Raw genomic sequence first — 69,760 nt, forward strand, 5'->3', positions numbered from 1 at the left:
GGGCCAAGGCGTGGGGCAGCGGGTGCGTCACTGGGGGCACCGGCTCCTCCAGTGCTGGCGGGGAGGGCGGCGCCAGGGGCAGGAGGTCTCCCACGGTCCGTGGATAGCTCGAACCAGCGGCCCTGAAGAGCGGCGGCGGCGGGAACCGAGGACCTGGCTCGGGGGCCGCACGCGGCTGCGTGGTTTCCTTCCACGCGCTTAAAAGTCATCTCGCTCCCTCACCCGCCGCGGGGGCTACTCGCTCGGCCCCGCGCCTTCTCTTCCCGGCCTCAAACAGGACGGCAGGTGAGGCCGGGGGCTTCGGGCCTAGGGACCTTGATTCCCGCCGGGACGGGCGGTCTCGGAGCAGGCGCTGTGTCCCCCGGGAGCTTTCCACGGAAATGCGTGTCCGCAGCGCGAGGTCACCGGCCTGCGTCCCCGCGGATGCGTCCCATCAGCAAATTGCACGACGGTTCCCCTCGCTGACACGATCTGCTCAGGGTCGGAAGGAAGCATTTCCTACGGGGTTGGAGCAGCCTGCCCGTGCCCGCAGCGTCCGGGAGTGGCGCGCGGCCATAGGTGTCCCCACGGGAGAGAGAAAACCGAAGCCCAGGGAAACCGGGGAAGAAACTCAGACCACCCAGAAAGTGGCGCTTCATCTGGCTTAAAATGCGCAGAAGCTGCGGACAGGACGGGTAGAAAGATGAGGCTACGGAAGCCCCGGCAGACGCCGCGCGGTGGGACCACCGCCGCCCTCGGCACCCAGGCAGCGGCGCCCAGCGCGGGACCCGGGCCGGAGGACGGCGTGGGCCTGCTAGGCCTGGCTTCCCGCCCCGGGGCACCGCCAGCCTCCGGCTGACGGCCGCCCGCCTTCCTTCTCCGAGAGCGGGCTGGTGTCGGGGGAGGGCGAGTGACGCACGATCGCCCCGCTGCAGGCTCTGCCGGGCAAGGGACAGTGCCTTCCGAAGGCGCCTGCGCTTGCGGGGTGACCGCGGGCCCCGGTGCACCGCCCGAACCTCAGTTTCCCGGGCGATAAACCGGGTAGCCTGCGGGGCGCAGAGGCCTCGCTGGGCTTCTCACCGAGCCGCCCTCAGCCCCAGGAGGGCCTGAGACCCAAACCCGCACCCCGACCCGGAGCTTCGCGGGCCGCAGACTTCCGGTTCGCTCACCCAGACAGGCCTGCGCTCTACCGCGCCGGGCGCTGAGGGAACCCGACTCAGGAGGAGGGCTCAGCCCAGTGCGCGGCGGCAAAGGAAACTGGGAAGGAAGAGCTAGAGCTGGGGCGCAGGGCGGAGGGCTGCCCGGAGGAGGTGGCACACAAACTGCGCTGTGAAGGTTAATCGCGGTGCTGACAGTGTCTCCTCCTGCCATCCACCGGCTCCGGGGTCCCCCAACGAGAAACGGCTTTGCGGGGTTAACGTGTGCAGCCGCCAACCGGGATTCACTCCCTTCAGTCAGCAAATATTTTTTGAGTGTCTTCTCTGGGCGAGGCAGGGTTCTAGGCCCTGGGGATAGGTGGTGAGCTAAAGGGTGGCCACCAGGGAGCTTGGGGGTGGGCCGGGTGGGCTGGGTGGGCAGTTAGCACTTCAGTGAATGTACACTGTGCGCTCTGAGGTCAGGGAAGGCGGCTGGGAGGAGGAAGCATTCAAGCTGGGCCTGAGTGACAAGAAAACCATCCTCTTCTTGCTTGGCGTGGGGGGAGGGGAGACATGACGTTTTCTGCACCCGTAGGATGTGAGGTTTGCAGGACAGGAGTTGGGGAGGTGCGGGATTTGGGGTCACAGTGCCTAGGAAGGGACAGTGGACACCGTGGCAGGGATGTGTGGGTGCTGGGCTTCAGGGGCAGGTTGAGACTCAGATTCTGGAATGCCTCTGCTGCAAGATCTTCCCTCTAAGCTGAGGTCCTGACTCCCCACCACCACCTAGAGGGAGGTGCCAGTGAGCCTGTGGCTTTGCGGTGGCCAGGCCTCGCCCTTCCCTTGACCACAACCTCCCCTAGGTCCGTGCGGGCAGAGGGTGTGTAACTTGGTCCCCACAGCAGCCCTGGGAAGGATCATTGTTGTACCTATTTCCCAGTGAGGAAACTGAGGCTCCAGTCACTCAGCAAAATAGCCTGAAACACAACGGAAGGGGGTGCACCCAACTTGGGGTCGACAAAAGAGTCAGAGCCACTGGGAACAGGCCTCCTAATCCAAGGAACAGCTTGACATTGGGGAAACTGAACCCCGCCCGGGGCCAGCATTTGCCCAAAGCGAGCTTGAGACTGGCCTCTGCCCTGGTGCAGCCTGGCGGTGTGGGGGGAAGGGAAGGGGAGGTGCAGGACGATAGGCCACCGCTGCGCTGCTGCTGGGCACGGCCCGGAAAAAACCCCCGCGTGCGGCCCCGGCACTAGGGAGGCTGGGGAAGCCCAGGATCCCACACCTCTACTGGCCGGGGCTCACGGTCATGTCCAGGGAGGGGAGCTTGCAGAGTACTTGGCAGGGCACCTGGCCCACGCTGGGGCAGCCTCAGATTGGCCCCGGATCAGAACTGGAGCCACAGGTATAAGTGGTGAGACGCAGAATTGGCCTAGCGAGTCTGGCAAACCCTGTTGAATTAAGCCGGTGGGAGTGTGTGGAGTTCCAGATAACCCTCCCTCCTCTGGGCTCCAGCCCTGTCTGGGCATTTTGTGAGCCCCTCACCTGGACTTCCTGCCCTGTAAAGTGGGAGCAGCGACAGCATTTTTGTGGGGAGGAATTCTGTTGGGCCATCTAACCAGGTAGGTCCTGTGTGGAGTGCGCAGGCAGAGGGGCTGCTTGGCTGGGGTTTGCTCATCTGTTCCCCTCCTGTTTTGGTGGACATTTGGCACGGGGCTGTCCCTGTCCTCTTGGCCTCCATGGCCTCCTTTCCCCCAGGGGGTGGCTGTCAACCTTCACTTTTTTTTTTTTGCAGTACGCGGGCCTCTCACGGTTGTGGCCTCCCCCGTTGCGGAGCACAGGCTCCGGACGCACAGGCTCAGCGGCCATGGCTCACGGGCCCAGCCGCTCCGTGGCATGTGGGATTTTCCCGGACCGGGGCACAAACCCGTGTCCCCTGCATTGGCAGGCGGACTCTTAACCACTGCGCCACCAGGGAAGCCCAATCTTTACTTTTAAGGGGGATGAACCGTCTGGTCCTGGAAGCTGTCGGGAGGATGGCCTCAGAGTCCCCTGAGGTAAATCTCAACTCTGCCACCTCCAGCAGGTGGCCCTGGATGAGCGAGTGTCACCACCCCGCAGACCTCTGCCTCCTCCTGGCAAAGCCTGGGCTTGGCCCGAGACTGCGTGTCAGCCACAGGTATCCCGATCCTGTGTGCTTACTTCTTTTTCCGTTTCAGATCTGCAGACCCTCCTGCCTGTACACAGCTAAAGCCCCAAAGCTCACACTTGGCCTGGCTCTGACAAGTTGGGAAGGGAGGGAGGGAGGGAGGGAGGGAGGGAGGGAGGGAGGGAGGGAGGGAAGGAGTGGGGAGGACCCCTACCCCCCCACTAGACCCAACAGAGAGTTCAAGGAAAACTGAACTCAACAGGGGCCCCACGGCTGGTACACCCAGCAGCCAGGTGTTCACCAGGATGCTGGGGGCTCTAGGTCCTGCAGACAGGGGCTGCGTCCACAGCCCACTCCCTGCACCAGCTTTGTGCCACAGGGCTCAGAATAGAGGCAAGTTGCTGGGGGTCCAGACCCCACAGCAGCAGGAGGAAAGTGCATCTGAGAAGCGATGGAGGGGCTCCCGGATCCCTCACAAGCAGGGAGTGTTCCTAGGAATTTAATAAACGCCATTGTTCCCTCGGGCGGGACAGAGTAAGTGGCCCAAGACAAGTGTCTTGGAGCCAAGGAAGCGGATGCTGCCGGTCCGCAGCCAAGGGCCCGCTGCTGGGCTTGCCTTTCTGGTTTATTTCCCCACCTTCTCCACTCTGCTCTGCAGAGCTGTCTCCCTTGAAATGCGAAATGAAACCCCATGAGGAAAGGCAGGGTACACCCCACTGTGGCCTGAGGAACCCGTGGTCCCTCCTCTAGGTGACTTTGCAGCGGTATGAGGTCAACCCAGCTCTGCCTCCACCTCGGGGCCACCAGCTCCTTTCAGACCCTGTCCCATATCACTGTGTAACTGCATCCGAATGAAGGCTGAGATGGACAAGCTCAGCTTTCCCCGAGGTGCTATGAGAGGAGGGGTGCCTGGAACTGAGGGTCCAGGCGGCGGGGCTGGGTGATGGAAGTTCCCTGCCCCTAGTCCTTCGCTCAGACGAGCCAGCCCTCCAGCTGCTGCCTGGAGATGGCGATTGGCTTGGATCATTTTGTGTCAGCCCGGCCAGGAGAAGGCGCGGGAAGGAGTGGGGTTCCCCAGTGTCCGCGGGGTCGGGCAGGAAACCGAGTGGCTCCCGCCAGGCAAAGCGCGTTCCCTGGCGCCTTGGGTTCCTCCGCGCAGCGCGGAGCGAGGATGAGCGCGCATCCCCGCGCCCGAGGGCCGGACGCCCCGGGATTTCTGTTGTTCTCTCTCCCTTTGGGATTAGGGAAGAGGTGCCCTGCTCTCTCTGGGAAACGACTTTTCAGCCATACGGATCACATAGACGTCTCAATAGCGGTAGAGTCATCTGGCGGGGTCCCCCAGTGAGCTGCGGCGGGGAGCGGAGGTGTGCAGTCCGCAGTGCGCGGGCGATCCGGGGTGTTCTTGCTGGTGGGTCGGTTGCCAGGGAGGGGGCGGACGCCGGTCCTCATGGGGGTTCAGGTTCCCTCCTGCACCCCGCGGCATCCCTCTCACAACTTGGCTGGGTCGGTTCTGTTATCATGTCCATTTTTCCATTAAGAAAACTGAGGCGTAAAGTGGCAATTGGGCATATGGTTTACCAACCTGGGGTATCCTGAAGCCAGAGACTGACACGCAGTCCGGGCAGCGGCGGGGCCGAGGGGATGGTGGTTTGGTAGCTTACGGCCTCGTATCTCCCGTCAAGGACAGAGACTTCTTGCAGGCAGGGGCAGGGACCTGAGTTGCTTTCAGAGACCTTGAGTTGGCCTTGTGATGCGTTGTGGGGCTGTGGGCCGCTGGCAGCTCAGCACACCCCTCAGGACACCTACCTCCTGGTATAGTCCCGGGGCATTAAATGAAGAAGAATCGGGCCAAGGTCCTGAGAGGGCTGATCCCCCAGGTGGAAGCCCCGCCCCTAGTTGGAAGCCCCACCCCATCCGCACGCAGACCAGAAGGAACCGCCCAGGAGGCGGGGATCTGATGACATCCCCGGTCTGGGAATTACACTTATTCATTTATTTATTTATAGTTGAAGTATAGTTAATTTACAATGCTGTGATGGGAATTACTTTAAAGTTGGATTCAGTCAAGGCATCAGCTGTCTGTTGTGGACCCGCGTGTGTCCACGGTAGAGTGAGTGGCTGCTTCCCAGCCACGACAGGGAGTCTGCCCTCCAGGGCACTGGCAGGTCATCCCCTGCTGCTCCCTGACCCGTTTTCCCCTCCAGTAGAGGGACTGTGTTGGACTAAAGTCTCAGTGACCCCTGCAATCTCCTACCCTTGCCGATTCTCAGCCTCATCCAGCCCCTGCCTTCTCTATTGCCGTTTCATTAAGTAATGCTCCCCTTACATACAAAGGGGAGAGAGTGGAGTTCAGGAAACTGGTGCTCCAGGGCCCCAGAAGATGACTCCTGGCTAGTTAGGCCCTGGTGGGAAAACATCTTAGTCCTCTGGCCTCTGCGCGTGTTTCTTGTTTTAGGAAGAGTATTCTTGTCTGTACCTCCTGCCACCTTCCTTCCAATGGACCCTGACTGCTGGGGCCCAGTTTATTCTCACACCCATGAGGGCATCAGCGAAATATTCCAGATATGGAAAGGAGGGGGGAGGGAAGTGAGCTAATTCCACCTAGATGTCCATGTGAGAGGCCAGGCTGGGCATTGCCTCTTGAACTTGGGTCTGGTGTGGTAATAAATATCATTCTTGATGGATTCTCAAGGCCGCCTTAGCTCCCGGGGGCTAGGGCACCCTCCTCCTCCCCGGCTTTGCGGGACCACAAAGCATGGACCAGAGGAGACGTGGAGGTGGGTCCCCTCCCGTGCTCTGAGCTTGTCCATCTCAGCCTTCGTTCGGATGCAGTTACACAGTGATATGGGACAGGGTCTGGTCTATCTTCCCTGCGGGCAAGGGTGGGTCTGGCTCTGTCTGGGCTGTCTCCTGTCCAGAACAGGGCCTGGATGTTCGACTGCATCACATTCGTAGTGGCTGAACAAATGACTGAGCGAATAAATGAAGCGCCTGCTCGTCTCCGAGCCTGAGTCCACAGTCTGTGGGCAGAGGCTAACCAGGCAGGGGGTGGGGATGAGGGCCAGGTCCAGTACCGGGACCGGCAGCAGAACTGCCCCCACCACGTGAGGGTCTTCCTGAGCTTCCACTGTCCGGCGTCGGTGGCACATCTGGGCATCCGGGGGACTGGCTGTGAGTGTAAAATTCTCCTGGAGACAGTCTAACAAGCATCCCGGGGAGGGGGAAGAGGCATCTTTAAACCTCACTTCAGTTCTGCCTCGTGGTAAGCCTGAAACCACACTAGAGATGTCGTTTTAGCATATCACGTTTGTCATATAAAATGTGAGGGTGTGAGGATGCAGGGGAGCTTCGAGGGGCAAAACGCACGCTTCCACTTCTCTGCCGAGGAGGGGTGTCGGGTTGTTACTTTAAGTCAGTTCCGAAGTCTCCACACGGTGGCGCTCTTGGGACAGGACCTTTCCTCCAGGACCGGAATCGCTTTTGCTTTTTCAAACCTTCAGAATGAATCAGCCTTAGATGAATACTTCCACTGTGCGCCCAGCTAAAGAGGCAAACACGTTCCAGCAGAATCTGCCTTATTTATAGATTCAGGTCCAAGAAGATGTTTTGTTTTAGCACATCTTCCCCTGGTCCCAAGAATGGAGCGTTGGATGCCTTGAACACTAAATGTTTTTGGAGTGTTATTCAAAGTGATATAAAGCTGCTATCTGTATTCCCCACCTCCGTGCTGGGGGTCGGCTGGGGGCACGTGCAGAGAGAGCTAAGCCGCACCTTGCAAACCATTCCCAGTGATTTTTGCCTTATTACGACACAGGACAGTCAATCGTGCCCCTACCCTGTGACTCTGGCCGGGTGATTCCTTTCGGGGTGCCTAGAGCAGGCTGGTGAGTGGAAAAAGAAACCTCACCGGTGGCCTGGAATCGCAAGCACAGTGGCCACTCAGGCCGCAAGGGGTCAAATGGAGTCAGAGTCTCGGCCAGGGTGCAGGATCCGCTCCCTAAGGGGCTCTACAGTGGGCAAAGGAGCAGAGGGTGGCGTGGGGGGGGCTGGGCTTCTTGGCTCGTTGTCCGTGCAAAGGGACACATGTAGACAGAAGCCTCTCTCTGAGGGGTTCAGGCGGCCCGGAATCTGGTAGTGAGGCTACCACTCACACAGCCCCTCGGGGGTGGAGCGTTCAGAAGAGCTGCCACCACCCGACCCCACCCTCTTCAATGGTACAGGTTTGGGGGGGGTGTGGAGTTGGGTGACAAATGTGTCCGGTCTGGCCACCTCCTCCACTAAGGTCCCCCACCCTGCTGGCCCCTGCCTGTCCCCGACCGCACAAAGGAGGCTCTGACCAGCTTCTCCCACAGCTGGAATCTTAGCAGCTGTTCAGAAGTGCAATCTTTCTGCACATCATTACACGTGTAAGTAAAGGGAGGGGGTGGTAGGAGCGGAAAAAGATGTGATGAGCTACCTTGTATGGTAGTGAGTTCCCTGTTAGGAGAGGTGTGCAAGCAGCAACTAGATGACCCCCTGTTAGGAGGCTTCTACACTGAGTCATTGTTTGGGACCCTCCCTTTGAATTAATTTCCCAGATTGATTTCCAGGTGAGCTAACATTTTAGTTGTGGCTTAAAATCTCACTTTCTGCAGACACTGGGGTTGCCTCACCCAGGCCCAAAGAGCACACGACTGATGCCCCCAATAAGTATAGAGGGACCCGGGCCCGAGCTACTGCACTGGAGCCTGATGAGGACTTAGTGGTGTCATGGGCTGAATAATGTCCCCAAGGATAACAGGGGTCCTAATCCCTGGAACCTATAAATGTGACCTGATATGTGACCTTTGTAGATGGGATTAGTTAAGGGTCTTGAGAAGATCCTGGATTATCCAAGGGGCCCTAACTGCCAACAAGCTGGAGATCAAGGGAGATTTAACACAGACACAGAGGAGGAGGCCACGTGAAGACAGAGACAGAGGCCACAAGCCCAGGAATGCCTGGGGCCACGAGGGGCGGGAAGAGGCAGAAAGGACCCTCCCTCAGAGCCTCCAGAGGGAGCCCGGCCCTGCAGACACTTGACTCCAACCCAGTGATACTGATTGAGGACTTCTGGCCTCCAGAACTGTGAGAGAATAAATTTCTGTGGTTTTAAGCCCCCAAGTGTGTGCTGATTTATTAGTGCTAGGGCCAGGCATCCATGGATTGGTCCCTGGTGTTTCACAGACAAAACTCAGTGTCCTAGAGACACTCAGAGCCCAGGCTGCAGCTGCGGGGGACCCAGCAGAAGGGCCTTTGGTCGGATGCCGCTGAGTTCCCGCTGGGATCTGGGGGGCCCTGCAGGAGTGCTTCCCTCCCACCGGTCTGCACACAAGCACAAGGGGCAGGGAGGAAGCCAAAATTTGCCCCTTGCCTAGTCTCCCTCAACATCTTTCTCCCACTTCAGTTATCAAACTCACCCTGCAAGTGCTAGAGTAGGTGTTTTCTGCAGGCCCTGTGGTGAAAAATGGCCTGGCGGGCGAGGGCCTTGGGGTGCAGGCACGTTGGACTGTAGGGTCTTCCCCAGGCCAACCCTCCACGGCTGAGCAGCTCTGGAGAAGGTTTCTGTGCAGATGACCCGCTGCTTTAAATTCAGCCCTCCAACGGGCAAAGAATTCATTCCCTCCAGGACCTGCTGAAAGGCTCACTGGTTTGGGACGACCAGCTCCAGTGGCAGGGAGGTGATGGTCCCCACAAGACATTGGTCCGCTGGGTGCTGCCTGCCTCTCCCCACTCTGAGCTGAGCCCTGGGCTGGGGGCTGGGCAGGGGTGCCCTCGGAGGATACCTGTCGCCAGCATGGTCCCTGAACATCTTTCTCTGGCCTGGGTGCCGTTTATTCCTCCATCAGATGAGGAAGTCGAGGCTGAGACTGGTCCAGGGGCTGCGGGTGGACCTGAGGCAGAGCCCAGCCTCCCTGCAGCCTCGGGTAAGGAAGGCGGCAACCCCTGGACAACATGCCGGCCTCAGGGGACCACCCGCCCACGTGGACCTCCCCTCCATCCCCCACTTTCAGAGGGTCAGCCAGCCCCTCTCCACCTGCTGTCCCCATCCCCGCCTTGATCACACGCATACGTGAGCCCGGGAGGACCCCTGGGCCCCCCGGGATCCCCGAACTTCTCCCCCACATCCTCTGCTTTCATCCCACAGCCTGGCTACCTCGGGTCCCCCAGCCTCAGTCAGCTTCTCTGCCAAACGCCCTTAAAGTTCCCCTCTCCCAGGGCATCACTCTGAGGGCTTTTAACTTTGTCCACTTTGTTTAAAAAAATTAAGTAGTGCTTGCACCTGCTACAAAACCTGAACGGTGAAGACAGTGTGGACCTGAGACGTCCTCTCGCCGCTGTCCCAGCGCCCGGGTCTCCTGGGAGGGCGCCTCCCACCAGGCCCCCAGGCCTCCTCCCACCAGGCCCCCAGGCCTCCTCCCACAGACACAGAAGCTGCACTGCATTCCAGGGGGTTCAGACAGCAGAAGCTAAGTGTCTCACAGTCCGGAGGCCAGAAACCCAAGACCAAGGCGTGGGCAGGGCGACACTCCCCTGGAGGTGCTGGGTAGGTCTGTTCCAGGCTCTCCCCCAGCGTCGGGGGTCAGCTCCAGTCTTGTGCGGTCACGTGGCAGCACCTCCCCAGCCCTGCCCTGCGTTCTCCCCCGCGATGCTCTCTCTTTGCAGGGCATTCGTTGTATAAGGACACCAGTCATTTTGGATCAGGGCCCACTCACTCCAGGGTGATCTCACCGTAGTAATTCATTACATCTGCAGTGACCCTATCTCCAGATAAAGTCACATTTGGAGGCACTGGGGGTTAGGGCTTCAACATATGAATTTTGGGGAGACACAATTCTGTCCATCACAGATATGGACACACAAAACCATAGACGAATGAACTAGCGTAACGTGTATGTGCGTAAATACGCTTGCTTGTGTGCACCCCCTGCCCCTTGCACACCTCTGACGCACATCCTGTACCCTGGTTTGTTTGCTTTTCCCAGTCCATCCTTTGGAGGGCCCCCTATCGAGAGCACCCCATTCTTTCCCCAGCTGCATGACAGGTCACTATTTACATAACCCGCTCCCCTGTGTTTTCAGGGAGGGTGGTTCAGTTTTTGCAGTCGCGAGTCCTGCTGCAGTGAATCTGTTTAGGGCCATCGTTCTCCACAAGTACTTTCAGGGTTTCTGAGTGTGATGGACTCACGTGGGCAAGCCCCAGGCCGGGAAGTGCGGGAAAACCTGTTGGAGTCCCGATTCAGCCCCTGGGGGAGGGGGCTTCCTCACCGGCCCCCACGTGCCCCGCCCCTGGCAGGGATAACTGAGCAGTGCAACTACCATTCCCACGCCAAACGTTCCTGCTGGCACCCTGAGCTGGGGGTCCTCCACAAACACGTCCCGCTAGGCCACAGGCATCCATTCCAAAACCTGGAGGGGTGAGCCGGCCAGATTGGCAGGGTTCCCATTACAGCCAGACTCTGTTTCCAGAAACTTCCCTCCGGCTCCTGGGAAGAGGTTCCCTGCACTGTGTTCACCCCAGCACTTTGTTCCAGCCTCATTTCTCCAACCCCGATTCACTTCCAATCAAGGTCAGGGGCGGCCTGAGCTGTCTGAAGGTCCTCAGTGGTTTGGATAACTCCAAGCACAGATCTGCACTCCATTGTGGAAACCAAAAGCTGCCCCCACCTCGAGGTGCCCTTCCCATTATAGGCAGACATTCCTGCACCCGAGCCTCAGCGACCACAACTTCGCATATCTTTACTGAGACAGGAAAACACGGCATCTGGAATGCAGAGTCAGTGCACAGATGTCACACGAAGAAATCAAGTGTGTGATTGTATCGTCACATTAAAAACTAACCTTGAGAGCGTCCATCTGTGGCACAGTCTTCTTGGGCACTGCCTCCAGCGCAAGAAGCCCTATGACGCCCATTTCCAGAGGAGGAGGTGGTGCCTCGGGACAGGCAACAGCACCGAGTCTCACTGCTGGTAGGTGGCAGGGCTGGGACCCCAATTCACACATTGCTGTGATGGATGGAGGAATGGAGGGATGGGCAGATGTGATAAAGCAAGGAAAGCAACATGCTCAAGGAAGTATCTAGATGGTGGGTGCGTGGGTGTTCAATGGCCAGTCCTTTCAAAATAAAATGTTGGAGCAGGGAATATACCTGCAGAGAAAGAAAGGTTCCCTCCACCAATGAGAGCCCCTGGCTAGGTCCAAGGTTTGCTGAGCACGAGGGCACAGGGGTCCGGTGGGCTCCTTCTCCAAGCAGGGACAAGACACGATACACCCATCAAGCCTGGGGTGGGGATGAGCAGAGGGCTAGAGATCGGCTCTGGCCCAGGGCAGGGGCTCCTGGCAAAGGCCCTGAGGGTTGGAGGGGGATTAGCCTCCCTGACCCAGCTTCCTGCTCCTGGGGACGGCTTGGTCAGCGGACAGAGGTTGGCATGTCTTCCTGTCTGCCCCAGCCTCCCGGCGGCTCTGAGCCCGCGGGGAAGGGGGCTTCTTGCCTGGCCCGGCCTTACTGGCTGGGGAGGAGTCACCTGCGCTTCGGGAACGTGGTTCTGGCCATGCGCACACGCTGTGCGGGCCCGGGTCCTTGAGAACCCGGGCTCCCCTGGGCGGGCTCCGCTCCTGCCTCCTGCGCGCCAGGGATGCCTAGCACTTCATCTTCCTCCTCCCACTGCCCCATCCTCCTCTCCCCCTCCCTCCTCTCCCCCTCCCCCCATCCTCCCCACTCCTGTTCTCCTTCGAATCCATCTCCCCGCCCCAGGGCTCACGTTCCCTTCCTTGCTCTCCCTCCTCCTCCTCTCTACCCCCCCTTTCTCTCTCCCCCCTCTCCCCTCCCCTCCCCCCTCCTCCCCCTCCTCCCTCCTCCCCCTCTCCCCCTCCCCTCCCCTCCTCCCCCTCCTGTTCCTCCCCATCTCCCCCCTCCCCTCTCCCTCTCCCCCTCCGCTCCCCCTCTCCCCCCTCCTCCCCTTTCCCCCCCTTCTCCATCCCCTGCCTCCTCCACCCACTACGTCCCAGGGAGTGGAACTCTGGGAAGCATCCACTGAACACTTTGTGAAAATCTTCCTCCCCTTTTCAGGGTTTAAAGGCAGACCCACAAGGAAGGAAGTGGGTAGACCCTCAAAAGGCAGCCAAAATAATTCCAAACATTTGGTCTTTTTCAAGCCAACATTTTAAATCTATGCCAAAGACTTGCCTGCGTGGTTATGTGCACTCAACCCCAGGCCAGCCCTGTGCACTGGGTGGGACTGTTATTCCCACTTTGCCACTGAGGACACTGAGGTCTCCGGAGGGCGGTGACTTTCTCATGACCACAGTGGATGTAGCAGCTGGGCTGGGAACGGAGCCTGGCGCCTGACTGCACATCTGGGCAGCTGCAAGGACACTTCACGTGGCTGTGATGTGGGAAGTGGACCATCTGACAAGCCAATAAGAACGTTCTGAGACTCCCTCCCACCCTGCCTACCCCCCCCACCCCCTGCCCAGGCCCGTGCGCCACCAGGTGGACACCTGAGATGTGGTCCCTTTGCACGGCCACTATCCTCCTGGGGCTTTTCTGCTTACCGCTAGGATGGTGGTGAGACCCTCCTTGGACCCTACTCATGCCCCTTCACCTTGCACATGCTAGTGCTTTCAGGTTACTCCTCCCAAGGCCCAGCTCTAGTCCTGGCACTTCCCCAGCTCAAAAACCTTCAGGGGCTCCCCATTGCTTTGCCAACTAAGAACCCTATTCTTTAGCTTGAAGGCTTCACAATCCAACAGAATCCAGATCTCGAGCCCCGCCTACCCCCTCATGGGCTGCCGCTCAGGAACACTAACCCCGCCCCTTCATCTCGCATCGGCCCACACAGTGCAGTGACCTCACCCTGTTAGCCGCCAGAGGATCATTACCGAAGACACCCGATTTCCTTCTCACGCGTATCACGGTGCCACAGACCAAGGTCCCATAAGACTAGGTGGCCGCGAAGATGTGACGAAAGGGAAACTGATGCAGCTGTTCTGGGGAGACTTTCTGAAGCACTTGTGACGTGGAGTCTGTATAGACCCCGCCCCCCAGAAGTCCCATTCGGGGGGCATGCACCCCCAGACGACTCTCCGGCCCACAAAGAAAGATGGGCAGGTCTGTTCATCCCGACATGAACTGCAGTAGTGGAGAGCTGGCAGCAGCCTGAAAGTCCCCTAACAGGGGATCAGCTACCCTTGGGGCACGTGTCTTTTCCTGGATTTCTCATCCTACCATCTGATGATCCCCCTACTGAGCGATGGGGTCCAAGTTCCTCCCTTTGCACCCCATGGGGGCTGTGACCGCTCCATGTACTCAACAAAGCCGAGGAGAGTAAGGTTCGAATCCCAGGCGACGTTCCATGCCCCCCTCCGACACCCCCCCACACACCCACTCGTACTGGGGAACCTATGCTGTGAGAAAGCCGAGGTCACACAGAGAAGCCCCAGGCGGGGGTCCCTCTGCTGACATCACCATCAGCCCCCGGAAACAGGAGCCAAAGCGCCTCAGGTAAGTCCTGCCCCACTCCCCAGCTGAGGGCCAGACACCTTGCAGTGGAGACAAGCCACCCTCATCCACACACAGCATGAGCATACTGATAAACGGTTATTTGACACCCTGAGTTTGGGGGTAATGCGTGATTCGACCACAGTAACTGGAACAAAGGCATCTGTGACTGTTGGTTTAGTGCACGGTGGTTAGAAAATCATTGCTTCATTTATCAGTATCAAATTCCTACATTAAGGTGAAAAAAGTGCAAGATGGGAGAGGTGTATAATGGAATACTGCTTCTGTAAATTCATACACAAGAACAGGCATGTGGGGTGGCATGGGGGCGAGGTTAGGACAAATGGAATTGGGTTGAAGGATGAAGGGAAGATCAAATTTAAATTTTAAAGTGGGAATTCTCTAAAATTATTCCCAAAGAAAAAAGTTGATTAAAACAAAACACAACAGGCAGTGGCTACTGCAGTTTGCTGACTCCTGATCTGTGCTCTTGGGATTATTCCCACTAACCCGCTCCCCCTGGTTCATGGGGCATCTTTGGACACCAGCACTGAGCTAGGAGGTGACAAGGTTCCCACTGTCCAGTTGTGAAGAGCCCGTTCGCTGGGGATTCTCTGGTGGTCCCGCCGCAGAGGGGAGAGGTGGCGGTGGACGAAACATTAGGACAGACAAGAGTGGACGGGCAGTGAGGAAGGGCGGCTGACGTCATGGCTCCACTTTTCTGCCTGGGGAGTCCTTCTGCCCGAAGGTGACCAGAAACTTGGGCTCTGGCCCTGGGAGGATCAGAAGCCCTCTCAGGGCCATGAGGCTTCACAGTCAGTCTCCAGAGAGCATCCTGACTGCCCGATACTATCCTGGAGTTGCTTCCGGGTCTGAACGTGACACGCCTCCGCCGACAATCCCCCCTCCGAACTCGGCCTCCTGTCACCTCCAAGCAGAGTGGCGATCCAGCTCCGGGACGCACGGAGCACAGAGGTGGCCGCCTGGGCGAGCACCAGGGTGGCTATTTCACGCCTCCCCACCTGATCTTGCCCAGCAACCCTCTGTCTGCTCGCCGGGGCCCCGCGCCACGCGCTGGAGTTCTGCTGCCACAGTTGCTGGGAGCCTCCTGGGGACAGCAGTGCCAGGACCCAGCCCTGGAGCCCTTGGGAGGAGACACGCCCTCCAAGCCCCCAAAGACCGGTGCTTGGGAGGAAGGTCTACTCTCCTTCGGCCCGGTCCGGCCTGTGCCCTCGCCTCCCGTCCCTCCATGTTCCCCAGAGGCAGTGGGAGACGTTCGAGCAGTGCCCGATGCCCAGCCGGCCTCCACTCCCAACAGCCTGGCGCAGGCAGGGGTGCTTACTACCCGCGGTGTACAGGAGAGGGAACGGAGGATCAGAGAGGCGAGGCCCCCTGCCCAGGGCCACACAGCCCAGAGTAGAAAGCATTAGAACCCAGACTCTGAGGAAGCCCCCACTCAAAGTGCTCAGAAACCATGGGAGTGACACCAGGCTTGTGGTTCCAGAAACATGCTCAGGAGCCACTCACAGGCAGGCCCCGGGAAACCTGCATGTAGTAGGTGGTCATCTGGAAGGCATCCTCTCCACCACTTGTCTTTTCATCCGGGTCCCTCTCTGGTCTCAGTTTCTCCGTCTCTTAGAAGCACCCTCGAATTAAATGCTGTGATTAGCCAGAGGCTGTTGCTTCTCCCCCACACCGACTGGGGCAGTCATTTCTTCCCTTGACCCGCCCTCCTCTGGCTGGGCTACCTCTGCCTTGGAGTCTATCTGACCGTGGGCACCCCCAGGGAGCAGTACTTAGGAGACAACAGCTCTTCCCTAAGACCCCGGCTCACCCACTTTGGCCCAGTGTCCTCACCCATGCAATGGGGGAAAAGCCCCAACTCTGTCTGCCTCCAGGCTGGAGTTAAACAACCCGGTGAGTCCCTGTCGTTGATCATCTTTGTCGCTCCTGGGGCGGGATGTGAGGGCGAGGAGATGGGTCGAGCATCTTGTCCTCGAGTCTGCAGAAAAGCCCGCCTCCCACCCAAGGTCTCCAGGACACTGGACACCAGAGGTCCCTCCCGGCAGCCGCGGGTAGGTAGGCTCAGGGTGGTAAGCTGGTAAGGGGGTGGCGCGGGGCGGGGGTGGCGGTGACCGGCTCCCTCTGCAGCCAGAAGACGCACCCGAAGTGCTCACCGTTTTGTCTCCGCGGCCACAGGCGGGCCAGCAAGGTCCCTCCACTAGGCCTCAGACCCACCCGGCCTCCCGGCCTCCTAGACCCGCTGCTCGGCTGCTTCTCGCTCCCATCCCCATCTGACTCTGGGGCTGTCGGTGCCAGAAGGGCCCCAGGCCCTGATTGTCGGAATTGCAGGCCTGCCAGAGCCACTTACCATCTGGAATGGTCTCTCCTCGGCTCTGTTTTTCCCTCTGGAAAATGGGGTTGATGCTCCCTCCACCGTGGTTGTTCTGAAAATTAAAGCGAGGCGGCGGGCGGCACTCGGTTGGTCGCGGCCCCCCGGCTGGCACTGGGAGGCTGGGTGTACCTCTCCGCGGTAACCCGCGTCCGGTGAAGCCTGCTGCGCCCGCGCATCCGCGTTGCCGTCCGGTGACTCGGCCGTCACCCGCTCCCAGAGGAAGCCGGTCAGAAGGTTACTCTTGAGGGGCCACAGCTCCGAGGGCGACGGCGTGGGCCGGGATGCACTTTGGTCACTGCACCCCCTGCTGCAGAAGTGGGAGGGGACTCCCCACCGCTTTACAGTCGGGGCCTGCCCCTAAGACCTACGCGGCCGGCCAAGGCAATGGCTCCCGCCCGCCACTGAGGCCCGAGCCTCTTACGGAGCTGGACGGTGGAGACCCCCTCTCGCTCAGCGTGTGTGACATCGGGCGTTCTGCCGGCAGGGCCACGGGGATAGGGGTGGGGGCTAGCATTTTCTTACATTTTGAGCCTGAATCTGAGACCTAGAGAGTTCTGTCGCACTACCTTTGGCATTAAATCCATATTTCATTAAGTGTAAATATTAAAAATATGCCACAATTTTGCAGCCTTGACATCCGGAGTCTAAAAAACTGACTAACCCATTCTCTTGCTGTTTCTTGGAAGCCCCGGGGTCTTCCTGCCACGGTATACACACGCACACAAATACATACAAGCACACACACACGTGCACACACACACACACACGCACACACACACTCACCACACTCGTGCGCGCGCACACGCGCAGTTCCTCACTCTTGGTCCAACACTCTCCCCTCAGCGAGGTAATTACTCCCCTTGCCGGACACTGATTGGCCAGTCTGCTTCTCATCGGAGCCCCGCAGCCAATAGGCGGCCCCGCGACCGAGGCCCCACCTCTCCAACGCCCGGCTCCGGTGGCTCGGGCCGGGGGAATGAATCACGCGGGGCCAAACTGGCCGCGACCCCCCGCCTGGGCCGCCGGCCGCCCGCCCTCGGACGCGCGACCGCCTGCGCGCCCGGATCCGGGCGGCGTCTCCGAGCAGTGGCCGCACTCGGGGCCGGCGCGGCATCCTCGGGCTGAGCTGGCTGCCCGCCCGGCCCGCCCCGCCCCGCCCCTGCTGGCCCCTCCCCTGCCCTCCCCGCCCCCAGCGGGGCCGGCCCGGGCGGCGACCAGAGCGGCGACGTGAAAGGCGAGCGAGGCTGCTGCCCGGCCAGCTGTCGGCGCGCACCCGCTCCCGGCCCAGCCCAGTCCGGCGCGGAGGCCGCTGCCTGCCCCGCGGGGCCCGACGCCAGCGCTCCGGGCAGCGGCTCCAGGGCCGGCCCGCGCGTGCGCCAGGGAGCCGCGCGCCAGCGTCCCCAGCGGGGACCGGGACCGGCCGCACCCCGGGCTCCCGGAACCCCGAGGAGCCCGGCAGAGCCCGACGGACCGGCGGCCGCGATGCCGGACGAGCTGACGGAGCCCGGGCGCGCCACGCCGGCCCGCGCCTCCTCCTTCCTCATAGAGAACCTGCTGGCAGCCGAGGCCAAGGGCGCTGGGCGCGCGGCCCAGGGCGGCGGCGGCGGCCGCGAGGACGAGGAGGAGGACGACGACGACCCTGAGGACGAGGACGCGGAGCAGGCGCGGCGGCGGCGGCGGGTGCAGCGGCGGAGACAGCTGCGCGCGGGCTCCGGGCCGAGCGGGGACGCGCGGGCCCGGGCGCTGCTTGGGCCGGGCGCGCTGGGCCTCGGTCCCCGGCCGCCCCCGGGTCCCGGGCCGCCCTACGCTCTGGGCTGCGGAGGCGCCACGCGCTGGTACTCGCGGTCGCACGGAGGCTACGGAGGCGGCCTCAGCCCTGACAGTGAGTGAGGGCGCGGGGAAGGGAGGGCCGCGGGGGGGGGGGGCGGGCTTCCTCCCCGAGCGTTTGCTCGGGGACTTTGGGTTCGTTGGCGCCCTTTCTGGGCCATCCTCCTCGTCTGTAGGAGGCTCTGGGTCGTGTCGGGCCCCAGCAGAGCCCCTGGTTGAGCAGGTTTGGAGGCCCACTCTCCAGGACAGGGTCCCCATGCAGGGAGAAGGTTTCGCAGGCTCTGGGCTTCACCCATCACCAGGCTCTGGAGTGCCCTTGGAGGGGAACTTGGGGACAGGGGACAACAGACAGCTAAGAAGAGAAAAGGAAGGGGGGTGGGGAATACAACAGGGGAAGGCAGGCCATGGGAGGGGGCACGGGGGGAGGGGCAGAAAAGAAGAGAAAAGGACAGAGAAGAAAGAGAGGGATGTTGGGGGCGGAGAAAGGAGCGAGGGGGGAAGAGAAGATGAAAAACAAACAAAAAGCAAAAAGAAACCCATAAGTGATGGAGAGAACAGAGAAAAGATAAAGGAAGGAAAGAGAGAGGGTCAGGAGACAGAGTCAGACTCAGCAAAATAAAGGGGGCGTTGAGCAGAGGGAACCACTGCTGTGGAGGCCTGGACGGGGGGGACAGCGGTCTTCCCCAGCAGCCGTGTCCCCAAAGTCCCATCTCCTCTACAAGCTGCAGCCAGGGCCTGGGCAGGGGCCTGGCTCTCCCTCTTGGGCCTCCCAAGCCCCTTGGCTGTGGCTGTGCAAGGCCAGAAGCCCCCAGTCCCACCCCTCTCTCTCCCTTTTCTGCCCCTCCCCCTCCCCGCCTTTGTTCCCTGCTGAGGGCTCTGAGTCTGGGGGTGGGGGGTTTTTCAGCCCTGGAACCCGATCGATCGCCCCTCTTGACTGGGCGTCCCAGCCCCTGAGTTCTACTCCCCTCCCCGGGGTCGCTGCCTCCCTTGGGGACCTGCCGTTTGGAGGAAGCCCCCCGCCGCAGGCAAGAGGAGCAGGAAGCTATTCTAACCTCAGCCCCCAGGCTTTGCCAGCCACCCCCCCCCCCGCAAACGCACACTGTGAGGCCAATTGAAGACTCTTTCAGGCTCTGAAATCCTTTCAGCTCCAAGCGAAAGCTAGCAAGTGCTGGAGGGCGGGCGAGGAGGGGGGTAGGTGGGCCAGACCCCTCTCACCTCTTGGATAACCCCTTCTCTGGTGTGGGATTGAGCCCCTCGCAAAGGGACCCACATCTCAGAGCCTACACCCGGAAGGTCCCGGGCCCCTACCCCCTTCCCTTCGGGGAAGCTCGAGCAGGCCTCAGTGTTTGCCCCGAAATTGAGTGATCAGACGTAGTGCCCTTCTGGGGGTGTTTGTGAAAAGGGTCTCCCCTGGGGGGGGAATGCGTTCCCCGCTTGTCCCTGGGGTTCTTCTGCAGCTGCAGCCCCACAGGTGGCCGCCAAAGAGCCGGTCCTTCTTTCGTATAATGCGGGTTAGGGGTCCCTGTTTTGTACCAGAGCTGGCAGGCCTGTCTTGTCTTCGTGTGGCAGCACGTGGGCCTCTGTGAGTCTGGCCCCCCCCCCCGCCCATATCTGGTCGCACACATGCCAGCCTGGAACCTGACCCCTCTTTGGACACCATGAGGGCTCATGCCACCAGGGTTGGGCAGGGACACACGCAAATCTGCACACCTCCGGGGGAGCCGCGGAGCGCAGGGACCAAGCTACAGACACAAGCCTGCCGGTGTTTGCACACCTTGCGGGCTACACACGCTGCGGGCTCACCGCTGCCTTCTGTGGGCTGGCCAGGCCAAGCTCTACTCGACGGCCGCAATGCTGACCTGCGGCCTGTGTCCAGGAGCCTCAGCCTGAGGCACAAGGGAAGCTGGCCTGAGTTGGCCTCTTGAGCCCGGCAGTCAGGCGGCTGCCCTTTTCAAGCTGGGCCTGGAATCTGGACCAGCACCTGGGTCCTGGGCAGACTCTTTCACCTGGAGGCATCATCCCTTGCCAACCCCGGGGAGGGGGAGGCGTCTCCTCTGGGAGATTGTGTGCAGCTTGGTACTTGGAACATGAGCTCAGGGACCCTCTGTGGGCTTTTGTAGCCCCAAACCCACAGGCTCAACCATGGGCCCAGTGTGTCTGGGCTGAGATGCGGCTGCCGCGTGTTTCTACGGAGCCAGAGCTGCCCTTGTCTGCACTACCTCTGAGTGTGATTCTGGGTAGAGAGGGCACATCTCCATGGACATTTGAATTAGGGGCACAGGAAATGGGGGAGAATAGGTTCCCAGTGTCACCTGGTTGGAGTTTGGTTTGGGGAATTGTTTGCATTTGCTTATCCTCCATCAATGGGAATATTTCTATGCAAGCGGGCATTCTGCATCTGCTCCTGGGCTTGAGTGGGGAGAGGTCATGGCAAGTCTTTATTTCTGTGTCCGGGGGACTTGGCCTAGGGCTGAGTGCTAGGGATGAGGCCCTCTCTGTGCTGGTTTCTGGTGTGTACATTTCTCAGAAGGACCATCCTTTCCTCCGAGAGGTGTACCTCCGGGGCTTTTGTGTGTGTTGATTCGAAGTCACTGTTTAAGGGAGTCAGTCTTTTTTTTGTGTTTCTGTTTGTGTTTTTGTGTTCCTTTTCTTCCGTCTTCACTCTGTTGCCCTCCGTGTGGATGCGCGGTTCTGGGCGTGAGTGTGTGGCCCGCGTGTTGGTTTGGAGCATCGCTCAGGTCTTCAAGTTCACCTCCAGATGCTCTGCCTTTCTCCGATCCCAGGGTGAGATCTGCCGTAGGTGGGGCTGTGTGGGGACAATTTCCCTGCCTGTGGCTGTGGGTGACCTCGCGGGGGAAGCAGCTGGCCTCAGCGACAGGGCCGGGGGATCAGCCTCCAGAACCAACCCATGTTCCTCCTCTCCCCCCTGCAGCCAGCGACCGGGACTCACCGGAGACGGGCGAGGAGATGGGCCGCGCAGAGGGCGCCTGGCCGCGGGGCCCCGGGCCGGGATTGGTGCAGCGGGAGGCGGCAGAGCTGGCGGCGAGGGGCCCGGCAGCCGGCGCGGAGGAGGCGGCGGATCTGGCCGAGGCCCGGGCGGCGGCGGCGGCGGGGGAGGCGCGCGGCGGCGGCGGGGGCGGTGGCCGCAAGAAGAAGACGCGCACGGTCTTCTCGCGCAGCCAGGTCTTCCAGCTCGAGTCCACCTTCGACCTGAAGCGCTACCTGAGCAGCGCCGAGCGCGCCGGCCTGGCCGCCTCCCTGCAGCTCACCGAGACGCAGGTCAAGATCTGGTTCCAGAACCGCCGCAACAAGTGGAAGCGGCAGCTGGCGGCCGAGCTGGAGGCGGCCAGCCTGTCCCCGCCGGGCGCGCAGCGCCTGGTCCGCGTGCCGGTGCTCTACCACGAAAGCCCCCCGGCCGCCGCCGCCGCCGCCGGAGCTCCCGCCGCGCTGCCCTTCCCGCTGGCGCCCGCCGCGCCCGCCCCGCCCCCGCCGCTGCTGGGCTTCTCCGGGGCCCTCGCCTACCCGCTGGCCGCCTTCCCAGCCGCCGCCTCCGTGCCCTTCCTGCGGGCGCAGATGCCCGGCCTGGTGTGAGCCCCCGGCCGGCCGGGCCCACTCCCCGTGGCCAGTGGGGACTTCTGCGGACGCGCACACGGGCCGAGGCGGCAGCGGTGGCGCCAGGGGGCCGTCTGTCAGGGAGGGCAGGGACGCTCCCCTGGCCCTCCCGCACCTCGGGGAGTGCAGGCTGCCGCCCGGGCGAGCCGAACCCCTGTCCGAAGATCGGAAGATCGTCCAGAATGTAACAGAGACGCAGGTGACTGTGGCTCCCCAGACAGTCGCAAGGCTGGATCCCCGCTGGGAAGAGAGCATCACAGAGACCGTTGGCCATGCAGCCCAGAGCCTCCCCCAGCCCCCTACCCCCGGGGACAGGCCTCAACTTCGGAGCAGATCCAGCCCCCGCCCTGCCGGAGCCAGCGGCTGGGCGCAGTCCACGGCAAATCCAGGCTGTCCCAGGTGCTTCATGGAGGTGACCACTCTCCAACCCGAACAGCCCTGCCTGGGACTATGCATGGGCAGGGAGGGCAGCAGGCCTCCGGGGCACTGTGATCAGCCTGATGGCCTTAACCTCGGGCCGGCAGAGAGAGTATCCCAGGAAGAGAGCCCCTGTGGAGCGGAAGGGGTGAAGATCCTTCCAGGTGGCGCTGCTCTCAGATTGTCCATTCTGGAGATGGGGCCAGACTGGGGCTTCTCTCCCAGGCTGCAGCCCCTGGTTATCCTGGCGAAGACATTTTTTTTTTTAATGAATCTACTTATTTGCGTATGGAATAAAAAGGGACGTTTTCTGGACAGTTGCCGCTGCTCTGTGATCACTGGGGCCGAGCCTCTCCTCTGGTAATGGGCTATGGTGGGCACCATCTCCCCGCTCCTGGAGCACCCTCCAATGCTGGCCCGGGGCAGGTGGGCAGGGCAGGCAGGAGCTGGGGTCTGCGAGCTGTACTCTCAAGCCCCCACTTTCTCCAGACAGGGAGACCCAGCAAGACCTTAGGGGAAGTCAGGGTCAGGGAGGAGAGGGGCCTAGGGTGGAAGAGGGGATTCTTCATCCTCTGTCGCTCGGTTCCGGGGCCTTGGCGACAACCGAAAGCCAGTAGTCAGGCGAAGGCAGAGCCCGCCGGCCACTCACCTGGCACGAGGGGCTGCCAGCTGTGTGGCCCCCTGCATCCACTTTCCCTGCCCTCACTGGAGTTGAGAGCCATCTCTAACATAAGGGTTTTTTTCTTTTGGCCAAAACAAAACACCGGCGCCAGACAGCCCAGCAAGGTCAGGTGGGGAACAGGGCTCTCTGGCCTGGGCCTCATCCACTGGACCATCGCAGTCTCTCTTGAGCTGGGGGACTCGGACCCGTGGGCAAAGTCCCGGGTCAGGGCCCGAGTTTATGGGCTCTTGAGGAAAGCTTATTGAAAGCTTATTCCAATGGCTGGATCTCTACAGCTGGCCTGTTGCAGGGTGAAGACAGGGCCCTCCTGCATGGGGGAAGGACACTTTACTGGGTGTGCTTCTCGAGCCCTGAGAGAGAGGTCATTCGGTGCTTGAAACGGTCACTTCTGTAACAAAGCTGAGCCCCCTCGGAAACCTGCCTCTGCCCCCTGGCTTTGGGACTTTCGGTGGAACGGACGCTCCCAGGCTGAGCTGCACAGCAACTGGGCTGCCCTCCGGTGTCCTTGGAGTTTTCAGAGGTGGCGCCAGACAGCCCAGGAGAAGGCGCCACGGGGGTGACCCCCAGGCAGGAGGTCCATCTGTCTGCCCCTGCCATCCAGCTCCCTGACCCGGAATCATCCCCTGCCCCAGCCCCTCCAGTCAGTTCCCAGTGCCCTGAGGCCAGGCCCCGGAAAGCCCCAGCAGCCCTCCTGGGGAAGGGGGCAGCAGTCCGTGGCCTAGGTGGTCCTTCCTCTGGGCTCTAAGGTCCCCACCTTCAGGCTCCCAGTGCCCAGGGCATAACAAGGGTGGGCAACCTGAGAGACGGACGCGTGGGGCACCTCCTCCAACCCAGCCCCCATCCTGTTGCCGCATTTGCTTCCCTTTTAGGGTTGGCTCTCCTCTCCCTGAGGGAGGGGGACCTGCCCCATGCTACTGCTTCTCCTGTAGCTTCTCTCCAGCGAGCTTGCTCTAGCTATTTCCAAAGGCCTTCGCTCCTGACCAGCAGCCACAGGGGGAAGTGAAGTGCCAAGAAGGCCACTCAAGGGGCAGCACAGACCCATGTCTCCCTCCTTCCACTCTCTTCCCCACTGGGCCCTCTCTAGGCATCGGCACCCTTGGCTTAGCCTCCCCTGGGACCCTGACCCTCCCTCGCTTTGGTGGTGACCTCATGCTGTCAGCAGACGAATCACAGCCAGTCCTCAGAAGGACGCGTCCAGAAGGCCTGGGCAGAGCTGGCCGCACCGCGGAGGCCTCCGGGCCAGCGCAGGTCCCCCCAACGGCCGCGGCCACCTGCTCTCTGCCGCTTTCCCTCCGCGCACCACGCGGGCCGTCAGGCGGTGCCGGCGCTCTGTGCTCCGCGCCGCACCCGCGCGGCGTTGCACCGCGGCGATGGGATTCGGCAACGGCCGTGGTCCCGAGCTCTCGGACCACGACTGGGATCCTTACAACCCAGGTTAAAGGGGTTATCACCACGAGGCAACCGTTTTATTCGACTGTTTGTGGCCTGTGCGGGTGCGGTCTCGAGGTGGTGGCGACCAGACCGCAGGGCGCAGCGAAGCGCTGTGTGGCGCCGAGGTCCCCAGGCGGCTCGCCCACAGCGGCGGGTTGGTCTGCGCCAACCAGAGCTCCGCGTCCGCCCGGGAGCCACCTGGCGCCGGGGCCACAGGCGCGCGAAGGGGAGGAGCCGCGGGCGCCGTACCCTCGGACCCGCCCGCCGGGAAGCAGCGAACCCGACGGCCTGCCGCTGGAGTCAGAGGGAGGAAGGGTCTACGTGGCTGCAAACGCGGGGCGGATTCGGGGAGAAGGGCTGCGTCTTTCGATGAAGCAGTGAAAAGATGGGCTGGAGAGCGGCTTCCTTGCCGCCGGCTCCTCCTAGATCCGCCGGGTGGGAAGGAAGGCGCCAGGAGGAGGAAGGAGAGGCTGTTCCCCTGCGCAGGAAGGGTCGGGAGCTAGAAGCCTAACACTGAAATACAGAAAGTGGATCCAAACCTGGATTAGGGCGGGGGCTCAGGGAAGCTGGCTTTACCCCATGATTACCCAGCGTCCGGAGTGTCGCACCAGGGGCAGCACAAACCAGAGAGAAGCGCGGTAGGGAACACGCAGCCCTAGAGGGCGTGCGGGACCAGGCTGGCTCCGCTCCTGGCGGGAGAGGAATGGCTTTGCTCTGTCTCTACCGCACGTGCTGTGGCTCTCCCCAGCCCGCCAACCCTAACTTCTTATGTGAGACCCGATTCCAGCCACCCTGGGCCACCTAGGGTTTCAGGCTGCAGAGTCCCTGAGCCCAGTTGGGTCCACCAGGCTTCGGACACCCTGGCCGACCTGCAAGGATTCCCAGCCAAGTTCATGCAGAACCAGACCTGCTAAAAGGGACAGGCCAGTCTCATGTCCCCCAGGGTGGTTCTCTGCCCGCCCCACCCCACCTGGGCACTCCGGGGTCCTGGCCGAGAGAGCAGGCACTGCCCCACCCCAGCTCACGTCTGCCCGCCTCATTCAAAGCCCTGGCGAGGGACTGACGGGCATCCCGGTAAGCGCCCTTCTCCTAGCTGGCAGTTCCCCACCCGCACCCTGCACTGGGAAGCCCCCGCCTTTGTACTCCTGCCCACCCAGGGCCTCCCCTCCGGCTGACCCCTTCCCATCAGATACAGGTCAAGGGCTGCCCGTGCCCCCCAACCTCCTCCCCACAAGCTTGGCCTGGCTTCGTGGGGTGACGGTTTCTCAGAACCTTGGCTCTGAGCCTACCCAGAAGGCGACCCACCTGGGCTGAGAGCTGGGTCAGGTGGGTACCAAGAGGGAGGCCAGAGGGGCTGGGCCGGCTTCTCTCTCTTTCTCCTGTCTGTAGGCGTCTCCCAAGCATCCTTCAAAGCCTTCTGGCTTCACCTGGCAGTTCTCAGCAAGGTAAACTGGGGACCGAGGGGCAGAGACTCTGGGGCAGGGACTCCGTGAAGTCACTCGGCCACCGAGGCCGCGACTCCCCCCTTCCTCCACCTGGTGCTATGGAGGTCAGGGCCCCATCGTGGAGTCACCCCTCCCTGATAGCCTGCACACTCAGGCAGTGTTTGCCCTCCCTTCCCACCCGTCAGAATCACCTGGATCTTTTCCTTTGGCCGCCCTCAGTGCGCATGCCTCCTGCATCCGTTAGCTAGGAGCAGAGCCTGAACCCGGTGATCCAAGGTGGATCCCCAAGGCGGCTCACCACACGACTGGGTACAAACCCCGCTGCCCTCTCGCGGAGAGGGACACTCCCTCATGGGTAGACTGGAAAGGGGGCCACCCTGTTCTGATAGCACCGAGCTCTGAATCTGGAACTCGGATGGACACTTGGGACAAAGGTGCAAAGATAAAGATCAAGAAGCACGAGGCAGCCTCCGGCTTCACCACCTGGAGAGCAAACGACAGCTGACCGCCTGGCCTGTGCCAGCTACTGCAGCTGTCGGCCTCGGTTTTAGTCTGTTTGTTTGTTTTATTATAAAAGTAAGAATGCTTATGATTGCTTATCTGGAAATTGCAGTAAAGTCAAAACAGAAATACTTTGCATTTCCAGCATCAAAAGTCAACTGCTTCAGGGCTTCCCTGGTGGCGCAGTGGTTGAGAGTCCGCCTGCCGATGCAGGGGACGCGGGTTCGTACCCCGGTCCGGGAGGATCCCACGTGCCGCGGAGCGGCTGGGCCCGTGAGCCGTGGCCGCTGAGCCTGCGCGTCCGGAGCCTGTGCTCCGCAGCGGGAGAAGTCAGCTGCTTCTGAGTATTTTATGAAGCTGTGGATTTATTGTGAGGCAACTTATAGCTGTATTGTTAATTTTTAAGAGTTCTTATCTTTTAATTTTTAAAAGTTAAAGATGCACTTATGTATTTACCGCTGAAATGATGTGATGTCTGCGTTTGTTCGAAAGTATCTCAACAAAAATAAACAAACTAATTAATTAAATAGTAAAAATGAAAGGGAGAAGCACAGATGAAATCGGATTGGCCGGGAGTTGATCATTGTTGAGTGGGGGCTGGGCACATGGGGCTTCATTTTAAGGCTTCCTCAGGAAGTGACTGCCCAGAAACGTCAGGGGTGTATATCCCTAGCGGCTGATTCTCTGCCGGGGGCCGTTTTCGTTACAGGTTTATTTTCATCGGATCGCAGTCTGACCTCGGTTCGGTTTATATCCTGCTTGCTTCCCACCCCCCCCCTTGCTTACTTCGCAGTGCGCATTAAAGCCCGTCAATTCGGTCTCTGCAGACATGTTTCAGTCTTAAACTTCCCTCTTTCTCCACGTATCTGTCCCTGCCTCCATCCCTCCCCCACTGGTCCGGGCGCTCCTCTGGGTCCCCGACCTGAGCGCCAGCACCCGTGATCACCTCCGCTCGGGAGGCCTCTGAGAGCCGCGGAGGACGGATCCGGGCTGCAGGATCGTTGGCGCCGCCTCCCGGCTCTCGCGGCCGGCGTCACCCACGCGGACCGCGATCTCCCACTGCTTGTGCAGCCCAGGTCCGACCCCGCTGCGGGTTTGGGAGACTGAGCTTGGCGGCCGCCCCTCTGGTCCTGGGTTCGTGTCTTCGGTTTCTCGGCACCTCCTGGACGCTCTCGGCGTCCCTGGGTCCGCAGCGCCAAGACTCGGACTGAAGTGGGGTGGGTTGGCTAAGGCTGGGCCGGACATCCCTGGAGGGCAGATGGGGAGGGGCTCACGTGCTTGGAGCTCCATCCCTAGAGGCAGACCAGTCCGAAGCGCGCTCCCCATCCCCTGGAGAGAGGGTGAGCTCTTGGATCCTGGGGGTGTGAGGGCCCCACCCGACGCGAGAGCCGGCAAGGTGCATGCTGGGGGCCTCTGGGGTGCGGGCGCTCCAGCCCCGAATTGCGGGTCTCCCTGGGGTCTCGCCAATCCCCTGGAGGGGGACCTGGTGAAGGCTAGCCCGCACGACCGCGGCGGTGCCTCCGGGGCCCCGGCTGCGCGTTTCCTTTCTCGCAGATTCTCTGCTTTAGTCGGTCTCCTCCTCTCCGTCTCTTTCTCTCCATTCTTCTCTGCTCTCTTCCCTCCATCGGAGCTCAGGATTCCGCCCGTGCGTCCGTCCCCCCTGCCGCGGTGCCCCCCTTGGCTCCGTTCCCCCATCTCCGGGACGAGATTCCTCCCCCCTTCGAACCGGCCCAGATAGGAGTCGGGGAGGCCGGGCCCCCTTTAAAGGTTTTATTTCTTTGCAGAAGAGCGCACTCCGGGACGCAGCGGCACACGGCTCCCGACCCGCCGAGGCCCTACGTCGCCTCGATCCGGCTGGGGGGAGTCGGCGTCGCCGCTTCGTGTCCGGATCCCGCGCCTGCCCCTCTGCGGCCCTCGAGCCGGGCTGTCCCCTCTCCCGGCCTGAGTTTCCCCCAGGGCTGCCCGAGCTTGAAGGAGAGAAACTGGCAGTGGCGCCAGCTCCGCGGCTCCCGGGACCCGGCGGCCGGCCGGCGCGGAGCGGCCCCCTTCTCCTCCCAGGCCGTGGGGCGTCGGAGAGCAAGGCAAGCGCCGCTCTAGACCCTCCGAGCCCGCGGCTCTCCGGGGTGCCCCGCCCCCTCCCCTCGGTCCTTCCGGCCCCGCCCCCACCCTTCCCGCCGGAGCCCAAGCCCCCTCCCCGCCCCCAGCCCGGCTCACCTGGCGTCTCCCTGGCGTCTCGGAGTCTGGCTCGGCCTTCGGGCCCCGCCCCTCGGTTCTCACCTCGCCCCTTCCCGCTCCCTTCTCCACAGCCCGTCCCTTCCCCCTCCGGCTCCGCGCCATCCTTGCGGTCCCCGCGCCATCACCTAAGACGCCGAGCTCTAGTCCGGGGGCCGGGGCTGGGTCCGGGGAGAAGGGAGGTGCCTGAGCCCGCCCGGGTCCCCGAAGGCCTCTGGGAGGAGGCGGTATTAAACCCGAAGGCTAGAGAGGAGTGAAGCTCCGGGCGCGCGCAGGTGGAGACCCGGCGGTTCGCCTTGTGTCTCGGCCCTTGGTGGGAGCAGCTGGACCCCACTCTCCGCCGTCTGGCCCTCGGGTCGGGCTCCCCGTTCCACTCTTCCCTCCCGGAAAGATGGGGCGCAGAGTTAAGACTGCCGGACCGTGTGCTTCCTTCGCCGGCCGTCTGCGTGGCTCTGGGAAAGTCCTTTTCCCTTTCTGAGCTCACCTTTCCATCTGTGGAGTGGGTAGGTAGTAGTGGCGAAGGTCGCGCGGCCTATTGACAAGAGCGCGGGCTCAAGGCTTGCTGCTGGGTGCACAGCCATCTGTGCCCCTGCTCAGTGCTGACTACCCCCGGGGGCACCTACCGCCGAGACCCTCAGCCCACAGGTCCGTTTACTTCGGCCTGTGCCGGGGCCGCCGCCTGCCACGGCTTGGTCCTGAGCGCAGAGTCAAATCGCTCCCACCCCCATTCGCGCGCCTAGTCAGGCTCCCACTGGGGCTCCAGGACACCTGAGGGTGCCCACGCACCCTGTCCCCGCAGTCCTGCGCACGAATGCGCAACAGCCCTCCAGAACTACAGCTGCACCCCTAACCCCGCCAGCACCGTCGACCTCTCCGTCTGCCCTTCCAGGGCCCAAGCGCCCACACTCCCAGACCCATAAATCCTGACCTTTGCCTCATCCCCAGCGGAGACCCAGCGTGTCCACACGCGTGTGTCCCCCACGCCCACCACGGGCAACTGCGCCTCTTCCGTGCTAACCACACAGCTGGCCTCGGAAATTTGACATCTGGAGGTGCACACAGACCCTGGCCCAGACAGAGCCTTGGGCCAACAAGCCTCGCTCTGCTGTTTCTTTCAAGAGCTCCTGGTGGATGGCCCTTGACCCTCATCTACATCACACTGAGGCTTTCTTTGAGCTGGGGCTGATCAAGCCCTTTACCCGAATTGTCTCGCTACATCCCCACAATAACCTGGTGGGCGGAGTGCTGTCCCCAGTTTAGGAGTGAGGATTCCGGCTCATATGTGTGATCACACCCAGCCCCAGATCACACAGAACATGTGTGCGGGAAGGCAGAGCTGTGTCCAGCTCTCTTTCCAGTGAGGAAATGACACAAGCCAGTGCGTGTGGAGAGCTCAGCCCTGCACGCGGCGGTCCTCCTAGACGGGCTACTGGAAGATGGGTGGGTGACGGCAGCTCACCAGCTCAGCAGGGAGGTGCCTCCCGTTCCGTTCCTTCCCCTCGCCATTCCTCAGGCCTCCTCTCCCTCTTCCAGATGGACTTTCCCTACCTGAGTCCCCCCTACATGGGGGGGTGTTTGGGGGCAGCACCTCTGTACCCTAGGCTGCCCCTCAGGAGGCCCCGCACTGCAGAGCACCTTCCTTGGAATTCTCTAAGTCCCTCTAGAATGGCTGAGACCCTTCAAGCCTTGGTGGGATGTGAGAGGGAAGCCCCAAGCCAATAGAGACCTGTGTGGGCGAGAATTTTTGAACGGCAGCCTGGCCAGCTGCGGGATCGGAGAGATTAGGTCGACAGACTGATGCTGACACACTGATTCGCGATGATTCAAATTGTTTATGTAGACAGGGGGCCCTTAAAAATGTTCCATTTCCCTGTGTGTGCAGGGCGGGGCGGGTGGGTGGTGGTGACAGCCTCTGGGCCCCCTCCCCAGAAAGCCTCCAGCTTCTTGAAAGAGACCCTTGCCAGCCTCAATCTCACCTCCTGTGCCCATTTCACAGATAAACCCAATGTGGCCCCAAGAAAGGCAGAGACAGGCTACCCAGAAGCCCGAAGCCACACCTCCCTCTGGCACCAGGGGGAGGTCCCACCCCAGCCAGGTGCCTCAGGAGCCAGAGGGGCCATTGCCCCCACCCCCCACCCCCACCCCAGGGTGGAGGAGAGGAGGGAACTGGGAGGCCCCGGTGGAAAATGGGTCTTAGAGGAAGCCCACCGTGCTCTGGTGCCCTCTCTGATCTCCCGTGATTCCCCGGGGGCTTCCCAAGGGTCTCTCCACTGGAAGTCTGATTCTCCCGCAGAGCCTGGAGGAGGGAGGTACTGGGCCCCAGGACCCCAGCCAATTATCAGAGGCTGACTGGTGTGTGCGTGTGTGTGTGTGTGTGTGTGTGTGTGTGTGTCACTGCAGACCTCTCCCAGCCGCTGGGAGGGAGGCTTGACCCGGGGCCCGAGGTGATGGAATCAGGGTGCGTGCATGCCGAGACCCGGAGTGAGTCCTGCAGCCGCGCGCTAGGGGGCTGCCCAGGGCGGGAGCGGGGCCTCTCCGTCTTGCGCAGGCGTCGGCTTCTCCAGCGCGCACAGGGGCTCGAGCGGGCACCGGGGACCTGGGCCCAGGGATTGCCCGGGTCCCGCCGACCCTGGCGCAGGAGCGCCATCTCAGCCGCACGGCCCGGTTCGTTCTGCCCGAGTTCACTGCAAGCCGCTCCGGTCCCCCGCGCCCCGGTCCCTGCATCCCAGCCTAGGCCTCTCGCCGCCCCCCTTCCCGGAGCCGCTCTCGGGGCTCCTGCTGCCGGAACCGCAGCGTCAGCACATCCGGGCCTACCTCACTTTGGTTTGAGTTTTCTTAAATCGCGAAAATCCATTTCCCCACGTGGGAGGGAACTGAGCCTCGCGTGGTCAAGGGGCTGTCGGCCGGCTGTCCCCACCCCACCACCCAGCCCCGACCCCCGAGGCCCGGCATTGATTCCGCAGCTTGTGCGCCTCGCATTAGTCCTAATGGTTTCGCTGATGATTCAATTTTTTCGTTAAAAGCCGCCCCTCGGTCCTCACCCCCTCCTCTGCGTCCGCTTCTGCCGGCCGCCGGCCCCGCTGCGGCGCGCCCGCCCAACGCTTTCTTGGCCGGTAGAGACGCGGCTCCGGCAACCGGGGTCCGCCACCCTGCGTGCGTAGACGCCACTACAGGAGCGCGCTCCCCGCGGACAGGGGGGAGGGCTGGGTGGGCGGAGGGGCTGCGGCAGTTTGGGACCCTCGGGGACCTTGCACACCCGGAGACCTATGAAGTCAGATCCTCGACCTTCCAGACTCAGACCTCGGCAGAACCGAGGATCCTAGAAGGATCCAGAAACTGAGAAGCCCCGCGCCCTCGCAGAAGGGTCCTCCGGCGCCTCGGCTGCCCATTCTACCCGCGCGGAGGCCGAGGCCCAGGGACTGGCCCCAGGTCGGCCGTCACTTGGGAACGGAGCTGGGCCTGAGCGCAAAGCCGAGGAAGCGCTCGGCCCGGTGAAGGGGAGGTCCCGGGGACCGCCTCCGCCCTGCGCTCCCTCCTCGGCCTCGTTCCTGGGGAGGGTCCCGGCCTGCACGAGGGGCCGATGCCCGACCGCCCGATGGCCCGACCTTCCGGGGCAAAGCCCGGAGCCCGCAAGGCCCCGCGGCCCAAGCCCTGCGCTCCGGGCGCCCAGCGCAATCGGCCCCGACGCCTCCCGGCGGGACCACGTCTGATTGCGCGAGGAAAAGCTCTTCGTTTCTTGTAGAAAATTCAGAAAATATAGGCAAGAAAAAAAAAAAATAAGGCACCACAAGTGCAACTAACTACCCGGAGATAGTTGGAGTTTGCAATAGTTTGGGTTTTTTCCTCATTATTTATTTTTTCGACTAGGCAATACATTGGCACGGCACAAAATTCGAACGTATAGCAAGGTATACTGTGGGAGGACTCCCCGCCCCCCACCCACATCCTTTTTAAAAAATAAAGATAAATTTACCTACGGAGAAAAGTACAGATCTTAAGAGTACAATTCGATGAGTTGGGAACCCATGTACGCACTCGTGTACCATCATCCGAATCTTTTCTTTATGAAGAAAGGAAAAAATTTACGCAAACGTCTAGAAGATTTAAATTGAGAGAACCACGGTACCCTTCTTCTTTTTCTTCTTTCAATTTGCCACAGTTACTCATGCACACAATTTGAAAGGTCCTCTAGTTCTGCAAAGAGATTAAAAAGCCTCACGCGGAAGAGACTCCACATGCCAGCCCCGCCAGAAGACACAGCTGCCAACCCTGCCAGCCGTTCCTCTCCTACCTGCGCCCTGTGCCTCTCCATGGCGCCCTTAGCCTAGCTCTTGACTTTATTTTTTAAAAGAAATCTATCAAGTGCCTTGGCCTCCTGTCTGGAAGACGGAGAGTTACTTGTTCACAAGTCATGCTCACGGGTCAATCAAGTACTCACAGCCCTTTCCTACCCCCCTCCTCAGAACGCTGTCCCCTGGCCGACTGTGATGAAATGGGGACCCCGGGTTCACAGTGCTGCCACCCCACAAATGCCCTTCCCAGCTGGACGTGAGCTGGGATCCATTTTTTTCTTTTATACTAGTTTTTCCCCTTGGCTTTCTCTATACCTGCCATTCATCTGTCTCCAAACTCCCTTCCAGAGGTCGGGTCCCCTCTGGAAGACGTAAACACCCACAGACCCCATCCCATCAGGTGGGGAGGCTGGGGGAGGTGGGACGCAGGCTGGGGCTTCTAAACAAGACCCTCCTGTTTCCAGTCCTGCCTGGATCCCGCTTTCCGAGACCACCAATCCCTAAGCTTTCTGCAGCTCTGTAGGCCACTCAGTTGCTCCTCTCGCCTGGCCCCCCACATTCTCCAGGCCCCCCTCCACCACAGGAGTGTTTTGGGAGGGGCTGGATGCATCCTTCCCCGGGCACATTCCCAAAGGCTTTCGAGTCTGCCTCTGTGACGTCTGGGATGCGTTCCACTGTGGTTCACTGCCTTTGAGGGGCAGATGGGTTTGCCCAACACGGACTCTGAATTTTGCAGGGTCCTATGGAAATATGGCCCCTGGCTGGGGCTGGTTCCCTGAAGGTGAATTCGCTACTGGTTTCCCTGGGAAACCTTGTTTAATGAAGGTGCCAGGCCCTCAGTGCCAGGGAAGGCAAACATTCCTTATCTCCACTGGGACCCCTTCAACAGGGCTTCACTGTGCTATGAGCCTATCCCGGTCCCCCCACCCCATTCTACTCCCACCCCCACCCCAAATCCCCACCCTCCTCTCGGCCAGGTGACCCCTCCCATCACTGCAGCGTCACTCGGTCTCTGCGGTCACTACTGTTTCCTATGTGACCCCTTTATGAGACCGTGAGCTCTCTGGGGCTCTGCCATCTGCGCAAACGGCTCAGAGGCTCTCCCCGATGGGCGCTTAATCGACAGTTGTCGGATAAATAGTGAATGAGACCATGGTTTAATCCTCACATCAACCACGTGGCGTGGACGAGGCCCGCGTGGCCAGCTAGCTGGGGACTGAATCCAAACCTGCAAGGCAAACCTAATCATCTGGGCTCTGCAGGTTTGCAATGAGCCAAGGGAGACTGGCCAACGCATCTGTACTGGATTGCAGAGTGAAGGTGCTCAGGTGCGGCGTGAGAGCCTGGGGGCGGGGCATGGGCCCTGTCCAGCCCTTCACAGCGGGTGGTCACCTGGGTGCCTATGCCCTGCACATGTGTGTGCTGTGCATAACAGAGACGCTAGGTGAAAAAGGAATCCAGTGCTTCTAACCTATTAGGATGAGCACTGTTGATTGAAATTGTTTTCCTTACCTCTATATTTGTACATTTATTTCAGGATGTAAAATGTATTTCTTACTGTGGTTATAGCACAGAAAGAGTTCGAAGTTCACTGGATCATGTTGGAATTATTTTTGTTTCCTTATACTCTATGTTTTTTTTTTTTTTTGCGGTACGTGGGCCTCTCACTGTTGTGGCCCCTCCCGTTGAGGAGCACAGGCTCCGGACGCGCAGGCTCAGCGGCCATGGCTCATGGTACCAGCCGCTCCGCGGCATGTGGGATCTTCCCGGACCGGGGCACGAACCCGTGTCCCCTGCTTTGGCAGGCGGACTCTCAACCACTGCGCCACCAGGGAAGCCCTATGTTTTTTAACTTGGTAGTGATACATATTTTTCTTTATATTGTTCTAGGTATTGTATTAGTCAGGGCTCTCCAGAGAAATGAAACCAACAGAAAAAATGCACATATACATGTACATATAGAAAAATATAGGACATATACATAGAAACAAATATATAGGAGACAGAGGGGGAGAGAGAGAGAGAGAGAGGATTTATTTTAAGAAGTTGGCTCCTGTGATGTGAGGGTTGGCGACTCTGGGCTCTGTAGGGCAGCTGGCAGAGGCTGGGAATCCAGACAGGAGTGGATATTGCAGTGTGAGCCCAAATCCTGCGGGACAGCGGGCCGGAACCTCAGGCAGGGTTTCTAGGACGCAGTCTCAAGGAGACTTCCTTCTACCTCGGGGACCCTAAGTCTTTGCTCTTAAGGCTTTCAACTGATTGGATGCGGCCCACCCACACTGGAAGGGAATCTGCGTCCCTCAAAATCTGCTGATTTAAGTGTGAATCTCATCTGAAAAAGACCTTCACAGCGACATCTAGGCTGGAGGGTGAAGGAACACCTAGCCACGTTGATGTGTAACCTTAACCATCTCAAGTATTCAGGCCTCCGCCTGAATTTTGACATCTTCCCTCATCATAAAGAAACAAAAGGACATCACAGCGCTGGTATTTTCACTGGCATGATAAGAATGTGTAGATGGGTTTGAGCAGCCTCTATGACTCTCGGGCTCTTCAGTCTACTCAGGGGTCCCCAGGTGCAGGCCCCATTTTGGGCCCTGTCCCTGCGGGGAGTAGGACAGTCGTCACACCACAGGGCTGGGCTATAGCACTTCTCAGGCTGTCTGGCAGCAATCCGACCAGACAGTGAGCTCCTGGACAGCAGGGACGTGTGTCCATCACATCTGGGTCCCCAGGACCCACCAAAGGCTGGACTGGTGCAGGGAGAGGTGGCAGCATGGGCGCGGGGGTCTGTTTCTCCCCCATCGTCTGGGTGGTGGCTGTGGAGGAGGGCAGGACGGAAGGAGGGGCCACAAGACAGGCCACAAAACACACCTGGGTTTATCTCAGGTCGAGTCAAGATGCAAATGCAAAATAAAAAAGCATCAACATGCTCTTAAGTTTCCCCCTGATCCCAAGTGAGGGGAGGTATATTTATTCTCCCCTTCGCCTTTCACCAAGTTTTGCTGGTCACTCAGCTGGAGACCACATTTCCCAGCTACCTTTGCTGCTCTTTGCTTGGTCACATGACAAGATTCTGACCGGTGCTACCTGCAACTCCAGACCTTTCTCTTAACAGGGAGTTGGACAGAACTCTGTACCATTCTCTCCCCTTCCTGGCAGCCTGGGAAGGGGTTGTAAAGGTCCGGTGAGGACATGCCACTTAGAGCAAAGCAGAGCTGCCCACCGCCCTGGACCATTTACCGCCTGCATTTTCATGTGAGAGATAAAACCTTCTGCTTTACGTAGACCACTGTGACTTGGTGTCTACTTAGGTAACTGAGTCAATATCCTGCTAATACAGGAGGCCTTTCTAAACTGGGCCGGTCAGTTTAGACCGAGCACTGGCCACAGCAGCATAAAACAAGCCCGGAAGTGGGCAGCCCAGGGCTGTGTGGTGCTCCACGGAGGCACCAGGGACGCAGGGACTCCTGCCTTTCTTATCTGCCATCCTAATACATGCATTCCATCCTCCAGGTCACAAGACAGCTGCTGAAGCTCTGGCCCTCACATCTTTGTTCCGTTCAAATAGAAGGGCAAAGACAATAGGCAAAGGGGCCTTCTCCCCTCTTTTAGGAATGTCCCAGAGGGTCTCTTTCACAGACTTCTGCCCTCATGTCTTTGGCCACCCCTATCTTCCAGAGAGAGTTTTGTTACTAAAGCAGAATGGGGAATGGCTATTGGGAAGCAACTAGGAGGCCCTGTCCAGAGAAAGTTGTGCACTAGGGCCACAAATCAGCAACAAGGCCAGGACTTATTGTTTTGTTTTGTTTTTTGTTTTTTTTTTTGCGGTACGCGGGCCTCTCACTGTTGCGGCCTCTCCCGCTGCGGAGCACAGGCTCCGGACGCGCAGGCTCAGCGGCCATGGCTCACGGGCCCAGCCGCTCCGCAGCATGTGGGATCCTCCCGGACCGGGGCACGAACCCGCGTCCCCTGCATTGGCAGGCGGACTCTCAACCACTGAGCCACCAGGGAAGCCCAAGGCCAGGACTTTTAAAAGACCTTCGGTTGGAACCAATCTCCCCAGGTCTTCCCCGGCCAGTGCCCTGCCAGCAGCTCCACTGAACTCAGCCAGCGGGGTGAGGTGTGTCCTGTCCCCTACACCCAGGCCAGGCGAAGTCATGTGCCAAGGGGAATACAGCTTCCTTGGAGACTGGCTGGTACAGGGCTGGGAGCCTGGCTACTGTCAGACAGACCGGGAGGAATCCCGGCACCCCTGCTCTCTTGCTGTGTGGCTTTGGCTAAAGCCCTTGACCTCTCTGAGCTGCCACTTTCTCCCTTAGCTATTGCTCCACTGGGGGCTGAGGGGATCACAGGAGGTAAGGCTGTGCAAACACCTCCCCACCCCTGGGGCGTAGCAGGTGCGTAGGGAACGGTAGCAACATTGTCCCCGCTGCTCCTTGGGAAAGCACAAGAGAGCAAACGCTCAGCCACAGGCCTGGCTCTCCAGCATCCTGGCCGGTTCCCCTCCTCCCCTGAATGAACCATGTAGGTTGGATGCCTGCCCCACTGGGTGAGCCCATCTGTTATTTTTATTACAGATCACTACTCAGTAGGCTTAACTCAAAGCCTGTTACCCAAAATAACACAGGCGGTTGCCTGTGAACCCAAGGTCAAAACTCCTTCCACACTCCTTGCCCACAGCCTGAGAGAGCTCCCACAGTGGGTGTGAGTCACCCCCTCCCAGTGCCTGGGGACCAGCCCCGTTTAAAGGTCCCGTCTCTCCCCAAAGACTTCAGAGACCAGGTGTTCTGTTTGTGCCACCTTGAGACGGAGCTTTGGTTTGAGGGCCTGCCAGCTTGTGATCAAACCCACTGGCCTGGCACTTGGGGGGTCTCTCCCAAGCCTGAATCTGAGGCTGGGGGATGTGAGGGTAGGGCCAGGGCCCGTGCCTCTGCTGTGTGGGCAGTGGGTGGTCTGGAGCTGCCTCTGGAAGACGGGCTAGAGAGCTAGCAGCTTTCGTGTGGATTCCCAGGAATTGGGGCCAACGAGACACAGACGTGCTGGCAGGTGAGTCACAGAAGGGATGGAGGGCTCCCACTGCTAGAGCGCCATGCTTCCTGGGGCAGGGACTCTGGGGGTGGGGACGAGATCCCTGCCATTCACAGGTCTTGCATTCTGCCATAAAGACCCAAACCCTCTTCAGACCCTGCCTGTCCTTCCCACACTGTGATGGGGATGCACAGGCTTGGCTCAGACACCCGTGGGTCCTGTCTCCCTGCTCAGTAATGGTGTCCCCTGGGCAGGTGGCCGAGCTGTTCCTACCTCCAGTTTCTGCATCTGCAGACTTCCAGAGGTCCAGAGTGCCCGCCGTGGGGCCCTGCACTGGGCACCGGGCGCCAGCGGTGGATTCGAGGGCTCCCAGTCCTGCTGAGGGGGTGGGTGAGCCCAGAGGCTGCAACCCCCCTCCCTGGGTGGTGCACCTTCCTGGGCATCCGCCATGTGCAGGGACCCTGCAGGCACCTCGGCACCTGGCTCTAGGGAGCCTCAGTCTAGCAGGAGAGACGGTGCCATGTGCCCGTAAGAGTGGCCGCAGGTGTAGACGCTGGGCAGGGGCTTCTGAGGACGTGGCACCAGCACTGAGGGTGAGTGGGAATTACCCAGAATGGAGGTGGGGGGCAAATAGCTGGGAGAATATTCCAGATGGAGGTGATGGTTTGAGTGAAGGTTGGGGTTAGCTGTGGAGGTGAATGAGGGCAGGGCATGGGTGGTGCTTGAGTGCAGCAGGTGTGACCGGGTACAGTGGCCTGGAGGAAAATGGGGCCTTGACTCCTGGCTAGGAGTCGGGGCTTCATTCCAAGGGTCGTGGTCGGGGAGGGGGCCATGCGGGGTTTGAACCTCTCCGGCCTTGAAGGGCTGTGATGGATGTCAGCAGGGCCGGCTGGATGCAGAAAACCGGGGTGCAGGGGGTGAAACACTTGCACAAGCTAACAGGCCCTCAGACCCAGGCTCCGTCTCAAGGTGGCACAAGGGGGAGGTCAGAGGGCAGAGCTGAGCACCCCAGGAGGTGTCCGGGACTCCCCAGGTCACGTGGAGTCTCCCCGCAGACGTGGGGCAGGTGTGGGCTCAGTGTGAGGTCCAGGGGCCCAGTGCTCGGAGTCAGCCGGGCTTGGGGCTCCCTCTGAAACCCCGCCTGCCGCCCCCAGGGGAGCACGTGCTCTGAGGGGCCGCGTGCCCTCTGCAAACAGGGTGGGCGCCCTTCAAGCCGCTCACTCAGCCAGCGCCGCCTGCGCTAGTTCACTCACTCATGCATTCAACACTCTTGCTGCCAGCCCATTGGGTGCCAGGCCCCGGGGGACCTTCCCAGTGTTGTCTCTGGAGCGTGGGTGGGGTGTGGGAGACTGGAGTGACGGCGACGTGGGCGGAGGCCCAGAGAGACCTGGAGCGGGGTCATACCCAGGGGCCACCCCCTGTGTCACGCACGGTGTGTCCCCCCACCGGACCCACGTGGCAGGAGGCAAGGGCCGAGGATCCCTGTCTGACGCGTGGAGATGTCGGCGGGGTCAAGTGACGAGCCGCAGACCACACAGGGTGACTGAGCCGGACCCACGCCCCACACAGCCTCTAGAAAACGGGGTGCTCGCCCTCGGATCCCCTCCCAGGTCCCCTATTCGTCCTGTCACAGCCAGCAGGGTGGGGCTTGGAGGGAAGAGGTGGGAGGGGCTGGGGTGCTGGAGAAAAACATGGGGGGGCAGACATGGGTCTGGTGAGGGTTGAGCTGGGGGCTCGGGGTGGACCACGGGACACAGCTGCTGTAACAGCCCACATTTCTTGTCTCACGGCTCTGGGGCCGGAAGTCTGAAATCGAGGCGTTGGGGGTTCCTGCACCCTTACGAGACTCCAGGAGAGAATGCTGCCTCTGCCCCCCGAGCTCCTGGTGTCTGTTGCCTCCTTGGTGCTCCTGGGCTCCTGCCACGTGGCCGTCTTCTCCCTGTGTCTTCACATCATTCTCCCTCTGTGCCCCGGTTTCCCCTTCTTATCAGGACACCGTCCTATTGGTTCAGGGCCCACCCTGATGACCTCATCTTCACCTGATCACCTCTGGAAAGGCCTTTTCAGGTCACATTCTGAAGTCCCGGGGGTTGGGACTCCAACGTACGGATCCGGGGGACACGATCTAGCCCTCAACAGCTGTCGTCGTGCCAGCTTTTCACAGTCTCGTGAGGAGGCTTCCTCACGGCCACTGCTGTCCCCGTTTCACACGCAGGGAAATCGAGGCTCTGAAGTGCCCAGACTGGGCAGCGGGAAGAGGGAGGAGGGGAACTGCCCCTGGTGACTCCCCAGGTCAGGGCACCTGCCTCCAGGCACAGCCCCACCCACCCCAGCCGCAGACTTCTCTCTTCGGAGGAAAGGAATGTCTATCCTGGTGTAACATGAGCTGCTCAGGAGACCCTGGGTTTGGTAGGGCTCTCTTTTTAGCAGAGGGGAACATTTTTCTCTTTGTAGTTAGAGGTCACCTGCTGCTCACCAGGAAGGTTGGGCCATGTGCCAGATGGCCGAGTGGTGAGAGGACTGGGCCCCTCTCTGGGCAGCAGGCTTTGGTCTGCACGGCTGGGAAAAGCCCTAATGATGTCTCCTCGCTGCCGGGGTCAGATGTCACCCTTGTCTTGCTTGCTTCTTGTGGCCCGCAGACTTGAGTCCCCGTGGGGTGTGTGGGGAGCCCAGTGTAGGTTTGTCACAGAGCGGTTGACTCCTCCAAGCCTGTCTGGAGCAAGTGCTAAGTTCTGGGCCTGGCTCCATCCACAACATGCTGTGTGACCCCAGGAAACTGACTTGCCCGCTCTGGGCCTGTGTTTACTCATTTGTAAAACAAAGGCCCTGAACTAGGGCATTCCAAGGACTCCCTCCAAATATTTATTTCCATTTCATTAAAGTATCACGGGCTTTAAGGCAACACCGTCCAGCAGAAAATATGAGGCCACGTACGTGATTTAAATTTTCTATTCAGTAGTAGCCACATTAAGGAAGTAAAAAGAAACAGTCGCAAATAATTAAATAATAATTTAATCCAATATGTTCAAGATTATTATCATTTCAGCATGTGACCAACATCAAAATTGGAGACGGTTTACATTTTTGGTACCATCTTTGAGATACGATGTGTAAATGTGGTACATCTCAATTCCAATGCCGAATTTTCATTGGAAATAGTTGATCTCTATGTAGATGTCATGAAACTTACAACTGAAAAAGCAGATCCTCACACCTGAGTTTTTCCAAACACACTAATGTCTAACAGCCGAGTCAAGTATCATTTTCTAGATTTAAAGTTCAGTTCCTCATTTGCACTAGCCACGTCTGTTGTGTCACTCGTGGTTCGTGGCTGCCCTGCTGGACCACTAGGTGTGCCTGCTCCAGGCACCGTAAATCCTGGGTTGCAGGAACCCTTTCTTTCTTTCTTTTAAATGAAGTATGACAATATTATATTAGTTTCAGGTGTACAACAAGGTGACTCTGTACTTTTATAGATTATACCCCATTTAAAGTTATTACAAGGTACTGACTCTCTTTCCCTGGGCTGCACGATAGATCCTTGTGGCTTCGGGGACCCTCATTCCCAGCTCAGACTCCTTCCTTCTCAGCTCAAGTCCCCTCCACAGCCGTCCCACCCTCCCCTGAAGGCCCTTCCCATCCCCATGCGCTTGTCTCCTGTTTCTGAATCCTGTTTTCTTTATTCTTGTGCCCAGAAAACATCTACGGAGCACCGACTGTGGACAGGCGCGACGTGGTAAGGCGCGGGTAGAGACAGCGCGAGCCCCACAGTCCCCAGTTCGAATCCAGGTGCTGCCAGCACCTTGGGAGCCTCAGTTGCCATGTCTGTAACCCAGGAGCCCTGGTCGCTGGCCAGCAATCCCGCCTTGGCTCTCAGAACAGCACCTCCCGGGAGTGTGGCTTGGGGCTTCCGGTCCGCTGGTGGCAATCTTTTAGAGAAGCAGCTGTTACCTGTGGCTTCACCTGGGACAGCGTTTCCCAAACCACGTTCCCGGGGCATCTTATTCCTCGTGGTGTGAACAGGCGGTTCCCAAGTCACAGATGCTGTGGTCAGATGGAGACGTCTGGTCAAATGAAACTCAACGGCTTTTGTTTTCATTGCAGCACCTCTCAGAGCCTGCGATGTGGCCGTGAGGGTTGTGACTAGGTGAGGCAGGGGATTCCCTTTTTGCCAGCACACTGAGAACCCTGGGCCTGGTACTTTGAGGCAGGAACGGAGTCATATTTATCCCTGTGTCTCCACGTCACTTTGGCACGCGGTAGCCCCCTAGCTGTGCCCTGCCTGCGGCAGGCACCTAGCAGAGCCCAGTTATTAAAACATGGGCTAAAGAGAAGAGCTGGGACAAGGATATGCTGAAGCTCAGAGGAAGGCTCAGATCCCCCAGTCAGAGGCTCAGGGAAGACTGCCTTTAGGAGGTGACGTCTGAACTGAGCCTGAGGGGTAAACCTACAAAGAACAGGGTAAGGGGTGGGAAAGGGATTGCCGACACACGAAAGGGGATGTCAGGGGTCCAGAGGGAGCTCTGTGCATGGCCTGATGCCCAGTGTGGCGTGTGGGGTGTCAGCAGGGGAGCGTGAGAGGCCTGCCTGGGATGCGTGGTGTCGCAGTGCACACTTCACCCTGTGCAGGTCAGTGCTGCCCAGGGGCCCCTGCATTGGAATCCCCGGAAGTTTGTTAAACCTGGACTCCCCGGCCTGGGAACCTGCATGTTGATAAGTTCCCAGGGGACTCCTGGGTGCCCTGTTGTTTGAGAACCACTTCTGTGAGCCAGGGTTCGGTTTTGAGCCACTGTGGCAGATCAGCGGAGCACCCAGGATCAGCTGACACCCTGTGTAGACAGGACATGTGCCCCCCGCCCCCCATATCTGGTTTTTCTCTGCCGCAGGCACATAGAAGATTGCACCTCTCAGCCATGCAGTGGGGCAGCAGGTGACTGGTCCTGACCAGTACGAAGCGAACAGAAGGGAGCAGTGGAAAACCGGACGATGCTCTGATCTCTCTCCCCTTGCTTTGGAGGCTGAGGGAGCTGCCGGTGCCGGACGGTGCAGCTAAGATATGGTGGAGCCTCCACCAGCCTGGGTCCCCGGGCGACCATGGGAAGCAGCGTCCCCACATGGGATATGCAGCGTGAGCAAGAAGTGAACCTTAGCTGTGCTAATCCACTCGAGATTCTGTCCGTTGTTGCTGTGTAACAGCCTGTTCTGACGTTATGATGAATACAATCCATCCGTTTCCAATTGCTCCAGCGGGCACATTTCAAAATGTTTGTGAGCACTGATTCTGAGCCATTAAAAAGGTTCACATCGCCCTCCCGCCTTCCCTCTCCCTCCCTCCAGGGTGGTAGCTATAGTGGGTACAGCGCTCTCGTGGGAATGATGGAAAGGCTTTTGCTCCCTGGGCAGAAGCGGCTCTGGACTGCCCAGGTTGGTGAGAAGAGAGCGAGCTCCATTTCAGCCTTGACCCACCCTCTAAGCCAGGAACTTTTGAGCAGTGCACAGCCTGCACAACCGTACAGGGAGGCTCAACCATTCATCTGTGGGGAGCAGAGGACACAGGGAGAGGCAGGGGTTTGAGGAGGGGAGGGGGAGAGGAAGACTGTTCAGTTTGGGACCTGTAGCACCTCCGGCAGATAGATGGAAGAGGTGAGGTGGAGGCTAGGGAGAAGAAAAACCTGATAGATGGAACTTTCCAAATGCTTTTTCCCTGCTAAGCAGGACTTGCTGTTGCCTAGGAGATGTTCCTTAAGATTTCCAGAGGAGGGAATTGGGGCTGGGGTCTGTGGGGTTGGGGTCTCCACCACAGAAAGACATTTCTGTCCAATCCCCTCCCACCTGCTGTGCCCATCTGTCCCTGGCATCAGAGCCCTGGAAGGAAACGCTGCAGTGGATGTCCAGCCCAGGACCATCAGGCAGTGCAGAGGCTGCTACAGAGCCAACCAGCCCTAGGGCTCAAGGCTAAGGAGCCCCTTTAGCAGCACAGAATCACATTGACCCCACATTTCCCACTTGGGAAAAATTCTTACCACTCGATCTGTCAAGATTTATTAGGGGATTCTTTTTTAAATAACAACTTTATTTAGTTATAATGCACATATCATAAAATTCCCCCATTTTAAAGCACACAATTCAGTGACTTTTAGTGTATTTAGAATTAGGTCACCATCATGACTATCTAATTGCAGAACACTTTTAATACCCCTAAAAGAAACCTGGCACTCCATTCCCTTCACCCCAGCCTCCTGAAGCCACTAATCTATTCCTACCTCTATAAATTTGCTTATTCTGCACATTTTGTACACATGGAATCATACAATATGTAGCCTTTTGTGTCTGGTTTCTGTCACTTAGCATAATGTTTTCAAAATTCATTCATGTTGTAGCAAGGATCGGAACTTCATTCCTTTTTATGGCCAAATAATATTCTGTTGTCTGGATATACAATTTTGTGTGTCCAGCAATCGATATATGGACATTTGGGTACTTTCCACTTTTTGGCTATTATGAATATTGCTGCTATGAACATTTGCATATAAACTTTTGTGTGGATGTATGTTTTCAGTCCTCCTGGGTACATACGTAAGAGGTAGATTGCTGTGTCCTATAACAGCTCTTATGTTTTTGAGGAACTGCTAGACTTTTTCAGAATGGCTGCATCATTTTACTTTCAGCAACGCATGAGGGTCCCAATTTCTGTACATCCTCACTGACACTTATTATTATTTGTCTTTTTGACTCTAGTTGTCCTAGTGGGTGTGTAGTGGTATTTCATTTTGGTTTTGATTTGCATTTCCCTGATGACTAATGATATGGAACATCTTTGTATGTATCTGTTGAGTTTGCATATCTTCTTTGGAGAAATGTCTACTTGCATCCTTTCGCTATTTTTTATTTGGGTTACCTGTGTTTTGTTTTATTTTTAAATTTTATTTATTTATTTATTTATTTATGGCCGTGTTGGGTCTTCGTTTCTGCGTGAGGGCTTTCTCTAGTTGCGGCGAGGAGGGGCCACTCTTTATCGCGGTGCGCAGGCCTCTCACTATCGCGGCCTCTCTTGTTGCAGAGCACAGGCTCCAGATGCGCAGGCTCAGCAGTTGTGGCTCACGGGCTTAGTTGCTCCGTGGCATGTGGGATCTTCCCAGACCAGGGCTCGAACCCGTGTCCCCTGCATTGGCAGGCAGACTCTCAACCACTGCGCCACCAGGGAAGCCCTACCTGTGTTTTTTATTCTTGAATTGCAAGAGCTCTTTATATATTCTGGGTACATGTCTCTTGGCATATATATGCATTGCAAATATTTTCTCCCATTCTTTTTGTTGTCTTTTTACTTCCTTGATGGAATCCTTTGTAGCAAAATTCTTTAAACTTTGATTCAGTTATTGAGGAGATTCTTAAATCTCAGATAATAAAATACAATGGCAACTGCCATGTGCCGCTGTAATGTATTTATCGAATCAAGCCTCACACCATCCAGTGAGGTTAGGACTGCCATTGTTCCCTGGTTATGGTTGGGGAGATAGAGGCACAGGCAGATCAAGAAAGAGGTTCAAAGTCATGAGGCCGCTACACGACAGAGGCAGAATTTGAATAGGCCGTGTGGGTCCAGAGCCCAGGCTTTTAATCACTGCTTAGTCGAGGCTCTGCACTGTAGCCTTCACCATGGAGGGAGAGAGATCACCACCATCATCACCATCACCATCATCACCACCATCACCATCATCGCCGTCATTGTCATGTCTCTGGGACAGTCTGCCGAGCTCCTCACTTGGGCCATGCCTGGAGCTCTGTGCTTCACATCTGCCACCTATTCAATCATCCCAACTGCCCTGCAGATGTACTGAAGCTGGGAGAGTCACGGTCGCCTGCCCTGCCCAGAGCCTCGTGCAACCTTGACTCGGGCCTGCTGGCCTCTGCCTTTGCTTTTAGCCAAGTCCCCACACCCGTCTCACAGAGATGTGAATGGAGGACAGGTGTCAGAGTCGAAGGGGGAAAGGGGCAACTGGAGTCAAATCCTGTCCAAAGCTGAGGGCTGGCCCAGTGGTCCCTAGACTGTGGCCCCCAGGAAGAAATGCTCCAGAGAACCCTGAGAGAGGGAGGTTGGAGGCCTGGAGGCCTCTCAGGCACGAAGCCATCCTGGAGGAGGGGGAGGGCGGGGGAGGACTGCGCCAACCCCATCAATTAGTGCAATTAGCTGTCAGGATGGCGGCCCCGGTGCTGATTGCCGGCTGGCCAGCCGAGGTGCTCAGTAATGGATTAGCAGGGCGCAGCAACCACTGAAGCGGTGGCCTTCGGCTCCCAGGGTCAAGGCCGAGTGCTCCACAGATGCCCCCTCTCCCAGGGCAGCCCAGCCGCGCCCAGCTGTGCACAGCCCCTCTCTGTTGCCCCCGCCCACTTCCCAGGACTGAGAAAACATGGCCCCGGGCCCACCTGGCCACAACCCAGGGTAGGCAAAGGTCGTGGTCACCAGAGGCCTAGGTCCTGGGAGCTTGTCTGTTCACCTGGGACAAAACCCCTCTTCTCACAAATGGGCTGAGCTCTGGGGATTTAAGCCCCTCTCCCCAGGAAGCACTAGGTCAGGCAGGACCTTGGTAAAGAGCTTGGTCCCCTCCTCTGTAGGATCGGGGGGTGAGGGGAGCTCTACTGCCTCCCTTGCATCTCTGCCAGGGATGAGAGGGATCCATGTCCTGAAGGGTCCTCGAGCAGGACCTGCCACCTGGGGCAGCTCAGCCCCGTTGTTAGTGGGCTCTGATTGGCAGCTCCCAGCCCACCTGGAGTGGTCCCTGAGTCTTCATCCAGCTGTCACTCACCTGGCTGTGTCCTCCTGGGGAAGACGGGGGTGGTGGCGGCAGGGCTGGTCTCTAGGGCTGGAAGGCAAGCCAGGCACTAGGTTTTCTCCCGAGGGCAATGGGAAGCGCCAGAAAGGTTTGTGCTGTACAACAGCCTGGGGGGCGACTGTGTGGAGGGGCTTGAGAGGGAGCGGGGAGAAGCCAGGGTGGGAGGGCGGGTCCTAAGCCTGGTGGGCGGAGGCACAGGTGCGCTAGACTTGGGTGGGACTGGCCTGAGGGAACGGAGCCTCCTCACTGGCCCTCGAGTCTCAGCCAAAGCACCCCTCCTCCAGGAAGCCTTCCAGCTCTGCCCCCGCTGGCCTCATCACCTCCCCTTCCCTGTCTCCATCAGGGAGAGCCCAGTGGCCTGTTTCACTGACCTCCCCCTCTTCCTCGGGGCCCCAGGCCTCGTGTCCCCAGGCCTCGTGTCTCCCTCTCTTCCCAGCTCTGCACCCCCACCCCTGGCAGGGCGGGACTCCTCCAGGCTCCCTGAGCAGTGTCGGCTCCCAAGCAAAGCTGGCCCTGAGCAGTGAGCCAGGCTTCATCCCTGTCCAGCCTCCTTGTGCAGCAGCTCTGGGGCAATCAACAGAGGATTTCTTTTTTTAAAAATATTAATTAAGACCTTAATTTTTAGAGCAGGTTTACAGAACGGCTGAGAAGGAAGTGCAGAGTTCCCTCCTGGCTTCCCACAGATTCCCCTGTTGTTAACCTCTGGCACTGGTGGGATACACTGTTACCATTGATGAGCTAATATTGATACACCGTTATTAACTAAAGTTCATGGTTTTACACGCGGGTTCACTCTGTGTTGTACATTCTACGGGTCTGGACAAATGTACAATGACATGTATCCACCATTATAGGATCACACAGAGTCATTTCACTGTCCCTACTCCCAAATCCCTGGCAACCACTGACCTTTCTACTGTCTCTATGATTTTTGCCTTTTCCAGAATGTCGTATAGTTGGAATCATACGGTCTGTAGCTATTTGAGATTGGCCTCTTTCGCTTAGTGACATGCATTGAAGGTTCCTCCATGTCTTTTCATCGCTTGATAGCTCATCGCTTTTCAGTACTGAAAAGTATTTCGTTGTCTGGAGGTACCACAGTTTACCTTTCCACTCACCTCCTAAAGAGCATCTTGGTCGCTTCCAGCTTGCGGTGGATGATTGAGAATAAGGCTGCTGATCGTTTGTGAGTAGGTTTTTATGTGCTTCAGTTCACTTGGGGAAATACCAAGGAGTGCCATTGCTGGGTCGTGTGGTAAGGGTACGTTTAGTTTCGTAAGAAACCGCTGAACTGTCTTCCCAAGCGGCTGCACCATGTTGCGTTCCCACCGTCACCGAGAGTTCCTGTTGCTCCACAGCCTTGCCAACGTTGGGTGCTGTCAGTGTTTGGAATTTTAGGCATTCTCGTAGGTGTGCAGTGGTGTCTCATCATTGTTTTAATTTGCAAGTCCCTAAGGATGTTTAAATTTGAAACTGACCCGGACGATGGGAGGCTGGATGAACCTTGTGGAGTCAACCTCGGCATCCCTCCTGCCCTTCCTCCTCTACCCCCTCGCCAGGTCCTGCCAATTCCAGCCTGCCCACTCTTCCTGGCCACCCACATCATCTCCCTGCCTCCCCCTTGTCCTCTCCACGCCTGCCCCCAGCCCCACCGGCGACAGCCAGAGAGACCCCCAAACCCAACCCTGCCTGTCTGATGCTCTCCACAGCCCCGGTGGGTCCTCTGTTCTTAAGTCTCCAAAGGCCACCCACACCTACCTGAGTGCCCTGTCTCTCTCTCCAGTTCGGAGGGGTTGGGGGCCAAAGGCTGGGCTCCTGGGGAGGAGCTGAGCGTAAAGGGTTGATTTGGGGTTGCAGGACACACCAGCAGGGGTGTGCGGAAGGGAGGCAGGCGAGGATGTGGGGACGCCAGTTTCCCGCCTGGTCAAGGAGCCATCCTGCCATCATGGAGTCGTCCCATGGGGCCAGTATCTGACCCCAACCTTCCAGGCATTGGGTCAGAGCCGCTGGAGGTGGGGGGGTTGATTCCCTCACCACCCCTCAGGCAAAGAGATGCAGACCCTGAGGAGGGGCAATTGGCCACCAACCTGGAAGAGCTAGGGCCAGGGGATGGGGCACGGCCCCTGAAGTATGGGTGACGGAGCTGGCATGGGTTGCAAAGGGGGTTGGAAGCAGCAGCCAGGGAGAGTGGCACAGGCCGTGTCCCCAGAGGCTCTCTCCTCCTGCAGCGCCTGGCGTCCCTTCCTCGTCCTCTCTGGGGAGGGCTTTCTGGCCCTCCTGCACAAGGATTAGGCCCCAGTGAGGGGGCCCAGGCCTTCTCAGGGCTGGCTGGGCTCTTTTTTAAAAAATTTTTTTGGAGAATAGTTGATTTACAATGTTGTATTAGTTTCAGGTGTGCAAGCAAAGTGATTCAGTTTTATATATATATATTCATTCTCTTTCAGATTCTTTTCCCATACAGGTTATTGCAGAATATTGAGTAGAGTTCCCTGTGCTATACAGTAGGTCCTTTTGGGTTATCTATTCATATACAGTAGTGTGTGTATGTTAATCCCAAGCTCTTAATTTATCCCTCCCACCGACTGGACGGGCTCTCATTTTCAGGCCACCAGAGTCCGATGAGATGCCATCAGCCAGCACTTCTCACCTCTTCTGTGTCCTGGAACGAGCTGGGATCTCGTTAAAATGCAGATTCCAACTCAGCAGGCCTGGGGTGGGATCCGAGATTCTTCCTTCTTGACAAGCTCCCGGGTGACACCCGTGGTCCCGGTGCAGGGCCCAATCACACTTCGAAAAGCCAGGTGATAGCATTCAGCTGTGGGCTCCAGACAGCTGTACACATGTTCTGAAATGTTACCTCTAGAAGAAACTTTGAGAAAAGCTTTGACTTCTCTTTCTGGCTCCCGAACAAACTGGCTGTGTGACTTTGGGAAAGTTGTTGACCCTCTCTGGTCTGCGTCTCTCTATATGAAAAGTGGGGCTGGGACTAAGCCGTAAGTATTCTGCAATTCCAACGACAGGGACAATGGTTTCTGGTTTTGCAGCACCTTCCTTGCATCAGGCAACACTCATTTATAACCACAAATCTAGAAAACATTGCTCCCACTTTACAAATGGGAAAACTGAGGCTCAGAGAGGTGAGGTCCTCTGCGGAAAATGATCACCCAGGTTTCAGCGGGACTGAGCCAGCTTTGGACCCGAGTCTGCTTGCTACAAAGCCCTTGTTTTTTTCTACATCAAGCTGACTCCTGTGTTACCTCGGGAAATCAAATAAAACTTTCTCACAATGAGAAATGAAATGTGAAAAGGGCTTGAATTTCTAAATCCAGAGAACGGTCATCGCTTAGGCGGAGGCATTTGTGGTCGTTTACGGTTTCCTCCAAAGTAATTTTTGTAAGTTGATGAGAAAGGCTCATTTTATGTAGTATAAGGAGGTGAGTCTGGAAACAATAAAATCAGCATTCTCGTAATTAGCCCTTAAATTGTTCCCCGGTATAAAAGTTTCCTCTGGTCCCAGCTCCATCTTGCTCCTTGCACATTCTCACTACACAAATCTGAACAATTTTTGACAAGATTTTTGAGTTTTGTCAGATGTGAATTGTTAAGATTTAATTGAAAAAATGAACAGAACGCAGCCAGTATTTCAAAGGGAGTGACCCAGAACCAATTAGAATTTAGTAACAATTGACCATTCAGCACTGAAATCCATGTTGGGAGAATCAGATTAAAGCCACTTTAACTCCCCCCCAGCACCCCCGTTCCTGAACTCAAAATATCATTAGTGGGAGATTTCCCTGCAATGTTTTCCAATCAATTTTCCTGGTTTTAGAAGTTGAAGTTCAACTGGCGGGGACTGTGTGAGGGAGGATGCTGGCTGATTATCTCCTGGGCTGAGATGATACACAATATAGGTTACCGTCTTGAAAAAACAGGTCAGGCCTAGCAACATTCCTCGTCAAATTGCTGCTGACAACCCAAACAGGAGATGGGGAAGCGCCACAAAAAAGGGCCTTTCATCTGAAGACAACACAGCGAATAATTGGTCATTCTTTCCTCCTTTTGCGTCTCCTTCTCAGCTGGGGTAAGGTTCCCAAACAAAGCCAGGGCTTCCTCCAGCAAATTCTTAATCCTTTCTGGCAGATGCTCTCAGGGAAGTGTCAGCTGAGGGAACGTGGCTGTGCTCCGCGGGCACGGTGCCTGGAGCATAGTAGGTGCTTAGTAGGGGAGCTGGGGAGGGCGGCCAGCCCAGGAAACGAATGAATGACGGTGGAACTCAGCAGCTCCCGGCCCATCAGCTCTTTCCACTGCACAAGGTCCGTCAGAGAGCTGGTCTGTGCGGAATCACTTTTCTGATCTGTTCCAGCCCTTCTCTGCAGACAGGGAGCCCCTCTGGGGTTCCAGAAGCTTCCAACCCACTCTCAGTTGCACAACCCACTTTTGCTCTCCTCTGGGGCTTTCTTGGGTCTTCTCCCCATTTGGATGCTGTATGCTGTAAGGCTTTGTCTCATCCTCATGGCAAACCTAGAAGGAAACTGAGTCTTGGGAAGGCCAGCTGGCCTCCCGAGGTCCCCAGCTGGTGCCAGCTGAGCGAGGCGTGGAATCTGGAATCTGGGTGACCCCATGAGTATGTCTATGGCATGGGGGTTCCACCTGTTCCCACCAGGGCTCCCATTCATTCTCCAACACTGGGTCCTGGAGCTTCTAGAAGCAGGGCCATGTCCCAGGCCCTTGTCTGTCTAGTCCCAGTTGGAAGAGCCATAGCCCAGAACCAGGGCATATTCTGTACCTGACATTTGCATAGTAAGCCACCAATGCTAACAGCGTGGGGTTATTTTCTCTGCTCTTGTCATTTCATTATTACTATTAAGGTGAACTTGAGGAGCTGTCCTGGAACCAGTGACGTCCAGCACCTCCATGACAGCTCCACCCCCAAACTCCTTTTTGATATATTTCCTTTCATTTTCAGAAGTCGAGTGAGACCCGCAATGCCTCAACGTGAAGTATCAGAGTACAAACACATGAAAAGCAAACGAAAACAGCCCACGAGGCTTAGATTACGAAGGCGTCTTTTAGGGTACCCTAGAGTCTTCAATCTTAGACCTTTGTTAGGGTACCCTAGAGTCTTCAATCTTAGACCTTTGTTAGCATACCCTAGAGTCTTCAATCTTAGACCTTTGTTAGGGGACCCTAGAGTCTTCAATCTTAGACCTCTGTTAGGGGACCCTAGAGTCTTCAATCTTAGACCTTTGTTAGGGGACCCTAGAGTCTTCAATCTTAGACCTTTGTTAGGGGACCCTAGAGTCTTCAATCTTAGACCTTTGTTAGGGGACCCTAGAGCCTTCAGTCTTAGACCTTTGTTAGGGGACCCTAGAGTCTTCAATCTTAGACCTTTGTTAGCGTACCCTAGAGTCTTCAATCTTAGACCTTTGTTAGGGGACCCTAGAGTCTTCAATCTTAGACCTTTGTTAGGGGACCCTAGAGTCTTCAATCTTAGACCTTTGTTAGGGGACCCTAGAGTATTCAATCTTAGACCTTTGTTAGGGGACCCTAGAGTCTTCAATCTTAGACCTTTGATTTCTTGGTTTGGGCCCAGCAGATGCTGAGACAAAGACTGATCCACCAGTCCTTACTGGGAAGGGGTCCTGGGAAACTTGCGGGGGGGTGGGGGTGGTGGGGGAACCAGCAAGTGCTGTGCCATCGGGCGGGCCTCCGTGTGGGCAACTGGGCTTGGTCTGGTCGGACCCACCAACTCCTGCCAGCCTGGCTTGAGGGCTGCTCCGGGGTGGGCGGGGACAGGATGGATTCCCTGACACTTCAGGCTGCACGTGGGCAGAGAAACTTCGGGCAGCCAGAGAGAATTCCCGGGCAAAGAGACTGGCACTTGGCAGTCAGGGCACCGAGGCAGCTGCTACAGTAGGAACCTGGGGCCTGCTGAGTGTGGGAACCCAGGCTCAGCCCACCCTTCGGTTCAGAGTTGGCAGAAGTGGGTCTGTCACCCTTGGCTGTGTGGCTCTGGGCAAATCACTGTCCCTCTCTGAGCCTCCGTTTCCTCTCCCGTGCACTGGGAAGAATAGGACTCACTCTTAGTTTCGTTGTGAGGCTTAACCCAGCCCCTGTGGGTAAGTCTCCCGCTCCTGGAAGGCACATTCCTGAGAGCAGCCCTGGTGTGCCGCGTGCCATAGCTGGGTCAGGGTCAGGGTTGGGTCAGGCGCACCGCCCCACTGAGACGCAGCTCACATACTCCTCTGGGTACATTGAAGTTGCTCAAAGATTGAGGGCAATTAGATCATGCCTGGGGGTGCTCCCATGATGCAGAGCGAGGCCACAGTAGGAACCAGGCCTTGTCACCTAGGGGACCATGGGACCTGGGAGCACTGTGGCTGGGAAGAGGGGACATGCACATCCTGTGTGGCCCGAGGACAGTGCTGAGGACTGCAAGGGGAGATACATGTTTCACCCATTGATGGTGGAAGCCGGGTGCTCTGCGATGTAGTGAGCTCTCCATCCCTGGAGGTGTGTAAGAGGCTGAGTGTCGGTGTTAAATTTTCTCGGTCACGTGGGGAGATCCGAGCCCTGCTTGGTGGTGGTGGTAGCTGGGGATGGCTGGATAGAATGCCTTTTAAGATCTTTTCCACCCCAGAGAGTCTAGAATTCCATTTGTCTGTTTGGGGCCAAGCAGTGCAAACGTGCTCCTCATTTGATGCATTGCATCCGTGACTCCTTGAGGCTCCCCAGACAGAGTTCAGCAGCTCGGGCCTGGTCTGAATTAGTGGGACATTTACGGGGAGATTCTGGCTTCAGCCTGAATGATCCGCTGAGTGGTGACCTGAGCCTTGATGGGAGAGGAGAAGCCGCTCACCGGTGGAGTCCCCCGGGCCTCAGATTGGTATGAGAGCAGACGGGTGTCTGCCCTGGCTGCGGGGGAGCCTGGGGGTGCTGTAGAGTCTAACCAGGTGACAGCTCATGCTGGCGGGGGGGCCCTGGGCTCAGCCTACACGGAGAGCCCGGGGGAGGAGGGGCCGTGAGAAGATCCAGCCACGGGCCACCTGAGCATCCATGCCTGGCTTTGCCGTGGCCCGTCTGCGCTCCTGGAGCCACAGGACTGGGAGCGCATCCACCCTTTGCGTCAGTCCCCAAAACCTCCCTGAGCCCCCCTGCCTTCCCTGTGCAGTGGCGATGCCCCCAGGTTTCCCTCTGGGATGAGGGACTCGAGCCCGGCTGCTTCCTGAGAGGCGCGGCAAAAGCCATGCCCAGCTGGGGCTCTCTTACTGCTCCCTGGGCTCAGCCGAATATCTCCAGGATGCGTGGCCAACGGACCCCGCGGTGCTGTCACTCCCTGTCCCCTCTTATTGTCCAGTATTATACAAATACTGTCATTTGCACTGCACACAAATGGAAGCACAGGAGACCCAGCTGAAGCATGGGGGTGTCAGGCCCTGGGGACCCCGAAGTGAGCAAGGCGGGTGTGGCCCAGCTGACCCCCCGTGGGCCCTGGAGGTTTCCAGTGGTGAAGAAATGATGCACCCTTCGTTCATTTGTTCACTCAGCAGACACTGATCGCTCCTCTGTGTTAGGCAGGGAGCCTGACACTGATTGATATAATTGATCATTGTTAAGCATGAAGGAATTGACCAGGCCTCACAATCCCGAGTTTCCTCTGTCTTTACCTAATTCCTGCATAATCTACAAGATACATTTCATGCCTAACGCATGGCACCTTTACAACGGTGGGTGCAAATCACACACGCTGTTTTGTCCAGCTCAGTTGTAAAAGCACATCTTTATAGATCACTAACTATGATCCCACATGGAATCAATATGCAATGCACATCTTTACAGATCACTAACTGTGATTCCACATGGTGAATCTTAGCCAGGTTGACGGCTCTTCTTTGAGCCCCTCTGTGCCCAGTGCTGGGCCAGGGGCTGCACATGTAGAGGTGACCTCGCCACGCTCGTCCTAGAGGAGCCTAGAGGGTGGGGCCACCAGGATGGAGGGCCGACCCTCAGATGCTCCCCCTGGCTGCCCAGCTTCTCGTCCTCCTCTTTGCGGAATTCAGATGAAGGATCCAAACACACTTATCTATAGACAGACAGTGGGTCCCAGTTGGGGTGCTGCAGAGACGTCTGAGGTGGCCCCTGACACCTGCAGGCACCTGGGCAATCAAAGCACTAGATTCACGTCTTGGGCTTGAATTGGGACTTCAGTTGCTTGCTGTGGACCCTGAACAAGTTTTTAAGCCCCCTGGGCCTCAGTTTACCCATCTGTAAAGTGGAAATAAGAACTCTGCCTTATGGGGTTTTGAGAGGATTAAATGAGTCAATTGTGCTTCTAGAAGACTACCCAGCATGATGGTTTATTGAGCTTAATTAGGTCAAGGAAACTGAGGTGAGCAGAGGCAGAGCTTGGAACCCAGGTCTCCCAGCTTTCAGACTTCAGGGCTTGGCCCCGGAAACCCATACGTTCGGGCGAGTTTCCAAGGCAGGAGCATCTTGGTGGATTCTGCACCCGCCCCCCCCCTCCACGCCCCGGAGGTTCCCATCTTTTGGAGGACCCGGCTCGCCTGTCTCCTTCGGGCGCAGGGGTGGGGGGAGAAGAAAGGCTGAAACTGTATCCTCTGTCAGCTTGGGGTCAGGGGATCAGACCCCCACGTTTTCTCCACCGTCAAAACCCCCATAGGATTTTCTTGAAGTTCAGTTTCACGTCATGTGGCTCAACATTTGGAACTTTTTAAAGGGAAATTGTAGAAAAAAATGAAAAGTATTTTCGTCTCGGAACACAACACCTTCCTGGCAGGGAGCCATGAGAGAAAGCTCGATGCCAGAGAAAAAATGGTAATAATTGTCAATCTGGATTAATCCGGGCATTCTTCCGCTTAACCTCGCGTCAGGCTGAGCGGGCCAATCAGGGTGCAAAAGACACTGTCTCTTGTAACTGTACTGAGACCCAGGTCTTACACACCGGCTAATTTTCCGATCACATTTCTTTAATTATAAGCTTGGTTTAATGGAGCCGCAGACAAAACTGAAGCATGAGGAAAACGCAGATGCCCGGGCAGAGTGTGCCACGCTCATCACCCACGGCTTAGCCGGGGAGAGGTCTAGACACACACGGGCAGCCCCGGGAGAATTCAGTTAGGGCGGGCAGGTGGGGCTGTGGTGGCACGGTGACGGTTAACAGCAGCGCTGGCTTAGTGGTTCCTCAGACCCCCCTGCAAGGGTGGCGGTCTGCATCCCCATTTCACAGACCCTGAAACTGAGGAGCAGACAGGGTGGAGCTGTCTTTTGGAACAAGTGGCTTTTGTCCCAGCCCCAGGTGGGGCCCGCATCTGTAGGACAGGTGATGCCTTGCTGGCCCTGCCTGCTGGGCTGGGGTGACAGGAGGAGAAATGGGCACCGCTCACCGCAGTGCTGGCAGGGGAAGGGGGTGGTGCTCTGCCCCAAGCTGGTGGAAGCCCCTCTTTCTCCTTGATGGCAACGCAACTCCCACCCAGGCAGTGTGTCTTTGCCTCCCCCAATTTTCTCTACCCCCAGACCCTCATCCTCCCAGCTGCCACCCCTCTTGGAGCAGAGCAGGGTGGACCAGACCCCATCCTCCCTGCCTGCCTGTTGGGCCCGTGGTGTCCTCCTGGGGCGGAGGGTGTCAGCACCCTGGGTATCAGCTGTCGCAGGCTCTGCCCGCAGGGAGGGACAGAAACAGGCAGAGGGAGGGAGTTTAAGGTGGCAGGTCAAGGGAACGTGGAGGCCCTTTCCCACGTGACCCTGAATTTACACCAGAGGCAGAGGAAAGAGTGCTGGGCTGGGGGCCCTTGGGGGCCAGCTCTGGCTGTGACAGGTGGACCGTTCTGTGTGGCTCAGAGCCTTACCTCTGGTGGGGGGGACTTGACAGAGGACACCCGCTCCCTGCAAGTTTGCCCACCTTCTCCACACCCCAGGAGCCGTGCTCCATCCAGACATCAATGGCCTCCGACAGATTTGTCCACTCACGCGGGGCTCAGAGCAGCTCGGGGAGGCTGCGAGGCGCTGCAGGGCCCAGGGGAGAGCAGCCGGGACCCTGGGCATGCTCGCTTCCCTGGCTGAGGCCGCTGCTGCTGCCAGCACTGGCTGGCCTCTGTGCGGGTTGTCAGAACCAAGCCAGCCTGGGGGCCGTCCCTTCATTCCACCAGCTCTCAGGGGATTCCTCTTTAGGTGAAGCCTCTCATCCGTCCCCAGATTCTGGGCACTGGGGCCATGGAAATGAAGTGGGAGTCCGTCCTGTCCCTGGAGAGCACACGGGCCAGGGGAAGCCATTCATCGTCAACCAGAGGGGAATCCACTGTCGCCAGTTGCAGCACAGAGGTGGGAGATCAACTGTGCTTGGCACCTCCAGGAAGGCTTCCTGGAGGTGGCATCACTTCTGAGATTCTTAAAGATGAATTGGAATCTGCTAGCTCGATAATGTCCTGGGAGCAGTGGGAACAGAGGAACAGGAAGGCCAAGTTGGCGTGGCCCTCAGGACTTTGGGGCAGGGCATGTGGTCAGAGGTGTGTCTGGGGCAGTCTCCCTGGGTCTTGAGTCCCTGGTTCAGAAAGGGGACTTTGTCCAGCAGGCGATGGGAACCGTGCAGGGTTTTGTGCGGTGGAGGGAGCTGAGCCAACCCTGGGGGCCACGACCGCAGGCCAGCCTGGGACAGGTGAGCCGAGAGGAGGTCCTCAAGGTTCCAGAGGGCTGGGGGGTGGTCACGGCAGCCCCACGCGCGGGGCTGGGAGCATGGGTAGGCAAGGTGGGGCAAGGTGGTTCTGGAGGACTCAGTGCCTGGTGGGTGAGTAACAAAGCGATTTCTGTGTTCCTCGTCTAGGTGACCAGATGGAGTCAGCACGGAAGCTGCAGGAACAAGTCTCAGGGACCATCAAATACACTCCAGTCCCCGGAGTGACCTCTGAGACCCTCGCAGAGTCTTACAAGGATGAGAATGCACACTGCTCGCGCCTCACCCCTCAGGTGCGTCACCCCTTGGTTGCTTCTGGAAGGAAAGCCCTTTGGATGTTTGCAGCCAAAGACCCTGCACCTCAGGGTCCCCGGTGCCCCTTGCACCCCTCCAGGGTCCTTCATCAGTCCAGGGAGGGCTCTGCAGAGGGAGGGCCAGCCCTGCATCTGGGCCAGCTGTGCCCCATGCCTGGCGGCGCCACTGAAGGGAATGATTAATGAGCACCTCCGTCCTCAAAGCTCTCGGGGTAAGTCAGCTCTGCAGACCAACGTGAAAGGGGGCTCCTTGAAGTTTCCTTTTGACCTTGGCTTCCAAGCTCGGATTTCCAAACCAGGACCCACCAGTGGTCTGTGTCCAGCCTGGGTGCTACCAGCATCCACTCTGTTTTCTTCGCTGGCGCCAGGTGCCAGGGGTGGGGTGCCGGGCCGACACCACACCTGCCCTCCTGGAACCTACCCACGCTTTTAAATGTTTCTGGTTTTGTCTTAATTGCCCTATTTCACTGAGCGTGCCGTCGTCTTGTTTTGTGCTCAGTCATTTTGGAAAGAGCTGGGGAATAAAACCGAAGTACTTGCGTAAAAAGGTCTTGTGATGAATCCCTTCATACTTAGGTTGAGGTGCCAGCACTGCCCCCTGACTCTGGCTCACTGAGCTATAGGACGGGGGGCTGTTGTGGGACAGCAGAGCTGAGCCTGTGCAGCCCTGGGTCCTTTTTGCCCTGACTTTCACCCACTTCTGCTCTCCATCACCTTGTTCAGGTACCTTCCCTGACCACCAAGGCTGGGCGTGGAAGAACGGTGGCAAAAATTGCCCGAGCTCTCCACCCTCCTCTGCATCTCTCTACAGCTTTGTCCTGTGACTTGGTAGCTCCTCCCTCTGTAGGTGGAGTCGGCTTGGACCAATAGGATGTGGCAGAAGTGAGGCCTCAGAGACAGTATAAACTTTATTTTTATTTTATTTTATTTTATTTTTTTGGTATAAACTTTAACTAGTCTAAGTTATCAATATTTCCCTTTGTGGTTTGTATTTTTTGTGCTATATTTAAAACTTCCTCCCTGCTCTGGGGTCATAAAGATACTATTTTATATTTTCCTCTAAAAGTTTTAGAGTTCTTTTTACCTTTATGTCCTCCATTGGAAATTGATTCTTGTGTATGGTGTGAGGTAGGGATTCAATTTTCCATATGGAAAGCCCCCAAATGGTCCCAGTCAGCACATGCATTGGATGATCTATCCTTCCCCCTGATTATTTGTGTTCCTGTCTTAGTCAAAAGTCAAGTTTCCATACACAGACGTGTTATTTCTGAGACTTCCAGTTTGTTCTCTCTGTCTTGACCCATTTCCACTCTTTCCTAATTGCTATAATTTTAAAGTAATGCTTTCCATGTTTTTATTTCCTAATATTTTAAAAGTTATTTTGATCCTTTCTTTTCTCTTCTATTTTCTTTTAATACTGGCTTTCCAAATCTCATGGGGAAAAAAAAATCTGTTAGAACTTTTGATTCAAAGTTCATTGACTCTATAGGCTAATTTAGGGAGTAGTGACATCTTTATGACCTGAGTCTCCATATCCATGAATATGCTATATTTTATAACTTTTCCCAGTAAACAGCTTGCATAGTTCTAAAGATTATAGTTTTAATTGCTTAAGATTGGGATCTTTTCTCTATTGATTTTGCTGTTGGTCATTGGTGGCATCTAGGAAATCTGTAGTTTTTGTATCCAGCATATTGGTGATGATTCCTGTATAATTATTTGTATTCCTCATACCAGTTTGTCCGTAGATTATCTTGGGTTTTCTATGTGAACAATCACAGTATTTTCCAATGCTTGCCTTTTTGATTTTTTTTCTTGTCCTATTGCATTGTCTAGGTCTGTCAGTACAATGTTGAACAAAAGTAATGATGAGGGCATCCTTGCCTTGATCTTGACTTTAATGGGAATACATGGAAAAGGTAATGACTAAGCATGATGCCTGCTCTATGTTTTTGAGAGATAATTTTTATTGGGTGTTGTAGAGCCTGCAAATTGCCCCTGGCTACACATTCTCCCTTAATTTTCCCTTCTGGTAATAGAACTACTTTGGGTTTTATCAGGGCACATGGATACCAGATGGAAAGTATGTTTTCCAGTCTTGGTGTGGCCACATGCCCAAGTTCTCATTAGCAGATGTGGGGAGAAATGATGTGTGCAAATCCTATGTTACTTTTCCTTTCTGTGGAAGTGATGATGGTGCTGGTGAGCCCACTTTGACCAGGTGGGTGAGGACCACAACCTGGGGCATGTGAACATCACACAGGAGGTAGAAGGAGCCTATGTCCCTGGGTGAACTAGGGGAGAAGAACTACCTGCCTGAGCAGTACCCCTATTCTCCCTGCATTGTTACATGTCACAGAAACAGACTCCATCTTGTCCTGATACCTTTAGGTCTCTTTGTTTAGCAGCTTAGCCTGTACTTCGTCTACATTTAACCAAATAAGGAAATTTCATTCTGTTCATAGTTGATTATTTTGAAAATGAAATAATCAGTGAATGAATTCTATTGAATGCTTGTTTGGCATCTCTTAAGATGACCAAATTGGGTTTTTTACCTCTCTCCTCCTTTCGCTCTTGATGTGCCATTGTTTATTACTAAATTTTTGAATTGAGAGCTCTCCTTGCATTTGTGGGATAAGCTAAAATGAGCTGTAGTTACCTTAATGCACTACTAGATTTGATTTGCAAGTATTCCCCTTAAGATTTTGTTTTACGTCTATAATTGAAATTGGCGTAATATCTTCTTTTTATGAACTGTCATTTAGCTTTAGCCATTAGGTTACACTAGTCTCAGAAAATGAATTAGCTTCCCATTTTCCCCTCCATTTGATGAAGCAGAATGCATATACTAGGGATTGTCTGTTCCTTGACGGTTTGAAAACTCTTGCTGTAATACTATTCGAGCTGGGTAGCTTTTCTTCGTTCTCTGGAGGTACACATTTTTGCTAATCAATTCACCTTCTGCATTGGTTATTGGTTTGTTCATGCGTTCTATTTCACACTGAATTAACTTTGGTAATTAACTTATCTTCAGGAAAATTGTCCACTATACTTACATACAAAATATACCGGCACAAAGTCAATTGTAGTATCCTTTAACAAATTCTAAATCTATACTGCACCTGTCATGTTCCCTTCTTGATTCCAGTGTTATCTCTCTGTAGCATTTTTTTCTTGTTTGGTTTTGCTAGGAATTTTTCTATCTTATTTTCTCAGAGAACAACATTTTGCTTTTCTTGATCTTTTCTATTTTCATTTTCTTTTAATCAATTTCTTCCCAGATTTACTTCTTTTTTATGTTCTTTAGAGTTATTGTCATTCTCCTGTTATTTCCTTTAGTTTAAAACGTAACTTATTTATTTTTAGGTTTTCTTGTTTTGTAATAAATGCATAGTTTAGAAATATACCTCTAAAAACCAATTTAGGTTCATCCTGAAAAACTTATATGTCATGCTTTCATGTCCATTCGGCATTAAATAATTTGTCATTTCTACTGTAATTTCCTCTTTAACACATAAGATTTTTAGGAGTGTGTCTAAAGTTTACAGACTTATATGTACATACATTTAAATGACTTTTATTGTTAATTTCTAAATTAATTGCATTGTGGTCAGAGAACATAGTCTATATGAAACCTACTCTTTGAAATTTGTTGCGGTTCATTTTTCAAACTGTAGGTTGTCAAGTTTTGTAAATGTCTTACCTGTGTTTGAAAAGAACATTTAAACTCCCTGCAGAAGAAAGTGTCATCACAGAGACCATTTTTCACTATGTCCATCCCTGGGCAGCACAAGGCACTTTTTGTTCCTTTATGTGTGATTCCAAATGGCCCTGGGAGGGAAACAGGGCAGAGGTTAGATAACACATTTTATAGGAGAGGGACTGGAGCTCAGAGAGGGAGAGCAATGTGTCTGAAGTCACACAGCTCCTACGTGCCAGGTAACTAAGGAGGAGTGTAACTCCTTCTGCCTGTGCCTGTGGTGCCACCTTGATAGTAGCTGAAAGGAACAGCATGCAGTTGCATGGAACAGCATGGGATGGCATTCATTCGGGCTTTGCCCAAGCTTGAGCGTTGAGTCCCGGGCCTCACGTGGGCAGGAGTCACAGAGATTTGTCACCTGCTGCATATTCTCATGTTTGTAAACCCCAGACCCTCTGTCCTGCCAAGTGGCCCCTCCAGCCTCCCTCCCTCTGAGGAATTGGGGCCCTGCCTGGAGTGCCTGCTCTGGTCCACGTCACCCCAGTGGGCTCCTCGACCTCCCATCTTGGTCCTCCCACTTCACGTTTCCTACAATCCGGGAAGTGGTCGGCTGTTATCACTTCCGCATGTTTCCTGCCTTCCCGCCTCTGGGTTTTTGCCCAAGTTGGAATGCCACCCCCCCGCCCCCAGACACACACACAATTCTTCAAGGTCGGCCTTGCTTTGCTCCAGCGCCCACAGGAATCCAAGTCGTCTAGATCCCCCCCTTTGCCTGGACAACCGCCAGGTCCGCACCTTTGCCTCCTTCCTGGCTCCTGTGTCCCTCCTGCCCTCCCCCCCACCCCATCTCTCTCCAGAACCGTCCCATGGCCCCTCACTGGCTTTCCGGCCTCCGCTCTCCCTTGTTCCAACCCAGAGCACGTGTTTCTAACACGTGAACGTCTGTCTCTGGCTCAACCCCTCGCGGCCTCCCCATTGCCCCTCATCTCCAGCTTCTTACCCCCAGCAGCCAGCGCTACAGTCATTACAAGCCATCTGCCACCTCTTTCTTTGCCCCCAGATAATTGTCCACGCTGCCTCCTCTCTGGAATCCCCTTCTCCTTCTGAGATATTTGGCCAATGCTACCCAGCCTTGGAGACCTGGCTCCAAGTCACCTCCTCCAGGCAGCCTTCCTTGATCTCCAGGTTGGGTTAGGGCCGCTCTGCCCTCGCATCGCACCTGGGCTGCCCTTTGGTCCTGGTTGTGGTGGCTGTGATGATGTGGTCATTGTTGTTTCTCTCATCATCAGGAACAGTGCCTTGAATCTCTGAGCCTGCCTCCCAGGCTGATGTCTGCGTCCGCTGCCCCGGGAAGTGGTCTCCATAGTTGCCGGGCGAGTGCTCTGGCTGGGTGGGTTGGGGGGGGCAGGTAGACGCATCATCACCCTTCCTCTCTCTCCTTGCAGTGGCCCCCCACATGCAGGGCTCCTGCCTGCTGACCAAGGTCAATGCCCTTTCCAACGGCCCTTCATTAGCGAGTGGACATCTCGCCGAGTCAGCAGGGACCTCTTCACAGCCCCTGTTCAGGGTCACTAGGTCCCTGGAGAATGTGGCCGTGGGCGACTGGCCAAAAAGGGACCATTGTCCTCGCCTGCCGCGGACAGGGTCGGCCCAGGCCCATCTGGACAGGGCAGGGGTCATGACCTCAGCCCTTCTCGAGAGGTCCTGCCAAGACCCCAGGCGCAGCCAGACCGGTGAGAGGAGAGCACAGATGGCATCCTCAGAGGCCAGACAGGACCTCCAGGGACCCATTTGAGGGTCCGAGGGAGCAGCTTCATCTCCAAGCCCCTTGCCCCCGCTGGCCCCCCAGGGGGGCCTCTTCCACGGGAGCCCTTAGGCAAGGCCAGCACGTCTCGGTGGGGGGCTCATCCACTCCCCCAAAGCCCCTCATCTCTGGACACCTGACATTTGCTGAGGCTTGAAGCAGCTCAGCCCCCAGGCTTTCCCTCTGGAGACATGGAGCCCGGTGACTGCGCCCCGCCCCGCCCCCTTCCCCCAGCCTGCCTGTCCCACTCCATCACCACTCCCCATCCGGTCCTCACCCGGCCCCTCCGCTGGGCACGAAAGTGGCCAGTAATCATCACAGCACCAACGAGGCGGTCACCGGGCTATGTCGTCACGTGGATGTGTTCTTGGGCCCCGTGGGAGACGGGGCCCTGGAACCCCAGAGCGGGAGCAACTTGCCCAGCATCACCCCGGAGGTACGGGCGGGCACAGCGGCTGGAGAGAGCCCGCGGGGAGGACCGTTGCTGGGGTCCCCAGCAGCGACTGGCCTGAGCGACGCGTTTCCTCTGAGTCTTAGCCGAGGCCCAGCTGTATTCTTTCTGTCGCTGATGGTGCTGTTCTACCCTCACATACTTTCGGTCTTTCAAGAAATCAAACTTTACAGGCTCTGCTGAAGTCCTCCCTCTTACCCAGCCACCTCCTCCCTCCGTGAGGTCAGCCCGTTCTGCACACGCAGATTCAAAGGCTTCAGCTACGTGTGGACACGGCGTGGACTGCGGGGGTTGTTGAGTTGGGTGTCTAAGACATGAACAAAAAAATCGAACCATGTTTAGTCCTTTTCCGTAGCTCTTTCCACCCAACCTTGGGTTGCTATTAAGACTTGCTGTCCAGGGACTCCGCCTTCCAATGCAGTGGACCCGGGTTCGATCCCTGGTCCGGGAACTAGATCCCACATGCGTGCCGCAAGTAAAGATCCTGCATGTCACAGCGAAGATCCCACGTGCCGCAACGAAGACCTGGTGCAGCCAAAATAAATAAATGAATAAAAAAATAAATAAATATTAAAAAAAAAAAGACTCGTCTGTCCAGAGTCGAGTGTGTGTCGTAGGGATCAGGATATCGGGGTGGCTTCTACTTTGCGAATGAGGAAGCTGAGGCTGAGGCAGGCGAGGGGCCCGCACACACGGCCCTGTACCCGCCAGAGCCGGGCCTCAGAGCCGGCCTGGCTGCAGAGGTCGTCCTCTGACCACCGGGCTACAGCGGCATCTCCTGGAAGGGAGACGACTTCCCGTTCTTCCAGCGTCATGGCCCCACTGGCCCCGAGCTGAGTTGAGCTCGGGCCCAGGTATGCCCAGGCCTGGACCTGCTGGCCCGCCCCCTCTTGTCTACTCCCCGCTCCCGTCAGCCTCCCATCGCCCTGGGAGGCTCAGACTCTGCTCTACCAGGCGGGGCTCGCCATGCTCTGAGCAAGCCCGTGTGTTTCCGCGGCCAGGACTTGCCCAGGCTGTTCTATCCCCACTCAAGTTCTTCCTCTTCCCTTGCTCGGCTGCCTGGGGCCCCCTTGGTCTTTAAGGCCCAGCTGAAATGGCCCTGTCAGGCGCATCAACTCAGGGTTAGAAGGGGCCTTAGGGGGTCACTTTGCCAGGGCAGTCCCCAGCTGAGGACTAGCTGTGGCCTCCGGAGATCCAGGGCGAGACCCAAGAGACAGTCCCTGCCCCAGCTCGCAGCAGGTTCCAACCCTGCAGGTTTGGGACCCACTCTCTTCCAGACTGTCCACGTGCTGCCCTCGGCTGCCCTCACCCTCCCGGCCGAGGACCACGCTCCTTGCAGGACCTCCTCTGAGGACAGGACTTCAGGTCTGCACCTACGGAAGGGAGACATTGAGTGTCCTGGGCCAGGCTGGGCCCAGACATGAGCCATCAGCATCCCTCAGCCTCGCAGGCCACGCGCACACCCCACACATGCACGTAGAGCCACCCCGGCGAGGCGCCAGCACCTAGCAATCCACCCGGGAAGCCACGATTTCCGGCTCAGACACATTAAGAGATGTCTGGGGCTCGGGCTGCTCCGGAAAAGCCACTAATTAAGATGTCTCTTGTCCTGGTGCCTCACACTCTTGTCCTGTCGCTGATCAGGTTACAGCGAGTGACAGCCTGCAAGTGCTGTCTCGGGGGGCTGGCATGGGGAGAGGGACAGGTGGCTACGTGGCCTGGGGCTGCCTCTCTGAGCCTCCGGTGATGGGCCTGACCTGTGCGTGGACCCTGCAGCAAGGATCAGCTCGGCGCCCACCTTGTGGCGCGGTGCGCACAGTAGGTCCTCCGTTGAGTGGTCATCGACCCGTGACCCTGGGCAGGCACCGCTGGAGGTTGGCGTCTTCTGCTCTTGTAATGAGGCAGTTGACCCACACTGTAGGGCTGGACTCTGTCCCCTGCAGCAATCTGCGCACCTACTGTGCGCCTGGCCCTGACCTGGGCACTGGGGTTCAGCCCGCAGGTGGCCCAGTCCCCGTGCCTGCACACCTCTCCCGGTGTGGGGAGCTGACACCCTCCCTGACCCTCCCATTCCCACAGCACCGTAGATGGTCATGCAACCTGTGGGCAGGGTCAGGTCTCTCCCCAGGAGAGACCCCAAACCCTGTCCAGGCCTAGCAACACAGACATATGAACCCAGTTTCCAATCCAGACTCTCCTCCCTGCTGCATGGACGGCTGCTTCACCTTTCAGAGCCCCGGTTCCTTCTTTAGGAGGTGGGGGTGATAAGGTGAAGCGCTGACATGAGGAGGAAGTGGGAGAGCTCGTCAGGCAGTGCATTTGTCTCTGCTCCGGGGGCAGGCGGAAAGCACACGCCCCCGGGGAACCCTCCCCACTGCCGTGCAGGGGTTGGTTCCCATCGCAGATGGGGAACTGAGCCTCAGAGATGTTGAGTCAGTGGGCCAAGGTCACAGCCAAAGGTCAGGATAGAGATGGAGATGGAGGCAAGGCCTTCGGGAGCAGCTGGGCTCTGCATGGTCAGCAAAGCCCAGCTGGACCTCAGAAAGGCAGGCCTCATCCCCCGCATTCTGTGCACTGAGTCAGGTGGGATGGGGGCAGGTCGCCTGTGAAGGGTTCACAGACAATGCGAGACAGAGCAGGCATGGGATGGAGGCCTGGCTGGCCCTGAAGCTCTCCATTCACTCATGCAACCCAAATTCCTAGAGCGCCCGCCCCGTGCCGGACGCTGGCTGGGCTGGGGTTAAAGCCGAGGACCGAGCACGGGCCTGCGCCCGCCGGGAGCTGATGTTTGAACTAGGGCATGCTGGGAGACGACACCACGGAAACCACAGACAGAAAGGAACTGTGAAGCTGGGCAAAGGGTCGGGGGCAGCAGAGCAGGGCAGGGCCGGGCGGGGCCAGGCAGGGCCGGGCGGGGCAGACCTGGGAGGAGGAGTGTGCGGCCAGAGAGGCTGGCGGGCCTGTCAGGCAGGACCAGGGCAAGGGCTCATGGGAAGTCCAGATGGTCGTGGCTTGGACCAGCAGGAGGGCAGTGGGGGCTGCTAAGGGGCTGGATGGGGGTGTGCTTGGAGGGGCGTGGGGAGTGAGGGTGCAGAGGAAGTGGGTACAACCATGGGGAATTCTCAGCCTGAACAACCGGGCGTCTCTTAACGAGACGGAGAATCGAGTGAGGGTGGGGACGGTGATGTTCCAATGGGGATGAGGGTGAACGGCAGGAAGTGCTGGTGACACGCATGGTTCATCCAGGAGGAGGCCTGCTGGCTGGAGCGCAAACGCAGCCCCTGCAGGGGCTGGGCTTCCCCACAGCATGGCGGCCCGGGGGGGTGGGGGCGGGGCAGATCTCCTATGGAGGCTCAGACTCCAAGCACCGGGGTCTCCGTGAATGAGGCAAACCCGCCTCCAAGCAGTTTCACTTCTACCACATTCTGATGGTTTCAAGCAGGTCCCAAGCCTGCTCAGATTCAGGAAGGGACGCAGACCTCTGCCTTTCCATGGGAGGAGCCCCAGGGAATTTGTGAACATGTTTTAAAAAGACCACAGTCTGCCCTCTGACCACAAATTATTTATGTTCCTCCCTCGTGCAAAACACACTCACCTCCTTCCACACCCCGGAAAGCTCAGCCTCAGTCCCAGACATGAGGTCCAGGGTCTTGTCATGTCCATCAGGCCCAGGTGTAGATCTGCTTTGTGAAGTTCCCTAGATTCTTGAGTGTGGAGTTAAAAAAAAAAAAATCTGAAGATCTGTGAACTAAAGAAAGAGGTATCCACACCCCTGCCCACACCCCACATACAACCGGGGGGACATTTAAAAAGCAGGAGTATGGGAAGCCCATGGAAGTCTCCAGTTCATAGCACTTCTGAGGTCCAGCTTGGATAGGTTCAGTTCTGGTTCATCCCTCCTTTACCATAAGAAGTAGTCTGTGTTTGCAACTAAGTGACCTTCTCAGCCTCCTTGGCCATAGTAGTTTAGGGTCCAAGAGGATCTGTACTTTTTACCATCTCCATTCCTTTTTATCCAGGCTGCTGGTGTTTCCACCAGTATAATCCTCTTTAAGACATTGTGGGTTTTCCATGAATCTTACTGACATCCAGACCATTAGATCAGACGCAGACACACATTTATTGAGGAGAAGATCTTCTCTATCTTGGGGTCCCTTGTAGTTTGCTGAGATTCCTAAAACCTACTCTTTAAGGGAGAGGGTCGAGGAGACATACTTTAAGCTCCTTAGAGGGTCTTTATCTGTGAGGTTCCCCCTTAGATCTTTCTGAGTGCTTATAAAGAATCTTGTAGCTCTACTGTAAATTTGATCTTCTCCCAGAAGCTATTGTTAATTTTGAGACAATTTTCAATTTTAAAAATCGAAGACATTTTAGAATCTGAGCAGGCTGGCGATGAGAAACACTTCGGTTTTCAAACCCAGTAAGTCCTGGTTCCTTTCAATTTTCTCTAACGTTTTCTTAAAAATTACACAGTTCAGGGAATTCCCTGGCGGCCCAGTGGTTAGGAGTCTGTGGTCTCACTGCAGAGGGCCCGGGTTCAATCCCTGGCCAGGGAACTAACATCCCATAAACCTCACAGTGTGGCCCCCCCGCCCCCCCCCACCAAAAAAAAATTACACAGTTCACTCTTTGGTTCACCTCTTTCTTCTTGCATTTTATCCTAGGCAGGAAGGAGAAGAGAGGTGGCACTTTCGATATTTTCCCTGGAAATCTTAGCTAGATCAAGGGTCAGCCAACCATAGCCCATGGACCAAATCCAGCTGCTGCTTGTTTTTGTAAACAAAGTTTTCCTGGAATGCAACCAAGCCCAGTGATTCATGCATTGTCAGTGGTTGGTTTTGAGCTATAACCACAGACTTGCGGAGTTGCAACAGAGACCATCTGCTTCTCAGCATCTCAGATATTTACCGTCTGGTCCTTTACAGATGACATCTGCTACATCACTGAGTTCACTAGGTACATTTTCTATTTTACTTCTGGAGACAGTTGCTCTCCTTTGGGCCGCCACATAACAAGGGTCCCCTTTTCTCCAGCCCCCCATCACATCTTAGTCCTTCTGAGGCTCTCACTGGCAGTCTCCTCAAGGCCTCTTTAGCTCCTGTCGACTGGCCTAGTCAAGACCTGGTGCTTTGGATGTGTCAAGGCAGCCAATCTTCGTCCCGTTGCCGTATAACAAACCACCCCAAACTTAGGGGCATGAGACAATAATCTTTTTTGGAAAGAGCCAGTGTGGGTGGCCTGTCTCTGCTCCGAAAGTCTGGGGTCCCTGCTGGGGAGCCTTGAGGCTCCTCACGACTCGGTGGCTGGGGGTCGGGATTTGTCCGAAGCCTCATTGCTCCCATGGTAGGTGCCTGGGCTGCAAAAACTAGGACTGTTGACCCGAGTGTCCAGGCTTGTCGTGTCCACATGGTTGGGCTTCCTCACAACATGGTTGACTCAGGATGCAGCTCAGGGCCCTCAGTGTGAGTGTCCTGATGAGCATGGGGCTGGAGCCACATCACCTTTCCTCTCCTAACCTCACTTCCACGGCATTGGTTACAAGGAGTCCCAAGCACAGCTGGATTCAAGGTGTGTGTGTGTGTATGTGTGATATACTATGACCCTGCATCTTGATGCAAGGAGGTCCCAGAATGTGCAGACATGTTTAAAGCGGCCCTGCCTCAATTTCCTCATCTGTAAAATGGGGATGATAATAATTCCTACCTTGTGAGGGTGTGAGCATCACATGGGTTACTCCACGTAAGGTACGTGGGATAGCTCCTGGGGTTCTGTGACTGCTCTCTGACTCTCGGCTGTTACCATCGTCATCCTAACTTGTATAATAATTGTAATATGTACACTTACTCTGTGTCTGTCACCTGGTCTTTCCAGCTGAAATGAGACCTCCTCCTGAAAGGAGTTGAAGCCAAAGGAAGCTGCCTTCCTGAGCCTGTGCCACGGGCCAGGCAGGTACTAGGGGCTGCCATGCACTGTGTCACGAGGTTGTCACTGTCATCCTGCCTTCCCATCTTATTAAGAGAGAGATGCTGGCTGGTTCACGGGCAGAAGGCACTGAAGCAGTGGAGGCTGACACATGCCTGCGTCCAGGGCCTGCTGGTCACTCATTCCGCCCATTAGCTCTCCGTTCATTGTTTGCATGTTCGAGCAGTATATATGGAGCTCCCACGAAGTGCCTGGTCTTCCCATGGGTGGGCGAGCCGACCAGCCGGAACCCTGCCCGTATGGGTCTTCCCTTCTGGGGTCTTTGTGGCAAATTGTATTAGTGCTTTTGGCTCTCCATTCCACCTTCCTGGAAGCTGTCCATCCAAGCCTCTGGTGCCCTAAC

The 69,760-nt window shown here is 57.3% G+C and overlaps 1 protein-coding gene across 1 annotated transcript; it reads left to right on the top strand.

Annotated features, from left to right (window-relative positions):
* The first annotated feature begins 17,507 nt into the window (after positions 1 to 17,507).
* Positions 17,508 to 22,107, top strand: HMX1 (H6 family homeobox 1). The gene is made up of 2 exons (XM_022554821.3): positions 17,508 to 18,060; positions 20,938 to 22,107. Exons 1-2 carry the CDS (start codon positions 17,661 to 17,663, stop codon positions 21,594 to 21,596), a joined length of 1,059 nt encoding a protein of 352 aa, XP_022410529.2. The 5' UTR covers positions 17,508 to 17,660; the 3' UTR covers positions 21,597 to 22,107.
* Positions 22,108 to 69,760: the final 47,653 nt, after the last annotated feature.

This window comes from Delphinapterus leucas, chromosome 5, assembly GCF_059928025.1.
Source record: "Delphinapterus leucas isolate spDelLeu-1000000601 "Yukka" chromosome 5, BTC_Dleu_Yukka2, whole genome shotgun sequence".
Lineage (NCBI taxonomy): Eukaryota > Metazoa > Chordata > Mammalia > Artiodactyla > Monodontidae > Delphinapterus > Delphinapterus leucas.

What these genes read in the sequence shown, in the direction of transcription:
- HMX1 (XM_022554821.3), top strand. Translation starts at nt 17,661, where the DNA reads ATGCCGGACGAGCTGACGGAGCCCGGGCGCGCCACGCCGGCCCGCGCC. An exon ending in AGGCGGCCTCAGCCCTGACA is followed by an intron (nt 18,061 to 20,937) that starts GTGAGTGAGGGC and finishes TCCCCCCTGCAG; the next exon opens with CCAGCGACCGGGACTCACCG.